The sequence below is a fragment of the Carcharhinus amblyrhynchos genome, chromosome 16 (genome assembly GCF_965287045.1).
Source record: "Carcharhinus amblyrhynchos chromosome 16, sCarAmb.v2.hapA, whole genome shotgun sequence".
In the NCBI taxonomy this organism is placed as follows: domain Eukaryota; kingdom Metazoa; phylum Chordata; class Chondrichthyes; order Carcharhiniformes; family Carcharhinidae; genus Carcharhinus; species Carcharhinus amblyrhynchos.
The window spans coordinates 29,596,628-29,668,716 of record NC_137339.1 but is presented as its reverse complement, the minus strand read 5'-3'; the positions used below and the strand labels follow the sequence as shown (position 1 = coordinate 29,668,716).

At 42.1% G+C, this 72,089-nt stretch overlaps 1 protein-coding gene across 1 annotated transcript; it reads right to left on the bottom strand.

The window, feature by feature from the left end:
- Window positions 1–32,559: 32,559 nt before the first annotated feature.
- On the bottom strand, window positions 32,560–48,284 carry LOC145353657 (thyrotropin-releasing hormone receptor-like). Its single transcript, XM_080204423.1, has 3 exons — window positions 48,219–48,284; window positions 46,675–47,529; window positions 32,560–34,169 (listed from the first exon to the last, which is right to left on the bottom strand). The coding sequence occupies exons 2-3, from the start codon at window positions 47,470–47,472 to the stop codon at window positions 33,756–33,758; spliced, it is 1,212 nt and encodes a 403-aa protein (XP_080060549.1). The 5' UTR covers window positions 47,473–47,529; window positions 48,219–48,284; the 3' UTR covers window positions 32,560–33,755.
- Between the last annotated feature and the right edge of the window lie 23,805 nt (window positions 48,285–72,089).

Sequence of the window (72,089 nt, the reverse complement as noted above, 5' to 3'; positions counted from 1 at the left end):
CACACTCTGAGGGAATAGCCCAGGTCACTAATCTCACCCTACACTTGGCCAGGGGTCTCAAATAGTTGTGGCAGCTAGAAGTTCCTTCAGATATATCTATCGTGAGAGCTCCTTGGGGAATTAATATAATGCTCATTGTTTAATGAGTATAATTACTCAATTATACACCTGTATAATTCTTTTCCAGTGGTAATAGACAACCTAATTGTTAAAGGAGCGAAACCCATTCCACTTTACAAATGCAACTGGCTGTTCCCAGGGGAAACCTAATAGCCATATGTGTGCAGTTGAATATACCTTGTATCTGTGAAAACCAAGTAATGGCCCTGAAGCCAACTGTTCTATTTGTCTGGCTTTCAACTCCTGTGGGGAACCTGATTAATTTTTGGCACTCCTAATAGGAAATTCATAGGAAACCGATCTCTGCAAACAGTTTTTGCTATTTTTATGTACAGGCAGACTGACAGGCTTAATATGTGACTTGCGTAAGTTCAAAGTTTATTTGTTCCAATAAAGGTGGTGTGTTGAATTACATATCTGATGTTTTCATCTGACACTTTGAAATGCATCCTGTTTATTTTGGAAGAGGTGCCATCAGAACACAATAGAAGGATAATGGGATCTAATTCACATTTGCTTCACACACATGGAGTTTTGATTTTTCATTTGTCCATTGTAAAACAGAAAGACAAGTTGGCTGGAATTATATTTTTTTTAATTGATGCTCCATCCTTAAACAAAGAGGTATGTGTATTTCCCAGACAAGTATGAAGTCTGTATTTAATTAGCTATTTGCTTGAGACTCAAGACTATGTGCTTCAGAATGCCAAAGGTCACGTGATTTGAAGTAACCATTTTACAGACTTTGTGTCCAAAATTTTTAAAGAATTGTCTGAAAGTTCATAATATACTGGTGCATGACAACACGTTGACATGCCAATCATCTTCGAAAATGAAGATGGCCTTGTCTGGCTCCATCTGAACTTCTCCCTCGGCTGGTGGTGCCTGATGGCCTTGTGGCTTATGTTGTGCAAGAATGGCTCTCTTTTACAAATCCGAATGTGGGCCTGAGGTTGCAAAAAAGATTGGGTGCATGAAACCCAACCCAAATCCACAAAGTGAACTGTGTGAAGAAGGAATGTTGATGTGCTTTTCATTCCTCGAATAGCTACAGTTGATCATTGGGAATGCATGAACCTCCCATGGGCCAGGCCCAGAATTCCTCCTATCTCACGATGGCCTCTGCCTACAACGGTCTGATCCTCCGAGAAGTAAAAGTTTCCCCACAGAACTTGATCTTCAGCAAGGTAGCAATTTCTTCACAGCCATATTGATGGGCACTAATACTTTGGCCCAGCAGCTCGAGCTCATCCACAACCACTCTCCCTCTGTTACCCTCCCTTGATGCTTCCAACATTATTCTGCTCTTTTCACTGAAACCATCAGCCATAACCCTTGACCCAGAGTCACTCACACTCTACTCTCCCTCCCTTTGTCATGATGTGGCAGGTGGTACATGCCATGCCAACTAAATCCCAAAAGGAAATTTGGCAAGCTATTACAAAGAATTCCAATTTGTATTTTATTATGAGAAAATGCATATTCTGAAGCCAAGAGTCAATAATTCTAGCAGCATATTTGGAGATTCGAAATAGTAAATTAAAACATTTATTAACAAAAGAAAAAAGAAAACTTAAGCCCACAAGATTACATTTATACAGTTAAAATTAGTCTTATAAATATTTCCCAAAATACTTATTACTTGGTAAGACTCACAAGCAAACATCACTTTTAGGCACCAAACCCTATAGATTTTTATACTATTAGTTCCAGGGCTATGGGCCAAGCTCTGACAAATGGGATTTAATGTGGTCAGATCTTTGTTGACAAGCATTGACCCAATGGGCCAAGTGGCATCCTTCGGTGTTGTAAATGTCCACAAATCCATGAATAAAAATCCCAGTAAATTTATCATGTGGCATCTACTGTTACTATTGGGAAGATATGTCAGAGAGCTTCTCCCTCTCCCTCTGATTCCCACTCCACTGAAAAGGATTCCAAGAGCTTTAGAACAAGACTCTTCTCTGAAAACAACAGGCAATATTCTGGGAATGCTGGTGATTGGTCACTTTGCTTCTTTTCTTAGACCTCTCTCAGCAGAGACTTCAGAGTCTTACATGGCCCTACCCCTAACCTTTAGTATATTTATTTTCTTTCATCTTTAAAACCATAGTTCACAACATCTCTCTGAATTTAACTGTCTTCAAAACATAAAGATCTTTCATGATCTCTATTGTCTCCATTCTTGAGTCAAATAAAACTTAATAACATTGCTTAATTCATTTTTGCCAAATGTAAAACTCTTCTTGATTTTTCTTTGAACTCTTAAACACAACAAACCTTCCTTATCTCCTCTGTGCAAAATTCTATCCATTTGTGTTTACTTATAGTACATCTGACTTTGGTCATCTCCACTCAAATGCCAATTTTTCACACCTTTAATGATTTAAACCTTGCAGCCTAACTGATTTCAGTTAAATTAAATTAACCACAAGGACACAGCCTGATACATACACCAATACACGTACCGATGCAGGCACACACATACACACGCACCCATCCCCACGTCATGCTTCTTCACAGAATACCACAAAAATATTAAAATAAATATTTTCTTCTTCATATTTTGACCTTCCTGCCATTCCCCTGAAGCCTCTCTCTATCGTCCTTCACCTACTATCACTTTCCTGCAATCTCCCTTAGAGATCATTAACATGGTTAACATGCGGCTGGACATGCCCTGTTTCAACTCAATGGCCAGAATTCCCTGACTGTATACATCAGTGGGATTTTCCAGTCCTGCCACAGCTCACCCCGCCCATGGGTTTCCCGCCGGCATGGGGTAACATCAATGGGAATTCCCATTGGCAGCGAAGGGACCAGAGGATTCTGCCACTAGCCAACAACACGCCATGTCCCGCTGGCAGGAAACACACAGCTAGGAGGCTGGAGAATCTTGTCCAACATCTTTTCCCTAAATGTTAAAATGATAGGATCATAGAAATCATAGACGCCACTCTGCCTCTTTCTGTACTGTTGATCTGTCATGTGTTGTGCAGCTGCCTCACATAATTTGAGACCACTATAATGACGGACCTAGCCCTCGGGACTGGAGCCTAGTTCCCTTCAAGTGCTTTCGCCGCCTGAGATGAAGTCTGTTGATGCCTTGCTATGATGCCGCATGAAGGCCTGACCATAAGCTCCACCCTCTTTCCAGACCAACTATTGAACAGCCCACTCTCAACCCCTTCCCCATGATCCTTTTAACTACTGGATCTTCTGTTTACATTTGATAATGTTCCCTCATGTGCTGTGTTAGACAAAGACAAAATCTCACCTCAGATCCAAACATTGCACAACCTCTCCTGATTCATACCATTTTCAGCAGGAAACAAGAGGTACAAATTTTCATGAGTCGCTGGCTTAATCTTGAGGGTATGCTTTCCAATGAATAAGTACTGATAGTTTGCCAATGAATGGTAAATAGTTCCCTTCCATCAGGCAAGGTGTTGGTATCTCACAAATTCAACCCAACGTTGGGAGACTGAGATTTTCAACTCCAGTTGCTATGTTTCCCATTCTTCCAGGCCCCATTAAATATAGCACATTAGCTTAGAATTTTAATGATGCTGCATGGATCTTATGAGTGTGAAGCAAATGTCAAAGCATCCAATCTGGCAAGTGAAGTGAACTGAACCTTCTGTGACAGAGCAGCCTATCCCAAAATGTTGGTATAAGCATCAAACGAGACAGCCACAGCTGAAACAGCCATAAGGCAGTTTTCATGAACAAATAGTGACCTATTATCTTTTTGACAAGATTGATTTCCATCAATGCAGCCAGCGCAGGACTGGCTACAGATAAGAAATGAAGTCCACAGGCAGCTGCAACATAAACAGACCGCAGTGAACTACGACTAATAAATTAGTCTTTAAAAATACTTGCCAGTACCTGAATTTGGAAACTAGAGTTACAGGAATACTCCTCTCAGCACAACATTAAAACCACAGAGGGCCATCCCATCCACTTTTTTGAGCTCTGTTCCAATTCCTTCCTGGCTCCACTTCCTGATTATTGTCAATCAAAATTGCCTCCATCTTCCCAATCACTTACCACTGCTGTAAGTCCCAACAAGACACACACCTAGAATTCAAACTGGCTTAGCCAATGTTACCTGGGGGCCCCAACAGGCATCAGCAGCTTAGTCTGGTATGAATCTAATGTAAGGATCTTTCTATGTTCCCAGTTCTAGTTGATCACACCTAGCAATGCTTTCTAACAAAAGTATTTCATTATGATTCTATGAGGTATTTGGACAGATACATGGATAGGAAAGCCACATGGATGGCCACACGGTAGTTAGCACTGCTGACTCGCAGCTCCGGTGTTCAATTCCCCGGTGGAATCACTGTCTGTGTGGGGTTTGTACATTCTCCTTGTGTCTGTGTGGGTTTCCTGTCACAGTCCAAAGTGCGGATTAGTTGATTGGCCATGCTAAGTTGCTCTTAATGTTAGAGGGATTAGCAGGGTAAATGTGTGGGGTCACAGAAATAGGTCCCAGGTAGGTTTGTGGTTGGCACAGACTTGATGGGCTAAATGGCCTCCTTCCGTACTGCAGGGGTTCTATGACTCTAGAGGAAAGGTTTAGAGCGATGCTGATGAGTTGTTAGCTTAGACAGGCATTTTGGTCAGCATGGACTAGTTTGGGCTGAAGGGCCTATCGCCATAGAATCCCTACAGTGCAGAAGGATGCCATTTGGCCCATCGAGTCTGCACTGACCATAATCCCACCCAGGCCCTACCCTCATAAATTTACCTGCTAATCCCTCTAACCAACGCATCTCAGGACACTAAGGGGCAATTTTTAGCATGGCCAATCAACTTAACCCGTACATCTTTGGACTCTGGGAGGAAACTGGAGCACCCGGAAGAAATCCACGCAGACACAAGGAGAATGTGCAAACTCCACACAGTGTCCCAAGCAGGGAATCGAACCCAGGTCTCTGGAGCTGTGAAGCAGTAGTGCTGACTACTGTACTACCGTGCTGCCCATGCCATAGATTCTATGATTTTAATTGTAAAACCACAAACTGAGAGAATAGGAAGGTCATCACAAATCTATATTTGTCTTCTTCACTGTAAAGGTGCTGAGCAAAGTTTTGATGTCTATAAATGCAAAGTTAACTGCAAAAACTAAAGGGTTTTCCATAAAGAGGAGAGCTAAAATGTTTACAGAATTACTTTTAGTATATCTTTCCTTTTGCAGATTTTAATAGAATAATTCACATTGGCGAAAAGCAGATTTATATTGGAATGTGACAAAAAAGACGATTTTGATCTTTTTGGCCCATAATCATATGTTGTCATAAATAGCATTTGCCACCTACCAATCTATAGAACAGATATGGTCATTTACCGTTGTAGGCTTACAATTACAGAGCTGCACGTTTGGAAGAAAGTATTTTTTTGAACAGCGTAGGGAATTACTACTATCTTCACACATTCATGGTTGAACCATGTTATCTTTCATTTGCAAACTCAAGAAAGTTATTGCAACTGTCTCAATGTCCAATACCTCAGTGTATGGTACTTCTGACACAGATGATCAAGCTTGCAGCAATTTTTGGACCTGTGGATGCAGTTTTGAATAGATTTCATATACTAATTCAAATCACATTGCGACTAATGGATCTGACTTGAATTCTTGATCATTACCTGCACTGTGGGATGCCCTAATGCACATAGCAAATATGAGGCTGTCTAGAGCAGTCACGGATACTGATTTATTGCTTCTGTGCAGTGCCAGTGGAAGCAATATGAAATGCAGCTTGGATCAATTTGGTACTGCATGATTTATATTACTCATGTAAAAAGAATACATATCAATTTGTTCATAAAGGATTGAATTTTAATGTTCCAATCCATTCACAGCAATGAAGACTAGAAGCACATGAGGTACCAAAAGTTTTAGCTATGGTTTCTTCAGAGTCTTTTTTTAACTGAGACACAGAATTAAAATCCCACTTCCCAACCGATTAGAGCAGGTAAGTACGATCACAGCCCACATCCGACAGTTGAAGACTTATCAATGTAAAGAGACTCTGCGATGCTCAGAAGGGAACCTGCCTACAAGTGTTCAGTGAGAACCTGAGTGATAAAGTCCTAACAATGGCCAGTTCGCTTAGGTGGTTAGAGTGTGGTACTCATAATGACAAGGTCATGGGTTTGATCCCTGCACTGGCCAGTAATCTTTCATAGCTCTTGGGGCTTAAGGGGTGGTGGGGGGTGGGGGAGAGTAGGGGCAGAATATAGAATTTGATGATCAAAATGAATGGTAGAGCAGGCCTGATTGGCCTTATCCTGCTTTCAGTTTCAATCCTTCTATGTATCAACAAGGGTAAGCTCTGCCATCATTCTCTGATGCATATCTGGATGCTGTGGGCCAACATAATAAGAAGCCAACCGTAGACAATGAGCAGATGTGGCTGGAAGTGGCAGAACAGGTGAATAGCAGCTGTATGGTTTCTCACTCTGGATACAGTTCTGTGTGACATTTGATAAACACATGAGCAGGGGAAAGGTGGGTGGCACAACACGTGCATGAGCTAATCTCTCAGTCAGACCATCCTTATTTTTTATGTTTATTTATTAGTGTAACTAGTAGGTTTACATTCACACTGCAGTGAAGTTACTGTGAAAATCCCCTAGTCACCTCACTCCGGTGCCTGTTCAGATACACAGCGGGAGAATTTGGCATGGCCAACACAAGTCTTTCAGGCTGTGGGAGAAAACTGGAGCACCTAGAGGAAACCCACTCAGACACAGGGAGAACATGCAGACTCCACACAGATAGTGACCCAAGCTGGGAATCCAACCTGGGTTCCTGGCGCTGTGAGGCAGCAGTGCTAACCACTGTGTCAACTAGTGCTAAAAACTGTTTGTCCCCAACTTTCTCTTGCACTGCGCTCCTCAGACTAGCACATCTTGCAGGTTCACCAGTTTCATATTTCTCAAGACATCTCTTTACATTATTACCTGACCAGCCACCACTGGTACCCACCTCATCTTATTGTTATATAAATTTTAAAATTCTTTCATAGCATGTGGGTATCACAGGCAAGGCCAGCATTTATTGCCCATTTCTAAATACGCTTGAACTGTGTAGCTTGCTGGGCCATTTCAGAGGGCAAGTTAAGAGTCAACCACATTGCTGTGGGTCTGGAGTCACTTGAGTCACAGACAGTGTAAAGATGGCAGATTTTCTTTCCCAAAGTTCATTAGTGAACCATACGGTTTTTGACAACAATCAATGATAGTTTCATGGTCACCATTACTAGGGTATGCGTTCAATTCCATATTTTACCAACTGAATTTAAATTCCACCATGTTGGAATTTAAGCCCATGTCCTGAAAACATTACTATTATGCCACTGTCTCCCCATGTATCTCAGGCCTATTTCTCACAATGACCCACTTTCCTTTCATCCTCCATTTCTCACAATCATAACTCTTTGTTCTTTCCTTTTAGGGGAAGAGAGTGCAGAACAATACAAGAGAAAGTGTTTATCACTACGCTGACTGCTGCAGATGAGGATGGATGGCAGAGTTTCAACATACATGGTCGTTGGTGATGGAGAGATGACAACTCCAAGCTTCCTAGTGACAGAATTAGATTTGTCACAGCCACATGATGAAGCACATTCAGCTGTAGTATCTTCATGTCAGCAGACAGTGGAACATGATGATCTACACAAAGAGGACTGAAAATCCCCTCACCTTATCTGCTCATGTTCACATTTTTAATCATCCACACATCTTTCAAGTGCTTCTCAGGTGCTGGTGTTGAAGGAGGATGGAGACTCCCCACATGAGATCACCCACTCTGAAGAAACAGTGCCGCATGATGCATACACACCCTCCACCAGTTCAAATGCATATACCTCACAGGGGCCTCCAAGATTTTGGGCCCTCATGTGGAGAAGTACATAGAAGAGTAAATTTTTGTTTCACTTTGATAGCACTGGGACTCATCCTAGACTTAAGTGGCGGCACAGAAATGCACACTCTGCAAGTACTCACACATTTTCTTTACTGATCCTTATGCAAGATCCACAACTATAAAAGCTGGTTTCATGAATTGCTCCCAAAATAATGTACAAATTCACCACAAGTACCTCAGAGGAGTTCATCCAGTCATGACCTTGGAAGAAGACAGAAGGAATTCTTCATATTCTATATAAATTAGATTCCTTTAATTTGTTGCCAAAGTTACAATGGACTATCAGAAGAATTTTTGGACAGGTTCTCAGCAATTGCTGGTATCTTTATAGAATCCCTACGGTGCAGAAGGAATTAATTTGGCCCATCGAGTCTGCACTGACAATAATCCCACTCAGGCCCTATCCCCAAAGATTTACTCCACTAATCCACCTAGCCTATACATCCTGGGACATTATGGGCAACTTTGCACAGCCAATCAACTTTTAGACTGTGGGACAAAACCAGAGCAAACCCATGCAGACTCCACAGAGACAGTGAGCCAAGCCAGGAATCAAACCCAGGACCCTGGAGCTGCAGGGCAGCTCTGCTAACCACTGTGCCACCATGCCACTTTTATTATAAATGTATCACAAATTTGCTGGTGTACCTCAGCTGAATCTACTAGCCAAGCTTGCAATTTTAACATTACATTTTAAAAAAAACTATTTAAAAAGCAAAGAAGCTCAAGGGAAAGATTTGCAAGCTGTTTTTCCTAACATTTGATAGTCAAAATGCTTACAACTCCTACGTTCAGCTTCATAGGGAGTAAAATCCATTGATGCTTACGACTTTGGATCAGTCAGAAAATAACATTTAGATTCACATTTGACAGAAACTTAGCTTTGATTTACTACTAAAACATCAAGAATGGGTTTGGCCTGAACAATATGCTCTCAGGTCAAGAGCGCTCCCTGTAGTGCCAAGCTTTATATGGGGCATGATGACATTGAGTGGTGATTCCCACATCGTCATGCCTGTTTGTGATAATAAATTATGAGGCAGAAGAAAATGTCAGAGACCTGTCCACCCACGTTATTTAAATGTCAATTGAGAAAGTAGTTAAGGTTGTTAACAGCCTGAGTGACAAAAATAATACACTTGGAAAGCAATAATGCATCTGCAGAGTGAGAATCAGGCCATGTGGGGAATCTGTTTTTTAATGACCAAGTTTGTTTGGGCGGGTTTTAAAAGTGCAGCTGAGACCTGAGTCTCTCAGTTTTGTCATTAACACTTTGGTGACTGCAAACAGCACTCATACGAATGAGCAGAGGAACCATTTGGAATTGGATGAGTGGGAGGACCCTCCTTTGACTGGAAGGTTCTTTTAGAGTGATTTATTCCCTGGCCATTGCCTCTGAGACAAATGGTGGTATTATTTGGAGCCATAACCTCCAGTGAGGAGAAGAGAAGGATTAAAAGGAGGAAAAGGCTGGGAGAAAGAAGATAACACAGAGAGACTCAGGATGCTGTCATATTGAAGGAAGGGGACAGAGCAGCACCAGACTCCAAGGGTCAGGAGGAACTCTGAGACTTTCAGTGGAGCTATGTATAATTTATACTGCCCCTAGAGTGTACAGATAGAGTTTGAACTTCCTGCAATTGACCAAGACTCAATGCAGGAGTTGATTGAGGCTTTTAAGAGTTATGCCAACATCTCCCTGTGAGAGGCCTGCAAGGGAGATGGGGGGGAGGGGGCAGTCACCCAATGCCTATGTCATTGAAAGTCACTGCCATGCTGAACTTCTTCACAACAGGCTCATTCCAGGCAACCGGAAGAGATCTTAGTAGCATCGCACAGGCTGATGCACAACATTGATGCAATGTTCTAAAGGGTTGGGAATTACATCTCCTTCACACAGGATGTCAGAACCAAATGAACAGAACCCAAGAATATGCAGTGATGGCAGATTCCCCCAAGATGCAGGGAACGATTGATTGCATGCAAGTTGGCAATAAAGGCCCCTGCTGGACAGCTATGCAGTGTCATTAACAGAAAGGACTTTGACTTTCTCAATATGCGACTGGTGTATGACCATAACCGTTGGATCATGCAGGTGTGTGCAAGGTATGTGGGCAGCAGTCTTGACTCATACATCCATAAGAGCTCAAAGAATTCCAGGGCTTTTCATGGATCCGATTCCTTGGAGGGATGGCCAATAGGTGAGATGGGCTAGCCATTGAAAAGATGGCTAATGATGCCTGTGAGGGTGCCAAGTTCTTTAGTGGAGTGGAACATCAGAGTCCTAAAGGTGAGATTCTGATGCCTGATCAGATCTGAAGGAGCATTACAGTGCCATCCAAAGAGGAGATGCCCTAGGGGTGATGGCATGCCAGATGGGGGCCAACCTTCTGAGAACAAGTGTGATGAAGAGTTGAGGGACTATGCAATGCTTCTGCTGATTGTCCTGGCCATGGATGACAAAGTTTTCAATAGTGCCTCTTGAAACTGTAAGATGAGGGAAGTCTGGGGAAATCTTGGCCCTCCCTTTCCCTTGAGCTATGACAGAGTCCTGTCACCCTTATATCCACACATTATTCATCATCTCACTCACAAATATGATTCCTTCTGCCTTCCCTCAACCTTTTATTCCTTCCCTCAACCTCCAGACACCAGTCACACAGTCAGAGTAATTAATAACAACATCAGCATAGGGGAATTTGAGATATGTGTTTAGCCACAAGCTTCAAGGATGCAACGGGCTTCATTGAAAGGCGGCACGATGGCACAATGCTTAGCACTGCTGCCTCGCTGCTCCAGGGACCTGAGTTCGATTCCCAGCTTGGGTCACTGTCTGTGTGGAGTTTGCATGTTCTCCCTGTGACTGCATATGTTTCCTTTGGGTGCTCCGGTTTCCTCCCACAGTCCAAAGAAGTGCAGGTTAGGTTGATTGGCCATGCTAAATTGTCCCATAGTGTACTGGGATGTGTAGGCTACAGGGATTAGCTGGGTAAATCTGTGGGGATGGGGTCTGGGTGGGATTATTGTTAGCACAGACTTGATTGGCCGAATGGCCTTCTTCTGCACTGTAGGGATTCTATGAATATCATCAACTCACCTATGTGCCCCTCTTTGTGAGTAATGTGGATATTTACAAACATGTTTATGAGTGCTCCAGCGCAGTGTTCACCCCTAGCATCTAGCTGCACTGGTGAGAGGTAGTTGCTCTGCCACCTCTCTTGCCCGGGTGTATTGGTGCCTGTCCTCTGTGTGACTATGGCCTTGAGCGGCCTCCACTCAGGAGACTGTTGCTGACCTACATGAGTCTTTAGTTTCGGAGGCAATGGTCGAGGTCTGTGTCAATGGCTGATGGATAGAGGGGTACAGCCCCCATAAGAGGAACTTCCACATGAAGGCAGCTGCTGGTCATCTGCCACCACAAGGATTTTCTAGTCCACCCTGCCAACCAATGAGCTTACAACAGCTGGCTCTGCAACCATGTTCCCGGTTCTCTTATCGCCCTGGCTTTGTGCCCCTGAGCTCAGGACCAGAGCATAGATGTGCATATCAGAGTGTGTCCCAATGATTGTGTCTGCAATGCACTCAGTTCCCCTCCAGGTCAGTGGTCAGTCTGTACATGGAGAAAGCTTGACGCTCTAAAGAGTGAGTGATCGTAATGCACTTGGCTTGGATGGATTCTCCAGACATTAGACATTATATAATGCCTGCCCTCAATTAAATCTCCACTAGCCATATCCTCTTTACAATTATGTTGTGCCTAATACCATCTCATCACACATTGGCCTTCCTCCAACTTTGTCTCTGCCTGTACTGGAGGACAGTAAGAAGTCTCAGAACACCAGGTTAAAGTCCAGCAGGTTTATTTGGCAGCACAAGCTTTCAGAGTCTTGCTCCTTCATGGTGAGTGAAGAGTTGTGTTCACAAATAGGGCATATACAGACACAAACTCAATTTACAAGATGGCGAGTCTTTATAGGTAATCAAGTCTTAATGGTACAGACAATGTGAGTGGAGAGAGGGCCAAGCACAGGTTAAAGAGGTGTGTATTGTCTGAAGCCAGGACAGTTAGTGAGATGTTGCAAGTCCAGGCAAGTCATGGAGGTTACAGATAGTGTGACATGAACCCAAGATCCCGGTTGAGGCCCTCCCCATGTGTGCGGAACTGGAGGAGTCAGGCTCCAGCAGGCCAGCTCTTCAAGGGGATTCAGGACTTCAGCATAATATACAACCCTGCCAGAAGTGGCTCTTTCTCCTTTCTCTGACATTATGGGATCACGTCTCTTGAAAAGATTTGACATAAAGCATCCATCAAAAATTGCAAACAATCATCTGGTATGCCACCAACCCATTACCAGTTTAGTGCGTACCAACCTGGAGCCTATGCTGATGCATCTTAAGGTTATCCTGCAAATCACTCAAACTGTAACTAAATGATTGTTTGAAGTGCGCAATGGTATAATCTAGGACAGCTATGTCCTTTGGCAATCATGTAACCTTGAGGGAGCAGCAAACCTCCATTACCTCCTTTATTTACTATCACTAGGCCAAAATTGCATGCTGAGGCCATGCTCATCTGGCCAACCCCATATTGTTATTGAACCTTTTTTGAAACTGGCACCACATGGTGGCACAGTGGTTAGCATTGCTGCCTCACAGCTCTAGGGTCCTGGGTTCAATTCCAGCCTCTGTGTGGAGTTTGCATGTTCTCCCTGTTTTAACAAGGGAAAAAAAGCCAATGTATAACTCTTCAATTCCAAAAGGTGGGGGACTTGCCAAATGAAAAGTTGTAACTCCTATGAAGAGTCATATGGTTGGCAGAAGTTATTAAAAACTTAAATGCACTTCCCTTGCAAGACCTGGAATTACACAAATCTTTTCTCCCCAAAATAGATCAGCATGATTGCTCAACTGATGGGTCCCCTGATGCTGTCCTGTGCCTTTAAACCTTGTTCTGAGTCACAGACTGCAGCTTCTGAGACCAGACATGCTGTCCTCCAGATCTCACTGGGTAGGATGAAAGTCTCTAACGTTCCCTTGCCATCGACTGTTGGCAATTAAGGTGTTGTGAGTGCTGCTGATTTCTGAGCATGGAAGCCACTGTCAATGCATGACGGCATTATACAGCCTTTTATATTTGACCTCTCTACAAAAACACTACAATCAAACTAAATTAAATATAATTGTACTACTGATTTTAACTTTCAGTGACCTCACTAAATAGATGACAGTGGGTCGACGACCCTTTTCACAGCATGTCCATTTTTCCTTTCTATTTACACCTCTGAACATTAAACAAAATTGTAAGACATCAAAATGGAGGGTGACACCTTTTCTTTGTGAAATAGTTATTCTATTTTTAATATGAAATTTTGTTAATGAAACTGGCCAACCATTATGTAAATGTCCCAAAGTTGTGCTGACCATCTATTTAAAATGAGTTTTGAGATGCCTTTGTGCTGTTTAATGCATGGTGGCACAGTGATTAGCACTATTGCCTCACAGCGCCAGAGACCCGGGTTTGATTCCAGCCTTGGATGACTGTGTGGAGTTTGCACGTTCTCCCCGTGTCCACGTGGGCTTCCTCTGTGTGCTCCGATTTCCTCCCATGCTCCAATGATGTGCAGATTACATTGATTGGCTGTGTGAAATTGCCCCCAAGGTGTGTAGGTTGGGGGATCAGCTAGGTAAATACATGGGATTAAAGGTTCTGAGTAAGGTACTCTGTTGGAGATTCAGTGCAGACGCAATGGGCCGAATGACTTCCTTCTGCACTGTAGGGATTGTATGATTCTGTGAATACTGGAATTCTAAGGGTTATACGATTCTATGAACAATAAGACTTTGAACTGGCAGTGCCTGATGTATGCTGGTAGAGATTTTTCTCCTGCTGTCTGGGAATTACTGCAATTAATGTCATGCTTTGTTTTCAACTTAGTTCAAAACGAAAGATGATTTGTGAGATACGAAAGTACTTTTTGTGGCAATTCAATTCAAATCAATTTCCTGTACTCATCTTCAGACTGATTCTCCAGTGTTGCGTTTTAAGAAATGCTTACCTATACTAAATTATACCAAGCATTAATTATTGTTCTATTCATTTGTGAGATGCAGCATTGTGGTACAAGTCAGCATTTGGCAGAAAGTTCAAGGATTTTCATCAAAAGAGAATTAAGGACTGGAGCTAATGGAGGTGTTTCGCTCCAGATATGATTTGATTGATCCACGAAGAACCTTTAATGGAACAAATTTTGATTAAGAACACCATCAGAATATAACAAAAAGAATTAGCATATCTTTTTCTGATTTATTATTTACTAGAGACTGTTTCTTGGAATGATATGTTGTGGAACCAACCAGGGAGCAGGCTACTCTGGATTTGTGTAATGAGGAGGGATTAATTGATGACCTCCTAGTTAAGGATCCTCTAGGGAGTAGTGACCATGGTATGATAGAATTCAAAATTCAGTTTGGGAGTGAAAAAGTGGAGCCCCACATTAGCATTCTGGAATTAAACAATGGAAATTACATAGGTGTGAGGGCAGATTTGGCCCGAGTAGAGTAGACAGGAAGGCTAAAATATAGAACAGCAGATGAGCAGTGACAGTTGTTTAAGGAGATACTCAATTCCTCATAAATAATATAAATCCCAGTGAGGAAGAAAGACGGCAAGGGAGGTAAAATCATCCATGGCTAAACAAGGACAATATAAAGACAAAGCTAAGGTACATCATATTGCAAAGACCAGTGGTAAACTGGCAAATTGGGAAACTTTCAAACTTAAACAAAGGGATACTAAAAAAGTAATGAAAAGAGCTAAGGTAAATTACAAAAGCAAACTAGCGCAATATATCAAAAAGGGTAACAAAAGCTTCTCTAAGTATATAAAAGGGAAGACTGTCACTAAGGTGAATGTTAGTCCCTTGGCAGATGAAACAAGAGAGTTAATAATTGGGAACTCTAAATTGGTAGAGATGTTAAATCAATACTTTGCCTCAGTTTTCATGGTGGAGGACACTAGTACTAACCCTATAGGAATGGGCAAGCCAGAGGCAAAAGAAAGGGTAGAACTTAGAACAATCAATAGGGAAAAGGTACTCTGCAAACTATTGGGATTGAGGATAGATAAGTCTCCCAGCCCTGATGGCCTAGATCCTAGGGTATTAAAGGAAATGGTGGTGGAGATAGTGGATCCATTAGTTATAATATTCCAAAATTCTCTGGACGTGGGAAAGATGGAGTGGACTGGAAAAGTGCTAATGTAGTGCTCTTATTCAAAAAGGGACGATGACTTGGATACAGGGATTGAAGGCTCTATAAGCAAATTTGCAGATGACACAAAAATAGGTGGGAAAGTAAGATGCAATGAGGAAATAAGAACCCTATAAGTGGATATAAATAGGTTAGGCGAGTGGGCCAAAATGTGGCAGATGGATCTTAACATAGATGAGTGTGAGATGGTGCATTTTGGTTGGAAAAATGAGAAGGCAACTTATTATTTAAATGGGGACAGACTTCGGGGTGCTCCCTTGCAGAGGGATCTGGGTGTCCTCATTCATGAGTCACAGAAAACTAGCTTGCATGTATTGCAGATAATAAAGAAAGCAAGTGGAATGTTGGCATTCATAGCTAAAGGAATAGAATATAAAGATAAGGAAGTATTTTTGCAACTAATCCAGACATTGGAGAGACCGCACCTGAAGTACTGTGCACAGTTTTGAGCCCTTTACTTGAGGAAAGATATGGTGACATTGGAGGCAGTTCAAATAAGGTTCACTAGATTGATTCCAGAGATGATGGGTTTGTCGTATGAAGCGAGATTGAACAGTTTAGGTGTATATTCTCTGGAAATTAGAAGAATGAGAGGAGATCAAATTGAGGTATTCCAGATGATAAAAGGTATTGATAAAGTAGACATGGGGTGGAGGCTTCCTCTTGTGGGGCATTTCAGGATGAGAAGTTAGTCTGAGGAGAGGGGCACCAAATTTAAAACAGAGTTGAGGAGAAACTATTTCTTCCAAAGGGTTGTGAATCTAGAATTCATTTTCCCAAGGTGCGGTAGATGCTGGATCAGTGAGTAAATTTAAGGAGGAGCTTGACAGATTTACATTGGTGATAGGTTGAAGGTTTATGGGGAGAAGGCAGCAAAATGGGGATGAGGAGCATATCAGCCATGATCAAACAGACTTGATGGGCTGAATGGTGTATTTCTGCTCCTATATTTTATGAACTTATAAACTTTTACCAATTAAAATACTTAAATATGACATAGTATAAATTTGATGAGGAGATATCGGCGTTGGGGTAAGCACAGTAAGAAGCCTCACAACACCAGGTTAAAGTCCAACACCTGATCTCCCATCTAATCCCATTTACCAGCACTTGGCCCATAGCCTTGAAAGTTCTGACGTGCAAAATGTTCATTCAGGTACTTTTTAAAGGATGTGAAGCAACTCGCCCATTACCACCCTCCAGGTAAAAAAAAATTCGTCACAACCACCCCCCCACCCCCCACCCTCACCCCACCCCCCTTCCAAACCTCCTGCCTCTCAGCTTGAACTTGTGTCACCTTCTGACTGACACTTCAACCAAGGGGATCAGCTGTTCCCTATTCATGCCCCTCATAATCTTGTATACTCTGATCAGGTCACCCCTCAGTCTTCTCTGCTCCAACAAAACCAATCAAGTCTATCGAATCTCTCTTCGTAACTTAAATACTCCATCCCAGGCAGTATCCTGGTGAATCTCCTTTACCTCCTTCAGTGCAATCCAGTCCTATAAATAGAAACAAGATTGATCATACCATCTCTCTTTTTCCCAGAACCTATCAAATGTTACAATTTATTGCTGACACCAAGACTTTGGTCCTTTAATAAACTTTTATATGTTTTAGAATTTATAGCATCCCACATAGCCTTCTATATTACTAACTCAAGAACCCAACTTATATATTGAGTTCAGTGGGAAAGTGCATTACTGAGGAGTTTTTACTCAAAACCTAATATTATTTAGGAAATTATAATCTGGCTTCAATTTATCAAAAAGGTTGTCCGAAGGAAGATAATAATCTCAGGAGGCTCTTTTTCCATTCAGGGGAGATAAAACAATTCTTTAGAATCATAGAATATCTACAGTGCAGCAGACCATTGACCCCTCAAATCTAAAAAAGCATCTTACCCAGGCGCACGAATCCACCCCCATCTGAAGTTAGTGATTTCCAGCCCAGGACAATTTTCTGGCAGAGGTTAGTCCTTGTGGACAGTTGCCAGGTAAACCCTTACCTGGCAACTTCCCAGAGGATACCCCCAAATACACCGCTGGAGAGGTTGTGCCTCACTCTTTAGAAATCTTGTTCTTTCTTCCATTTCTCACTGTTTTCTTCTCCCTCATTTTAACCAGTTTGGAATTTAGCTCTAGCTTTTTATCTGTGATTTTGTTGGATTTCCACTGTCCATTGCAATTCCTCCAGATTCTCAATGTAAGTGTTTGGCCATCAGTTCAAACAATTGAAGTGTTTGAATTGTTGTTCAACTGCTTAGCTACATTTTTTTTTAACTCCTCAAGAGATAGAACCTTTAAATCATCAAAAGTAATTGTGATCTGGTCTACAAAGGAACAGGAATTGTATGTGGACATTGTTATTAGCACTGTAGCATTGTACACAAGAAAGCCTGGACTGATGTTTATAAATTTCTGTTGAGGGATTAATTTAGTTCCCACTTCCATTTGTTTGCATTATCTGTGTGTTCCATCTCAGACCTGAGCCCTCCAGATTTCTGTTACGACCAATGAGGACACCTGTTGGACCTTGTCCTTTCTTTCCGCTCCTCAATTGATTGTAAAAGCGTTGTTTTGTAACTTATAAGGACAAAGGTGTCCATTCGATGCCTGTGCTTAACCATTTACAGAGATACAGTGTCATAAATATATACAGCATGAGAACAGGCCCATCGGCCCAACTCATCCATAACGACCAGGTTTCCTAAACTGAACTAGAGCCATTTACCTGCATTTGGCCCATATCCCTCTAAACCTTTCCTATGCATGTATCTTCCTGAATGTCTCTGAAATATAGAAATAATCAACTATCTCGCCAGCCACTTCTTTTAAGAGTCATAGGATCCCTACAGTGTAGAAGGAAGTTATCCAGCCCATCGAGCCCACACCAACAACAATCCCCACTCAGTCTGCAACCCCACGCATTTACTCTGCTACTCTCTCTTGTGGCATTAAAATGTACCTGAGTTACTGCATTGGAGTGAAACATAGCTTAAGGCATGATCTTCCAACCTGAGCCAAGAGTGCCATGGACAGAGCCGTGTTATCACTTTCCTGATCCCTGAACCTCAAGCAACATCCACGGCTGAAGGTGGCAAGGCAAAATAAGTTCTTGCCAAAGTTGGCCCCAAGGAAATTATTAAGAAAAGCATCCTTATTTTTAACAACAATAAGAAATCTCACAACACCAAGTTAAAGTCCAACAATTTATTTGGCAACATAAGCTTTCGGAGCACAGCCCCTTCATCAAGTGAGTGGGAGTTGTGTTCACAAACAGGGCATATACTGACACAAACTCAATTTACAAGGTAATGGTTGGAACGTGAGTCTTTGCAGGTAATCAAGTCTCAAAGGTACAGACAATGTGAATAGGGAGGGGGCTAAGCACAAGCTAAAAGGTGTGTATTGTCTCCAGCCAGGACAGTTAGTGAATTTTGCAAGCTCAGGCAAGTCATAGGGGTTACAGATAGTGTGACATGAACCCAAAATCCCGGTTGAGGCTGTACTCATGTGTGCAGAACTTTGCTATCGATCTCTGCTCAGCAATTCTGCATTGTCATGTGTCATGAAGGCCCCCTTGGAGAACGCTTACCCAAAGATCAGAGGCTGAATGCCCATGGCCGCTGAAGTGTTTCTCGACTGGAAGGGAACACTCCTGTCTGGTGTTCACTAACAGTGTCTCACTAACTGTCCTGGCTGGAGACAATACACACCTCTTTAACTTGTGCTTGGCACTCTGTCTACTCACATTGTCTGTACCTTTAAGACTTGATTACCTGTAAAGACTCTCATTCCAACCATTATTTTGTAAATTGAGTTTGTGTCTATGTATGCCCTGTTTGTGAACACAAAACCCACTCACCTGATGAAGAGGCAGTATTCCAAAAGGTTGTGCTACCAAATAAACCTGTTTGACTTTAACTTGGTGTTGTGAGACTTCTTACTGTGCTTACCCCAGTCCAACGCTGGCATGTCCACATCATATTTTTAACAAACCAGTCTGGCAACCTTTCTTGAATTTAAAATTCAAAAGGCGTTTGTTTTATCAAGCTAAGAATAGACCCAGGAAAAGATATAAAGATATTTAAAAAGGTGAACTCATATCCTGACCTTCAATGATAAAAGGCAAAAATGGAGAGTTCACTGCTTATGAGCCCTTCACTGGTATCCATGGCTAAGGCAGAGATAGTTCATAATTGAGATTCCAGTGGAGCTGAAGCCAATGTAAAGTGCAAAAATACTTGTGGAGACAAACTCTTTTTTTAAATATAATCTCTTTTCTCAAAGTCGATGATTTTTGCACCTGATGCTCCTTTCATTTGAAAATTCTCAACTTCTATAACAGAGATGGCAATTTGAGAGAGAGGGGAGAGAGAGCTGGTATCACTATTCTCTTAGATGATATCTCCCAGACTCCTCATTTTATCTGTTTGGGTATTGCACTAAAGGACACTACAAAATTGTTAAGTTGGTCACATGACCTCTCTTCCCATAATAATTTCAGAAAATAATTGATTAGCTCATGTTTGAAAAGTTCTTAGCTATTGTTTTATGGCCTGGGTGATTAAATTCTGTAATGTCCCAGCCATTAACTCCTGAGTGATCCATCCTCCTCCATCTTAATGACTTTGGAAGAACGCCTACATAGTCATTGTCCTGGCAGACTTTCTGTTTCCACTTGAAAGGTAATTTTATAAAAATGCAAATGGTAAGGGCCAGTACAGTTTCAGCATATCATTCAGATAATTCTTGATGTCACCATGTGTAAAATTCCATAGGTGGTTGGCTTATTAGTCCTTATTGCATTCACATTGGCAGCTTCTAGAAACCGGGCAACTTCTTATACCAGGTTATCTGTGGCAGCCATCTTAAGCAGGCCATGCTTGCTTTTTAAAAGTCTTTCTAAAGTAGTTCAATATATATTTGATCAGCGAATGAAATTAAAGGTTATTATGCATATGTCAGACTCATCATCCTGGCAGTGGTTAGACTCTCCTTTGGTGACAATAGTCATGCTTGGCATTTGAGGGATGCCAATGTTATTTGCCACATATTCAGGTCTTTCTGCACAGCAGGCATAGTTGGCTTCATTATCTGAGGAGTTGCGAACAGTGCTGAACACACTGTGAAATCATCAGTGAACATCCTCATTTCTGACCTTAAAATGCAGGGAAGGTCATTGATGAAGTAGCTGAAAAAAGTTGTACATAAGACACTGGTCTGAGGAACTCATGCATCAATGTCCAGGGGCCGAAATATTTAATATATACAAATCACAATCATCTCCCTTTGTGCTAAATTTAACCCAAACCATGAGAGGGCCTTTCACCTGATTTCTATTGACTTCAATTTTACAGATGTTCCTTGATGTCACTGTCAGTCAAATGCTGTCTTGACATCAGTGGCAGTCACTCTCACCTCAGCTTGTACATTTATGTTTGAACCAAGGCTGTGCAGAGATTGGGGGCCATGATGTCCTGTAGGAACCCCCAACTGAGCATCAGTAAGCAGTTTATTGATGAATAAATGCTGCTTGGTTGCACTGTCAACAACACCTTCCATCACTTTGCTGATGATTGAGAGTAGACTGATGGGGTAATAATTGGCTGGATTGAAATTATCCTGCCTTCTATGGACACGATATGCCCGGGCAGATTTTGTCCACTGTTATTCAAATGCCAATGTCGCATCTTGGTCAACATCTTGACCAAAGAGGTAACGGGTCCTGGAGTACAAGTGTCCAGTAGTACAGGGTATCAAGGGCCACAGCCTTTTCTGTATCCTTTACATTCAGCTAGCTCTTGATATCACAGGGAATGAATTAAATTTGATGAAGACTGACTTCTGTGATGGTGAAGTCCTCAGGAGGAGGCTGAGATGAATCATCCACTTGACACTGCTGATTGATGATGGTTGAAAACATTTCAGCCTTGTCTTTTATACTGATGTGCTAGGCTGCATCATAAATGAGAATGGGGATATTGATGGTGCATCATCCTCTCGTTGGTCATTTAATTGTCTACCACTATTCGTGATGGCATCTGAACATAAAACATATGAAATAGGAACAGAAGTCGGCCTCAATTATGCTGTAACAAGGTATTGCCTTGTGGGCTCATTGCAATCCTTCCACTTTGCAGTTGGAGAAGCCACTGCGAGTCCCTCACATTTCCAAACAGAGATCTCACATGCTGTCTGGAAGAGTTGGGAGTGTTTGGTGGGGGTGGGGACACTTAGGCATTGGGGCACCACCAAGCACCAGTAATGACAGGCCTCTCATTATATCCTCATGGGCTCATCGTTCTGGAAGGTGTTGGCCCAGAACCCTTCTGGCTCAGATTAACCAAGCAGGCAGCCCAGCTGGCAGGGATAGAGTGGGACAGATCCATTGGCAATGGAGAGATTGTTTGAACCTCCAGTCGCTAAGGATCCATACATGTCATAGAAACCTCAGTATCATGGCTGTTTCCATGTTAGAGTCTGTTCATGCAGTCACTCACAATCCGCTTTCTTACTGACAAGTCCCACCAGAAAGGGGGCAAGATGCAGAAGTACAGAAGCCCTGCCCGGTTCAAACACAATCCCAGAAAGGTGCAATGCCATCATCTGTGTGCTCCATAATCCTAGACACATATATCTCAGTGAGAATGAGCTCTAGTTTAGGAAGGGTCTTACATTCTGATAGTCACTGCACAGTCACATGTCCACAGGAGGAAGCAGGGTCAGTTAATCTCATTGGCACTTGGAGGGCCACTGGTGAAAAAGCCTTTTAAAACTGCTCAATCCCCCCATATTTTCTTCACACTGCACAGCCTCCTCATGACCCTTTCCACCCTCTCATCCTGCATCAGATAACCCATTGCATGACCCTTCCAGAATCTCTCAATCCCCTATCACTCCTAACCTCCCCCATGCCCCTCTAGATCTCCACACCTACCCAGGTGCAGCAGGTGGTCAGGAAGGCGAATGGGATGCTGGCCTTCATAGCGAGGGGGATTGAATATAAAAGTAGGGAGGTCTTGCTGCAGCTGTATAGGGCATTGGTGAGGCCGCAGCTGGAGTACTGTGTGCAGTTTTGGGCGCCGCACCTGCGCAAGGATATTTTGGCCCTGGAGGGAGTGCAGAGGAGGTTTACTAGGCTGATACCGGAGTTGAGGGGATTGAGCTATGAGGAGAGGCTGAATAAACTAGGCTTGTACTCGTTAGAGTTTAGAAGAATGAGGGGAGATCTCATTGAGACGTATAAGATGATGAATGGGATGGATAGGATAGAGGTGGAGAGACTCTTCCCGCTCAGAAAGGACAGTAGGACTAGAGGGCACAGCCTCAAGATAAAAGGGGGGCAGTTTAGAACGGAGTTGAGGAGGAACTTCTTCACTCAAAGGGTGGTGAATCTCTGGAATTCTCTGCCCGTTGAAGTGGTGGAGGCTGCCTCGCTAAATATTTTTAAGACGCGGGTTGATGGGTTTTTGATAAGAGAGGGGATTAAGGGTTATGGGGAGAGGGCGGGAAAGTGGAACTGAGCCACGACAGATCAGCCATGATCTTATTGAATGGCGGGGCAGGCTCGAAGGGCTAGATGGCCTACTCCTGCTCCTATTTCTTATGTTCTTATGTTCTTATGTTCAACCTTTTCAGTCTTCTCCCCAACTATTTCCCCGCCCCAGCACAAAATTGACTCTCACTGCCAACCAGTATCTCCCACAGCCTTCTTTAGGTTTAAGTTTATTTATTAATGTCACAACTCAACTTACATTAATAATGCAATGACGTTATTGTGAAAATCCTGTAGTCGCCACACTCTGGCACCTGTTCGGGTACACTGAGGGAAAAGTTAGCATGGCAATGCACCTCTTTCGGACTGTGAGAGGAAACCGGAGCTTCGAGAGGAAATCCATGCAGGCACGGGGAGAACATGCAGACTCCACGCAGACAGTACCCAAGGCCAGGAATTGAACCCAGGCCCCTGGCGCTGTGAGGTAGGAGTGCTAACCACTGTGCCGCTGTGTCAGTGAAATTCCAGTCACTAGGAGAAGTTGCCGCACCGAAAACAACCACCTCCTAGATGCCCTTGTGCGGGGAAGATCCATATGGTTGATGCTCCCTCCACCCAGTACTGTGCATGCTGTTTCAAGGCTCAGTCACTGGAAGTTTCCATCTTCTCCTCAATGCTGTAAGCTGTCCCAGGTTTTCTTAAGGAAAGTGCCAACATTTATATACCATATTGAATTAGATATAGTCCGGACTGCTATGATTTCCTGTTTGTGACACTGACAATCACGTGGAGGAGGGACAATTCTAGTCAGGCCTTCATTGATACCCCATTAGCGGGATGCAAATTGATTTCACAGTGGCTTATGGAGGAAAATATGAGTCCAGCTCATTTCAAATCGCAACCAGGATCAAGACTCTCACATTCCCCTCAGCGACAACCAAACCCCACCCACCCCTGCTCCACATCAGCATTCACTCTCACTCACCCTGTAGGAGAATCTCTTTGTTGGCCATGCTTGTGGCAATTTGTTCCAGATAAAACCTAGCCATCGAATCAGAGATAAGGGCCAGAATTATCCCATCCTGCCCACCATTTGAATTTTAGCAGGTCAGTTGCGGATAATGTGAAATGCCATTGACGGTCGGGCGGGTATTTCCGGTTTTAGACTAGCGTGGCCAGAGAATTCTGTTCGAGTACGTGCTTCATTTGCCCCATGTGCCACCAGGCACAGGAGAGAAGTGGGGAAGTAATGCTCAGAGCAGTGTTCAGCATGAGTTAAGTGTCCTTTGTTGGCTTATCTTGAAATTCATTCCACATCTCTAGATTTTCCCAGGAACATCCAGCCCATTGTTTGATGTCATTGTTGACAATGGTGTAGCAACAAAACATGTAATTACAACAAACATCTAATGAACAGAATGAGCATCACACTCATTCACATAGTCTGGTCTTTTCTATTAGAGATTTAAAAGGAAACAGAATTAATAAAATAAACTATGAGGACTGGGTAGCTAGACAGAAATATGAGTGCTGTGAACACATCAGAGTATTCTACTTACACATATACTTGCATCTGTAACATCTGTTAAATATTTATTTTTGCTACTGTTTATATTCTGTTTTCTTTTGTTATTATTCCAATTCAATCAAATCGAGCCCAATTCAGGGTCTCAACAAGTTGGGAGATTCCCGATCCAAGCTGATAAGACAGGGCTCTCACCTCCTGTCTTGAGCTTGGTCTACATGATCCAAGCTGATTGGAGTAGGTGTAGCTCCTCCTCCAAGACTTGATCTCATTTGCATCTTAGCCAAAAGACCGAGATGCTGCTTTTAAAAATTGCTTCAAATGAAGCTGAAATGCAACCTAATGACTTCAACCACGCGCAGCATGTCGATACTACACTTAGAAACAATGTGCAAGGATACGGAGAAAAGGTAGAAGAATAGCCCAATTAGGGCGATCTTGAGCCCACACTCAGCATCCACAGGATTGGCAGCGGGAGTGCAAGATCTGGTGACACCTGGAAATTGTGAATCTGACCGGCGAGAGAACAATTTCCACTTTTCGCTGCTCCTCACCAGTGACATAATCAGTGAGCCTGATTTTAATAGGTCTTAATAAATTTGAACATGATTAACCACACCCATCACATGATCTCCCCTTGCCATATTTTCACACCTCACCAACGTGACATTACATCAGAGGTTTACAATCATACAGTCATGATCCTCTCCTGGGGATTCCCCCCAAGGGTGCAAAGGTGACCGTTGATCCCATGGGAGAGGGACATGGCCAGGTAGTCACCTGGCAATGCCCCCAACACTGCCCCCACTTGGCAGTGACAACCTGGCAGTGTCAACCTGTGCCAAGGGTGGTGTCAGGGCTGGACCCAATCTTGAGCCTTGTGGGGGCATGGGAGCATGTAAGTGTAGTGGGAAGGAGAGAGCATTCAAAGGAGCAGAGGAGAAATACTGGCGATTACTGTTGCAGGCAGTGAGAGGGAGGTGCCAGCAATTACTGTTGGGGGCAAGAGGTGCCAGTGTTGATGTGGGATGGTGTGGTGTGGGCATTAAATGGGGGGGTGGGGAGAGATGTGGGCATTGATTATGGGGGGGAGAAATGTGGGCATTGATGGAGGCAGGGGAAGAGATATCTGTGTTGGTTGATGGGGGGAGAGAGAGAAATGCTGGCTTTGATGAGGGTGTACAGATGCCAGCATTGATGGGTGGCATGGGGAAGGAGATGTGGCATTAGAGAGGGGGAGGGAGGAGGAAAGAACCTGCATTGATGGGGGGATGGGTCAAGATGACAGGTGTGATGGGTGGGGTGGGGTGGGAGAGAGATATCATCATTGATGGGGCGAGGTAGTGATGGCAGTGTTGATGGGGGGTGCAGGTAGAGATGCCCGTGTTGATTGGAGTGGGGGAGAGATGCTGACATTGATGTGAGAAGGTAGAGATGCCGGCATTGGTGGGTGGGTCCCTGAGACAGTGGTGAGGGGATGGGGGGTGGCGATGTTATTCCTTAGTCTGATTGGGTGACTTTTAAACATGGCGCCCCAATTTCAGTGCAACCAGGCTTTTCTGATGTGTTTAGATCCTGCCCCTCAACTATGATGGCGCGAAATACGCCAACCTGTTTATTTTTCACAAAGTGGCATGAGACCTGGAGAGAAAGCCTGCCTGTTTCTCTGGACAGAAACACATCAGTTTTCAGTCAGGCCCTGACACTTTCGCACTCATCAGAGAGAATGCAAAGGTCCATTGACCTCAGGCTGGATTTCCTGGTCTTGGGGCAAGCGTGGCTGGAAAATCCCACATTTTTTGGTAAGATCTTAATAATCTTACTAAGATTAATAATCTTATTATTATACACCTCTTATGGCCTTATGGCGGCACAGTAGCACAGTGATTAGCACTGCTTCTTCACAGCTCCAGGGTCCTGGGTTCGATTCCCAGCTCGGTCTGTGTGGAGTTTGGACATTCTCCTTGTGTCTGCATGGGTTTCTTCCGGGTGCTCCGGTTTCCTCCCACAGTCCAACGATGTGTGGGTTAGGTTGATTGGAGATGCTAAGAAATTACCCCTTAGTGTCCCGGGATGCGTAGGTTAAAGGAATTAGTGGATATAATAGGTAGGGATATGGGGGTAGGGCCTGGTGTTGTGGGTGGGATTGTGGTCGGCACAGACTCGATGGGCCAAAGGGCCTCTTTCTGCACTGTAGGGTTCTATGATTCTCGTCATTTGGAGAGCCAGTGCAGATACAATGGTCCCCTTCTGTGTTGTAACACTTCTGTGAAGCTGAGGTACTTGTTCATACATTTTAAACAAATTTTCACCTGGAAACAGTTTTCATTACTTCTTGTTTCTCCATCATTTGAAACGATTTTGCTTGGTCTTCAGTGGAAACAACTGAACACTTCCCAGTTCTGATTTAAGAAGTACAATAAGGAGAACAGTGAGCAATAGTAATCTCTCCAAATTATTTATATCAGTTTTTATTCTACTAATTCTCTGGTTAGTAAAGACTGACTCTTTTAAATTCCTCTGCTGCTCCACCAAGATCCAATTATCTTATGATACTCTCACATTGGATCAGCTTCGCAATGAAATATCCAGCTTGTCACGGCTGTAACAAAATCTGCTTTAAAGCTTCAGGGATCAAAGTGTATGGTCTCCGCACATCTGTAACAAAAACCACTGACATGAAACTGAAATGTTCATTATTCTTTCAAATGTGACCTAACATCAGGCCTTCTATTAATTCTTTCTCTGGCCGTGGGCGTCATTAGCTAAGCTAATATTTATTGCTCATCGCAAACACCCTTGAGAAGGTGGCAGTGAGCCAGCTCCTTTAACTGCTGCAGTCCATGTGGTGAGCTACACCCATGATTCTCATAGGGAGGGCATTCCAAGATTTTGACCCAGTGACAGTGAGGGAATGATGATATAGTTCCAAATCAAGCTGCTGTGTGACTTGGAGGGGAACGTTCACATGGGAGGCTGATACCATGCTGGAAGGTTCTGTCTGAGGAGCCTTGGTGAGTTGTGGTAGAGCATCTTATAGATAGAACAAAGAACAATACAGCACAGGAAACAGGCCCTTCAGCCCTCCAAACCTGCGCTGCTCATTGGTCCAACTAGACCATTCGTTTATATCCCTCCATTCCCAGTCTGTTCATGTGGCTATCCAGATAAGTCTTAAACAATCCTAGCATGTCCGCCTCCACCAGCCTGCTTGGCAGTGCATTCCAGGCCCCCACCACCCTCTGTGTAAAAAACGTCCCTCTGATATCTGCAATCTTTGTGTTGTCCGCAAACTTGCTGATCACACCAGTTACACCTTGTTCCAAATCATTTATATATATCACAAATAGCAGAGGTCCCAGTACAGAGCCCTGCGGAACACCACTGGTCACAGACTTCCAGCCGGAAAAAGACCCTTCAACTGCCACCCTCTGTCTTCTGTGGCCAAGCCAGTTCTCCACCCATCTAACCACCTCACCTTTTATCCCATGAGATTTAACCTTTTGCACCATCCTGCCATGAGGGACTTTGTCAAACGCCTTACTGAAATCCATATAGACGACATCCACGGCCCTTCCCTTGTCAACCGTCTTTGTCACCTCCTCAAAAATCTCCACCAAATTTGTGAGGCATGACCTCCCTCTTACAAAACCATGTTGTCTATCACTAATGAGATTATTCTGTTCTAAATGTGCATACATCCTATCTCTAAGAATTCTCTCCAACAACTTCCCCACCACGGACATCAAGCTCACCTGCCTATAATTACCTGCGTTATCCTTGCTACCCTTCTTAAACAACGGGACCACATTCGCTATCCTCCAGTCCTCTGGGACCTCACCTGTGTCCAAGATGTTAAACACTGTTGTCACTGTGCCTCAGTGGTGGACGGAGCGAATGTTGAACATGGTGGATGAGGTGTCAATCAAAAAAGCACCTTGTCTTGAATGATGTCGATGCTCTTGAGTGTTGTTGGAGCTGAACACATTCGTTCATGCAAGTGGAGGGTATTCCATCACGTTCCTGACCTGTGCCTTATAGATAATGGACAGGCTTTGGAGAGTCTGGAGGTGCCTATAGCGGTATTTTTCTGAGGTGGGAATCTCCCCCGACCACCCTGCCCCCCGCCACCACCCCGCACCCCCCACCCCACCCAACCCCGCCACCCCTGTGGTATGCTTTGCAGTGGAAGAGGCAGCCCACCATTGGCTGGCACGCTGTCAATAAGGTTTCCATTGTTCATACCCTCTGTCGCCAGGGGACCTGTGGCAGGGGATTGCTGTTAATGGCGCTGATAGGAACAGTCAGAAAATCCTGGCCCTGGTGTCTTAACATTTTGCAAAAGTTTAAAAATTAATTAAATCCTGCTAGATGGTTAACACACTAATGCCAACCATTAATCATTCAGGATAGATTCTTAATAAAGGGGAAATGATAGAAAAGATATAACATCAGTTTTGCAGTGAATATTTTATTGAAGAATACAAACTAAAGAATTTGATTTTTTTCCTTGTAGCTAATCCACATGGGACTGATGGACAATGTCCTGAGTTGATGCATACTTAGGGAGTAGAAGGATGGTGAGAGACAGTGGGGAGTGGGTGGTGGGGGAGAGGGTAGGATGATGAAGGTGGGTGGGTGTTTGGGAGGTGACTCGCTATGTTCCTAAACTCCTAACATTATCTCTGCTGCTGCTTGATATAGACTGCTGACCTACAAAACAAAAGAACATTGGTATTCAGCCTGGACATCACCAGTAAGACCCACCATTCTTATGAACGTCAGTGAATCTCCAAGTGCTCAGTGTTAGTATTTGGATGCCATTGCAATCGAAGGAGAGATCATCCTTAATCTGGAGTTACCCTCCCACTAGCTATCATTTGACTTGGAAGGGATCATATTGCAAGTAAACTCCCAAAGAGTTTCATTGCCATTTTATTAGGATTGTAATTGTTCTGGAGAGAAGCACAAAATATCCTCAGAAGTCCATGAGAGAAAATCAGGCACAGGGTTAAATGGCCATCAATTAATGATAATTTCATTTACTCACCATTGTCAGGCCAATTTCACCTCTTCTGAGTTAGGTTGCACCAGCCCTCTAAGGACTGGCTGGGGGGTCCTGTGTTATCATCCCTCTGCCTTTTCAGCATTTCATCAGCTGTGGGGAAGGTAAACAATAGGCTAATTCATTAAATGACAATTCAAGGGCCTTTCCTGTCACTGCTGGCATTTTACCAGCGTATGCTACATGGAGAGACTGCCCGTAAACCCTGGCAGCCTTCCAGTGGGCTTTTGAAGGTGGGGGGTCCTCCTATTCGGACATTCACTGACCTATGGAGGAGCTTCATGGTGGCAATGGCCAGCCCCACAGTAACCCATTCCCTGCCCTCACCAACAGCACCACCCTTTAACAGGCCCATGCAGGTTGACCTCGGGTCCTCCAGCCCCACTTATCTCCTGCTCCCATGATATCCTCATTCCAGTGGTACTGCGGAGCTGCTGGTTCTCTGATTGGCCAGCATTGCTTGAAGGTGTCACCCATCCTTTAAAGGGTTAGAAAGCAGACAGCCAATAACTGAGCTGAAATTCTGAGGTAGGGTTTCTCCCAAATTTTAGACTCGTTGTTGGGAGGCCCTGTCATACTGACAAAATTCCAGTTGTTTATCTAATCCTGTCAATAGATCTGCAAACATCTTCTAACTTCACAAACTAAAAGTCTTATCTTGCTTTGTTAATTTTCCTGAAAAGTACCAAGTTTGTATTATAATTTAAATTAGGAAGGCAAATGACATGTTAGTCTTTATTACAAGGGGATTTGAGTGCAGGAGTAATTGTATAGAGCCTTGGTGAGATTATATCTGAAGTATTGTGCACAGTTTTGGTCTCCTTACCTAAGGAAGAATATACTGACATTAAAGAGTGTGCAACAGAAGTTCACCAGACTAATGCTTGAGAGGGCAGGAATTTCCTATGAGGGAAGATTGAGGAGACTGGGCCTATATTGTCCAACTTGCAAACAAGCATCAACACCCAGCTTGGCTGTTTGAGAAGGGCAATCCCCGCCAGATCCTGCAAACACATTCAAAGACACTGCACCATTGCACACTGTCTTCAAAGCATCCGTGGGAAGGAGGAGATAGTCGTACACCTCCTTGTGGAATGTGGCTTTGCAAAGCTTGGGGAAGCTGCCCTCAACACTGCAATGGGGAAAGGATGCAGTCTAAGGCCTTTCAGCCTAAGCACACTGAGGGGCTGGAAATCTGATAAAACCCCTCATACTGTGTGCTTAATCCTAATCGTGTGTTAGGGGAGCTGGTTTAGCTAAATTGGTTGGATGCCTGGCTTGTGATTCATGAGTGATACCAAGAGCATAGGTTCAATTCCCATCCCGGCTGAGATTATTCATGAAGGTTTGCCTTCTCAACCTTGTTCCTCACCTGAGGTGTGATGATCCTCAAGTTAAATCACCACCAGTCAGCTATTCCCCTCAAAGAAAGGCAAATGGCACCTTTGGTCATCTGGGATTAAGACAACTACTTATGTACTTATATTGAACCACAACAGAGTGCAACATAACTGATGTATATAGTTTGAAAAGAATTATACTCTCTGTAACGAAAGTATTGAAAAATTACTGAACCGAAGCACCTCAGAAGCATCTTGACTTCTAGAAAAAAATGTGAATTGCATTGCACTTTACTGTTATAACAATTTGAATTTTTTTGTAATGTGTCTTTCAGATTATATATGAATATAGTGCATTCTTGCGAAATATGCTCCAGAGTTTACAAGAGTTAGCTGATTTTATTACAGATCGACAGGGATGTAGGAAGGATATTTCCTTTGTGGGCTGTTGGGTGGGCGGTGGTGGCCTATAACCAGGAGGCACAATCTCGGAATAAGAATCATTGAATCCTGGAATCCCTACAGTGCAGAAGGAGGCCAATTCAACCCATCGAGTTTCACCAACCACAATCCCACCCCAGTCCTATTCCCATAACCCCACATATTTATCCTGATAATCCCCTGACACTAAGGTCAATTTAGCATGGACAATCAACCTAACCTGCACATCTTTGGACTGTGGGAGGAAACCGGAACAGCTGGAGGAAACCCATGCAGACACAGGGAGAATGTGCAAACTCCACACAGACAGTGACCCAAAGCCAGAATTGAACCTTGGTCAGTGGCACTGTGAGGCAGCAGTGCTAACCACTGTGTCACCGCGCCACCCCTGACAAATGGCAAAGTAGACAATTTTGGACTGAGATGCGGAGGAATTTCTTCAGTCAAAGGATGGTGAATCTTTGGAAGTCTCTACCCCAGAGGGCTATGAAGACTGAGTCATTGGGAACACGTTTTGTGGCAGCGGAGAGGGCCCACCATTGGCCAAAAGTGGGATCTTCTGGTGCTGCCACTTCAACAGGTGTTCTTTTGCATACAATCCCCCCAACAAATCCCCCCACCCCCTCCCCCTACCCCTCCCCCAACCACACCCCCAACAACCCCTCCCCACCCCTCTCCCCACCACCGCCAGGGTTTGCCACCAGTAGGAACAGAAGATCCTGTCGGCAGAAATGGCCGGAACATTCGGTACATTCAAAGCAAAGATCGATAGATTTCTAGATACCAATGACATCAGGGGATAGAGTATAGTGTGGGAAGATCGCATTGAGGATCAGCCATGTCTATTTAAATGGCAGAGCAAACTAAAATGATAATAACAATTAAAAAGGATTCTCAATTGAAAGTTAATAGGTGAGAAAATGAGGAGTGTGGTGACATTGGATCTTAAGAAATGACAACATTCTATAATGCCAGATTTTTTGATCTCCATCAAAGATAGGGACATTGTATTTATCACTTTAATAGACAAATATTTAAGTACAAGAACATTCATTGAACATTACATACAGCCTTATAACTTTACAATTCAATACATATACAACAACTTATGGAATAATTTGATTTGTACCATATATAAATAAAGGATCACAAACCTGTTCCAGTGGAAATATTTTCTATTGAAATATGCTTTAAATCAGTATACTTTACAAAGAAACATATCTAATACTCCCAAAATACACTTAATTTCTGGCTTACATTGAGAGCTTAAATAATTGCAGACATGACTAAGAAGCTTGTTAACTGGCATTTTAGCCTCAACCAAATTCACAAAACTACTTAAAAGCTGTAGGGCTATTTTGCTGTATGCCATGTGATTCACTTGCATCTTAAACGCGGCTGCATACTATGCACAGTGCTGACAAAGGAATGACAATAATGTATGACGAGTTCAATAAATTAACCTATAGTATGTTTACTTAATATTAACATCCACAGAAAGTGCATTGTGATGTTCTCTCAAAGTCCTATTTCTAATAAATACACAGAGCTGCAACACTGGCTTGAGGACGTTTCTATATAAACGTTAGCAAATCACACACATCAGCATAACTCTTTTTAAAAACCCACAACGGAAAGTCATTTTGTGAATTACCAGGATTGGATTTAGAAGTCAGGGGTACCATAGAAAACGACAAATGTTAAACCAACTTTTGCACTGCTGCGTACACTTTCATTTTTAACTTAAATAATGTAACTTTCTTGCCTTGTGTTCAGCAAAAAAAGGTAACTATTGAAAAATACTATCATCATTTCGAAACACAAAGGAATGGCACTTTATTTTCTCCATGATTGTCGTAAAGCTACCATAAATAAGGATCTGAAAAACATAGTAAATGTTCCAGGTGGCCTACCCTGAAATTACCCAATTCGAACATTTCTGTTACCACTCAGGGAAGATATAGAGCTATTGTGGCGTTATATTTGTCCCGGTTAGAGCAGCTGATGCTCTCCTTAACAAGTTTTTCAAATGGCAGAGTTTTCAGGGAGATTTCTGGACATTTTCTTGTTCCGAATCCAATGATGTGGTAAATCAACATACTCGGTTAATAGCAGAATGGCTGAGATAAAATACATGTAGATTTGACGACTAACAAAATGTGTTGGGGGGGTGCTGGAGTAAAAAGTGTTGGAAATGTCCTGTTACTGGAGTGTGAACTCAAGTATTAAATCAGTTTACAATTTTGCCACAAATTATCTTTTGTACTCATCCAGTTAATTGCTTTCAAGATGACAGCTTTAATTTCTTGACATAAAATCAAAGTTTTTATTTATTATAACTTAAAACGTAAGCGATGCCTGAAATTGAAAAACATAAATGTCCCTGTAAAGCCCTCAAATATTTTATTTTTGAACTGTCAAGGAATTAATATTTTTTTGAGAGTGTTTCATAGGGCATAAGCAATGAGGGAATAATGGACCATTTTTAAACTAAATGCTTGACAGATAGGTATTTAACTTCCTCTTACAAGTTTTATAAGATGATCATTACTGCTTCAGGCAACGCTAAATGTGTTAGTATCACAACAGGTATTATCAAAATTTAACTTCTTGTTAGAAACCGGGTAGCCATTGATATCTTCTTGCTCTGTTACATCATGGTCAGGACTTTCATGTGACATATCTTTCATTACGCTGTAGTAAACGGGCACATTATATGTAGAAGGCTTCTCTGCCCGTGCCTGCTTGCATTTGCAAAGTTTTTTGAAGGCAGCACGAAATTTCTGAGACATTAGGTTGTAAATGACCGGGTTGATGGCGCTGTTCAGGTAAATGCTCATCCTGCAGAACAATAGGAACCAGGTGTTCAAATAGGGTGTGTTCATGAAAGAGTTGACGACTACCAAGGTTCTGTAGGGCATCCAGAGCAGGGCGAAAAGGATGACCACTACTGCCAACATCTTAGTGACCTGAAGAGCAATGCATAGCAAATGGAAAAGATTATCAAATGGATTTGTATTCATTCTTAAATGGGAAAACCGACGTCTTTGAGGATTATCTGGTAAATCATCAGCCGGAAAGATACAGCTTTCTGTAGAAAATAAACTTTTTCTTAATGGATAGCACTTTTTCTCCCTGCCACAAAAAAAAGAAAGCATAGTTGGGCCTTACATAATGTGATAACCCCCATGATCTACATGGGGAATCACTAATTAACCTCCCAGTTGGGCTCATTGAATATGAGCTCCCTGGAGATCGATAGTTAACCAACCAGGTAGAGCTTGTACACCAAGTCCTATATAAAGCAAGACCCTGAGTGGGCTCGTTATCCTTATAGTCCCAGTTGGGACCTATTGTGTTCACCACAGGCTTGTGGTTATTGTTTATTTTCATTTTGTGCAATAAAGCACAGATCCTTCACAGTTGACTCCTGAAGTTATTATACATACACCCTAGACAATGCTTGTTCCTTCTAATCGTTTGCATTCTTAATGTGCATGCAAAACAAGAGAAAAAAATGAAAGAATTTTAATTTGTTTAGCAACTTTCTAATTTTCAGGGAGCTTCAAAGTGTTTCACTCACTCTTATTTTGTAGGCAAACGCGACAATCAATTTGTGCACAGATGACTCCACAGGTGGTAATGAGATGAGTGACCAGTTACTGTTTCTGTTGCAACATAAACAGAAAATGATAGAAAAATCTCAGCAGGTCTGACGGCATCTGTGGAGAGAGAAGGGAGATAATGTTTCAAGTCTGGATGAAGAGTCAGAATCTTCATGCAGACTTTAAACATTAACACTGCTCTCTCTCCACAGATGCTGTCAGACCTGCTGAGATTTTCCAGCATTTCCTGCTTTTGTTTCAGATTCCAGCATCCGCAATAATTCACTTACATCATACTGTTTTTGTTGTGTTAGCTGTTGGAAGAATTTTGGTGAATACACTGGAGGGAACTCCCTGTTCTACAAAAATTGCATTATGATAATGTCTATGCCCAACTGAACAGACAAAAGGAGCTTTGGTTTAATGTTTAATATGAAAGATAGTACCTCCAATAATGCAATGCTTCTACAGTGTACACTTGCTAATGTGCAGTGTGGGTATTCAATCCATAATCTTTTGACTCAGGCAATAACAGTTATAGTCAGCAAATCTGGCACTGAGGGTGACAGGCAAAACCATACCCTAAATATCTATAAGTCATTTGGGAATATGTGTGTAGCATACCAGGGAAAAGGATAACTAGGAATTACCAGGGATCATGTACAAGTCAGAAACATTTGTCGTCTATACTGGCACAAAGAAAATATGTTTCCTAGCTGTAAAATCCTATAGGGAAAAAGAGGAAACATTAATGGCTGGAAATAAAAGAGAAAAGCATCAATGTTCAACATTGAATCAGTTATATTTGCTGTAAGTTAAATGAAGCAGAAAATTGGTTAGAAAGAGAAAACCAAATGTTTCCAAATCCCAAAACTATAAAATTAATGACTGGATAAAAACAGATAGGCATATCTGAAACATCAATACCAGGAATGACAATATTGGACCATAAATAGCAAGATAGAAAGCTAACAACTGTGCCACTGTTGATAGCACGGTGGCACAGCAGTGAGCATTGCTGCCTCACAGTGCCAAGGACCTGAGTTCAGGACCCAGGTTTGATTCTCGGCTTAGGTCACTGTCTGTATGGAGTTTGCACATTCCTCCCATGTCTGCATGGGCTTCCTCCGGGTACTCTGGTTTCATTCCACAGTCTAAAGATGTGCGGGTTAGGTTGATTGGCCATGCTAAATTGACCCTGTTTCAGGGGGGATTAGGAGGGTAAATGTGTGGGATTTCAAGGATAGGGTGGGATTGTTGTCGGTGTAGGCTTGATGGACCGAATGGTATCCTTCTGTACTGTAGGGATTCTATGAATTTCCTTTTGTACAGATGGAGAAAGTAGCCAAGAAGGCATATGCACGCTTGCATTCATCGGCCGGGGCATTGAGTTTAAAAATTGGCAAGTCATATTGTAGCTTCGTAGAACCTTAGTTAGGCCACACTTGGAATATAGGGTTCATTTCTGGTCACCACACTACCAGAAGGATGTGGAGGCTTTGTAGAGGGTACAAAAAAGATTTACCAGGATGTTGCCTGCTATGGAGGGCATTAGCCATGAGGAGAAACTTAGCTTGTTCTCACTGGAACGATGAAGGTTGACGGGCGACCTGATAGAAGTCTACAAGATAATGAGAGGCATAGACAGAGTCAATAGAAGCTTTTTCCCAGGGTAGAAAAGTCAATTACTAGAGGGCACAAGTTTAAGGTGTGAGGGGCAAGGTTTAAAGGAAATGTACGAGGCAGATTTTTTACATAGAAGATGATGGGTGCCTGGAACTCATTACCAGGGGAGATAGTGGAAGCAGATATGGTAATGACTTTCAAGGGGTGTCCTGACAAATACACAAATAAGATGGGAATAGAGGAATATGGTCCCCGGGAGAGTAGGGGGTTTTATTTGGGGAAATAGGTTCCTCTGTTTAACATTTCATCTAAAAGTTAGCAGGACCATCAGCGCGACACTGCCTGTGTATTGCACTGTGTATGTCAGTCTAGAATTTTGGCTCATAACTCTGGAGTGGACAAACGTATAAGCCTGAATTTTTTGGATGGTGGGAGTTCGAATGAGCATTGATTGGCAGCAGACTTGCGCCCAACTTGGAAGTAAGTCTTATCTTGGAGAGCTATCGGTTAGTACGATTACTGACAGTTCTCCAGCCCATCAAAGTGCTGATCCTAATTTCATTGGAATATTTCCTCTTTGCCAAAATTAAACACAAGCACTAAATTGAAATAAACTATATTATCAATATTGTTGTCAGTAATTTGTGCTGAGGTGACCAGAAGAGACAATGTGGTACTCTACCTGGGACTAAGTGCAGGGAGCTGATATGAGGTAAATGACAGAGGTCTGGGGAGGGGATACCCTAAGGGGTAGTGGGGAGGATGAGTGGGTAATTGGGGGATAGGCTATAGGGAGTGGGAGGGAAGGAAGCCCACAGTGAGGAGGCTGTCGAAGTCAGAAGGCAGCTTCCATTGAAGGTGCACCCCACTTGTGTCTTGTCACTGCAAACTATTGCCTTACTAATGATTTAAATGATCTGCAAGAATTATCTAACTGAGATATTTAGATTGGTGTGAACTTTGTAATTTAATTCAGCCCTAAAGGAAAGAAAATCTATTAATGTACAATTTTCATATTACATCTGATTTATAAATGATACATCTGGATATCGAGTGCTTACAAAGCAAAATTTTGTAAAGGCTGTTTCAAGCACATAATCATTATCAAACACTTAACAATATCTCTGGCATTATCATATCAAATTGACCTTACATTAATATTTATCAAGTTGTATAAAAGCTTGTTTTGTGATTACATTTTTACTGTATAATTGACTTGAGCATCTGTTCGGAACAATCTGAAAAAAATTTCATTGGAATATTTCCTCTTTGCCAAAATTAAACACAAGCACTAAATTGAATTAAATCATACTATCGATATTATTGTATAATATTACAGTGCATTACATAAAAGGCTTAATTAAATAGCTAATATTATTCTCCTTTGGTGTATTTATAACAAACCATGGCAAATCACTGATAGAGGTATCTTCACTATTCCATCCTTTAAAGTATTGAGATTGTTGAGATTATTATTTTTTACTTATGATAAAGTTGGACTCCACAGATTTTAAGGAATGATTATTTCCCACAGATGCTGATGAATATAAAAATGAAATGAACAATCCCCTCTGTTCGAAGAAAAAGAAACCTATTCTTAAAGACATTTTTTTGTATTTGCTCATATCATGCTTCTTCTTTGTGACCCTAGGCACCGCATTGCCTCAACATCTTTCCTACAGTTTGGAGCCTAGAATTGCCTAAAGAATCCAATTGTGCTCTAAGGTTTTACATAGACCCACTGTGACATTTTTACTTCTATGTTCTATACTCATTGCCATAAAAACCCAATTTTCAATCACTTTTTTTCATCTGCTGCTCATGAGTCGCTGCTTTCAAGGTCTTGTGAGCCTGAACCATTTCCTCTGCTGTTCCACTCCATCCAATTTTCTACTTCTCAAAGCATAATTCATTTTTTAAACATAAGAGGACCACCTGACATTTATTGGCATTCCATCAACAATAGTTTTTTTTGCCAATTCTACCAACTTAACAATATCCCATTGCAGCTCCCTTTGGTCTTCGACTTAATTTACCAAGCTTTTTATTTTTCTTTCTTCTGTTCATCCAACAATCCCTCTAGCCCTTCTAAAAAATGATTTGAAGTGGTAAACTATCAGGGAGGCTTAGCCCAAGGAAATTATATCCGTGGTGTAATTTCACTGGATAGATTTTTTTAATGTAATGTAATTTAGATGCAGTTTAGTGAGGGCAGGGATAAAAAATATTATGCTATATCATGTGTGGAAAGTAGGACACAACTAATTAGGAAGCAAATTGGGGGGAAAAATAACAAATATTGCACTACAAAATACTACATTCACAATATGTTTAATGGATACTATTAGAGGCAAGCAATTTAATTAGATACACATATGTTTGCATCTTAGCACATTCATTTTCTAAATACAGTAGCAGGCAATATAAGGTTATACTTCATTTGACATTTCCTTAAGATTCTTAATTGTGTATGGAGTTTTATGTGACATTTCCTTAAGCTTTAACATTAGTCAGGATAAGTTTATAAGTATATTTATCAGATATGTATTTTCATTTCTATATTTATTAGAGTGGAACCTTGGTTTCTAGAGAATAACCCTCCGAAATGACAATGCAAATTACAAACAATGGAGCGATCCCAAATTTTGGTCTTATCTCTGGAAACTGCACCATTATCAATACAGGAATAAACATATGCAATATTTCAAACATAATGATTTTAATCTTTCTGTGAGATTGTCATGTTGTAGCTGTTACGGCATTGACAAAAGATTTCAAACTTTGCTCGGCACAAAAAATATTATTGAATAATGAAACTTAGGTTCAAGAGGTTTGCAGCTCTGGACTGCTCTGGAGCACTCCAGTCCTTGCTACATGGCTTCTTGATAATTCTGCTTGAGACTCTCACTTTCCATTGGTCTCCCAAATCAGGTGGCTCCTTCTACCATACTGTCTTAAAGAGGCAGACACTACATACACAACAGGTTAACAATTGATGCCACACAGGAGACCACCTCAACCAGAGGTGGTTAGCATATAGAAGGCACATTTGATCAAGTGATAGGCTGCAGGCTGAGGGTCCCATCACTTTCTCACTTCCATCTGATTGAGTCTGAGGCTGGGAAGGCTCATGGATAGCTCGTTGAGACCTTCAAGTGACTAATTAATGCCCATTTAAAGGCCTCACCCACCTTTACATAAGAACATAAGAACATAAGAAATAGGAGCAGGAGTAGGCCATCTAGCCCTTCGAGCCTGCCCCGCCATTCAATAAGATCATGACTGATCTGTCGTGGCTCAGTTCCACATTCCCGCCCTCTCCCCATAACCCTTAATCCCCTCTCTTATCAAAAACCTATCAACCCGCGTCTTAAAAATATTTAGCGAGGTAGCCTCCACCACCTCAACGGGCAGAGAATTCCAGAGATTCACCACCCTTTGAGTGAAGAAGTTCCTCCTCAACTCCGTTCTAAATCGACCCCCCCTTTATCTTGAGGCTGTTCCCCCTAGTCCTACTGTCCTTTCTGAGCGGGAAGAGTCTCTCCACCTCTATCCTATCCACCCCATTCATCATCTTATACGTCTCAATGAGATCTCCCCTCATTCTTCTAAACTCTAACGAGTACAAGCCTAGTTTATTCAGCCTCTCCTCATAGCTCAACCCCCTCAACTCCGGTATCAGCCTAGTAAACCTTCTCTGCACTCCCTCCAAGGCCAAAATATCCTTGCGTAAGTGCGGCGACCAAAACTGCACACAGTACTCCAGCTGCGGCCTCACCAATGCCCTATACAGCTGCAGGAAGACCTCCCTACTTTTATATTCAATTCCCCTCGCTATGAAGGCCAGCATCCCATTCGCCTTCCTGACCACCTGCTGCACCTGCAGGCTGGGTTTTTGCAACTCATGCACAAGGACCCCGAGGTCCCTCTGCACCATCGCCTGCTGCAGTTTTTCGCCACGTAAGTAATAGTCCTTCCTACCATTATTCCTATCAAAGTGGACCACCTCGCACTTGCCAACATTAAATTCCATTTGCCAGTTCCTGGCCCATTTGCCCAGCCTATCTAGATCCTTCTGCAGACTCTCCACACCCTCCGCGCAATTTGCCATTCCACCAATCTTGGTGTCATCAGCAAATTTCGACACCCTACACTCAGTTCCCTCCTCCAGATCATCTATATAAATGGTAAATAGCTGAGGCCCCAGCACCGACCCCTGGGGCACTCCACTAGTCACCAACCGTCAATCCGAATAGCACCCATTAACCCCCACTCTCTGCCTCCAATTTGACAACCAATCCTCTATCCACGCTAACACACTACCCCCAACTCCATGTCCCCTGACCTTCTGCAATACCTCTTGTGAGGTATCTTGTCAAACACCTTCTGAAAATCAAGAAAGACCACAACCACCGGCTCTCCTCTATCCACCGCCCTAGACACATCCTCATAGAACTCCAATAAATTTGTCAGACACGACTTCCCCTTAACGAAACCGTGCTGCGTCTGCTCTATCAAGCAATTCCCCTCAAGATGCCTCGCTATTTCCTCCTTGATGACAGATTCTAACATTTTGCTGACAATTTTCTCATTGCCTGATCAAGATACCTAGCACCAGCAAGGTAGGAGCCCACTTAAAACTAGTCCTAGCCTTTCTCTCTAAACTTCTTCTCATGGTCTCGGCCCCAGGAACACCAGCCCATCCTCATGATCTTTGGCCTCAGGCCCCTCACTAATCCTGAGCCTCTGAAAGGTGCATTACTGGTAGCAGCCACTGTTTCCAGTGTCCCAGGGTGCATAATTCTGGTGAAGGCCTAAAACTGGCCACATAATGCTGCTGGGTATTCCACAATGAGGAACACATGGTGCCCCTGTTGGTTCTCCAGCCAGCAGGCAAGACCCCATCACAAACATTAAATTCCTCCCTGTGACACTGATTCAAATCATACAAGATGCTGGTAGAAATTATATAATGAAGTAAGATCTCATACAAATCTTACCTCCACATAAATGATGATAGGTAATTGGAAAGGTAGTTACTGAAGTGCAGATTTTGTTGGTTTCACAAGTCTTGCCATTACTACCTCTTGTTATTGTTATGGATTTGATGTTGTTAGGTGATGAATAGTCTGTTGTACATAGCTTCTTTAGAACACACTGTCATTCACTGGAATCCATCTCACTTCCTTACCATTGTTTGAGGCAGAGCCAGACTGTTCATAACCTTGGTGTTATATTCAACCACAAGATGATTTTCTGACCTCCTACCCAATCCATCACATTTGATCACTTATTCTCACCCCCGTAACATGGCCTGGCATTGTCCATTTCAGCTCATCTGTTTCTGAAACTTTTTATCTATAATCTTGGTACCCTGAGACTTGACTATCCATTACAGTCCTGGCTGGCGTCTCACACCCCATCCTTCATAAACATGAGGTCATTCAAAGCTCTGGCAGCCACGACCTTAATCGCATCACATCCCACTCACCCAGCACTCCTGTGCTCGCTGATCTGCCTTGGCTCTCAGCCAAAGGATGCCCAAATCTTGAAATTCTTGTCCATTTTTATATCCCTCCATGGCCTTGCCACTCAGTACTTCAGTAATGTCTTCATCTCAACAACCCTCCCTCCAAATTATCTAAGCTCCTTAAATAGCCCCAATTTTAATTGCCCCATACTTAGTCACCATGACTTCAGTTATTAACGTTCTAAGCCATGGACCAGCAATACTTTTTTAACCTGAAGATCCTATCTAAAACATTTGCCTGAAATAAAAATTATTGGGAGCCACAAATTGAGGATTTGGCATATTTAAAGCAAATGACTGGTGGATTTGCCTATATCATAAATAAAACTCATATAGTGAATGTTGTATCATCAGAAAAAAATCAAAACTAAAATAGATCTAATTAAGAATTATGACTTCTTTTTGACATTGTGTGCATCTTTTTTTAAAAATTGTATTTTCGATCCATGCAGGTTCAGCTTTTATCCATCAATTTGCATATTAATTAATGAAAAAACAGCATTTTTTTTCATTTTGAATATAAAAATTCGGAAGGTTCAACTGGAAAAAGCTGTACAGATCTTGTCGTAACTGATGTTTGAAATCATAATTTTGTCAGTAAATTCATCTTCAAAACAAAGTCAAACTTAAAATTCTTTCGGCAATTGATTCTCCTAATAATAAAAGAGATTCTAATGTCACATGCAGAATAGGTGATCATTCCAGCTACATCAGAAACAGTAATGGGCACAACCATAAAACCTGTTCCTCAAATGAGAGGCATTATCTATAATTATGTTGCGGCCACGCCACATGAACTAAGCCCATTGAAGTCTGTTGTCAACATAATTATTTGAAATCATAAAGTGTAGCAGAAGAATTAGCCTGTTATACCCACGTTAAAAGTGTGGCTCTTACTTTATGTTATACCTTTTTTAGGCTTTTCGCATGATAATTCAAGTCAACTGGAAAAATTTGGGACCCCATGTGCGATGATAAAGAGCCTTAGATTGCTTCAGGGGGCCCCTGTCCTAAACTCTGGAGTAACCTCTCTTAACCTCTGCATGGATTTGTGGAGGGCAGATTGCGTTGAATTGTTTGAGGAAACCATGAACTTGGTGAATGGGTGTCTGCGTATATATTATTACATTGAATGATATTATTACAGCCCAGCCCATTGCACAAACCAGCCTCCCATCTATTGACCCCATCTACACTTGCTGCTGCCTCAGGAAATTAGCCAGCATAATCAAAGACCCCACACAACCCTGACATACTCTCTTCCACCTCCTTCCATTGGGAAAAAGATACAGAAGTCTGAAAACATGTACCAACTGACTCAAGAACAGCTTCTTCCTTGCTGCCATCAGACTTTTGAATCGTCCTATCACACATTAAGCTGATCTTTCTCCTCAGCCTATCAGTAACTGTAACACTCTCTTTCTTCCCTGTGTACTCTATGAGCATTATGTTTTGTTTGTAACAGCTAGCAAGAAACAGTACTTTTTACTGTATCTCAATATATGGCAATAATAATACATCAATTCAAATGAATATTGTATATATTAACTTCCATTTGCCAAGATAAAATTTGGTAATTGATTATAAGGTAGGAGACAAAACTGGAAAGAAAGGCAACTTTATTTGATTGTTGAGATGTGACAAAGTAGTGTTCCTCATGGATTTGTACTGGGCTCTCAGTTTTTTACCAAATATTTCAATGCCTCGGATGGAGAGAGTTGTATATCTAAGTTTGTGTTTGACATTAAAGTAAGAAAACAATAAGTTATGAAAATGAGAGAAGTTTGGAAAATGATATGGACAGACTTGAGTGACTGAGCAAATTTGTCGTCAATGAAATTCAGTGCAATAATCCATTTTGGATCTTTGGAAGAAATATTGGAATATATTCTTAATGCCAAGAAGCTAAGAGTTGTGGAGGAGCAAAGGGATTTCAATGTTCAAATGCACAAATCTCTAAAAGCTAGTGCATACTTAGAAAACCAAATCTCCAAAAGCTAGTGCAGTCTTACAAAACCAAATCTCTAAACGCTTGTGCATACTTACAAAACTAATGGATTAAAAAAGTGGAAGTTTTGTTTTCATTTCAGGGAGGGTGGCATGGTGGCACAGTGGTTAGCACTGCTGCCTCACAGTGCTAGGGTCCCAGGTTCAATTCTGGCCTCTGTGTTTCATTGTCTGTGTGGAGTTTGCACATTCTCCTCATGTCTGTGTGGGTTTCCTCCAGGTGCTCCAGTTTTCTCCCACAGTCCAAAGATGTGTGGGGTAGGTGGATTGGCCATGCCAAATTGCCCCTTAGTGTCTGGGGATTGGCAGGGTAAATATGTGGAGTTGCAGGAATAGGTCTTGGGTGAGACTGAGGTCAGTGCAGCCTCGTTGGGACAAATGGCCTCTTTCTGCACTGTTCTATGATTTTAGGTGTGTGGCGGGAGATATACAAAAACCAATGCGGCTTACACATAAGAAAATAGACCTCACCATTCAAAGGATGTGACAGATTTAAATGCAAGTTTCAAATCAAAATCCAGTTAATCATGGGTGAGGAAAACTTGAAATACTGAAACAAAAATAATGGAAAAATCTTTTCCTGTTCCTTGCTCTTCTTTCTGGGCCACCATTCCATAGGCAGTGACTGACATTTAATATCTTGACCAAATAATCATTGTTCACGTTGATAAGGAATGGCTGTGAGCCACTTGCTTGCAGAAGACATCACACTCTTATCTGATGCTTATATGTGACTTCCAACAATGATCACTGAACTGAGCAGGAGCAGGGACAGAACAAATTCTATGCTCACTCACCAGTGGGTGCTAAGGCCGAATGTAAGCTTGTCTTACTGCCTGAAAAAGAATAACTTAGCACAGATCTCAGGTCAAATGTGAAATCTTCCTGATCTCCCTGAGCTACCTACAAATGCTATTGGCAATCAAGGGTACTTGGCATTTCTTAGGGTACATTTGATTTTCAAATGGCACTAAATACATAAATAAAACAAAGCCCAAATGAATTACTGTAGGTGAAACTGCATTGACAAATGTCTGGCTTTTATAGCAATGAAACCAAATTGGGTGCATAGTAAATATGCCAAGTAATGTTGAAGTAATCTGTGTACAGTATAAATCTTTCAATATGACCCTAAATGTGTCTCATCTGCTGATTTTCTCTTGACAACTTTCTGCTTTCTATTATTTGATTCAGAAATACTGTTACTTGATACAGCAACATAATATATGCTTTTTGTTACTACAAAATGCTTTGTTTCATAGAAATGGGAAATTGGTAGTGAGTAAGGTCGTATGGAGTGGCAAGGAGAGCACATTACTTCAATCCAATATTTCCACAAGCTTCATATCACCACCTACTGTAACCTTCAGGAATTCTGTTTCCCAGCATTTTAAATGGCAAAACATAAACTTGCATTGTGTAGAAATAAAAGCTATTTGTTTACTTCAAGAGTTCCGAAGATGAGTGTGTCTTTGTGATCTTTGTATTGGGAAGTATGCAACAATATTGCAAAAATGAATGGTTGGTCGAAAAAGAATTGTATAAGAGTGGGCCAAAAAAATCAAATGATGGTGATAAGGTTGAGCTTTCAATTTTAGCAGTAATGTATTTTATTGCAAGAAACAATCCTGTCTTGTTGCATGAAATAATAACAGAAAATGCTGGAAATACTCAGGAGGTCTGTGCAGAGAGGAGCAGTGTTAAGTCGAGGACTAGAACTGTATTTCCAGCATTTTCTGTTATTATTTCATGCAACAAGATTGTTTCCTGCAAGAAAATACATTTCTGCAAAATGGGAGATGCTGGAAATACTCAGTAAGTCTGTGCAGAGAGGAGCAGAGTTAAGTCGAGGACTAGAACTGGAAATACTCAGCAGATCTGTGCAGAGAGGAGCAGAGTTAAGTCTACGATTAGAACTGGAAATACGCAGTAAGTCTGTGCAGAGAGGAGCAGAGTTAAGTCGAGCATTAGACCTGGAAATACTCAGTAGGTCTGTGCAGAGAGGAGCAGAGTTAAGTCTAGGATTAGAACCGGAAATACTCAGTAGGTCTGTGTAGAGAGGAGCACAGTTAAGTCTAGGATTAGAACTGGAAATACTCAGTAGGTCTGTGTAGAGAGGAGCAGAGTTAAGTCGAAGATTAGAACTGGAAATGTCCAGTAGGTTTATGCAGAGAGGAACAGAGTTAAGTCGAGGACTAGAACTGGAAACACTCAGTAGGTCTGTGCAGAGAGGAACAGAGTTAAGTCGAAGACTAGAACTGGAAACACTCAGTGGGTCTGTGCAGAGAGGAACAGAGTTAAGTCGAGGACTAGAACTGGAAACATTCAGTAGGTCTGTGCAGAGAGGAGCAGAGTTAAATCGAGGATTAGAACTGGAAACATTCAGTAGGTCTATGCAGAGAGGAGCAGAGTTAAGTCGAGGACTAGAACGGTATTTGAAGCATTTTCAATTTTTATTTCAGATTTCCAGCATCCGCAGTATTTTGCTTCTGCCTTGATCTCCAGAACTTGTTTACCGATGCTGGAAAAGTTTATTAAGTGTCCAGCTACCGGCAACCTCCCTGTTTGATTAGCTACACCTTTCTAAGATCCCTGGGCATTAATATGCCTACAAATACATGGAGTAGGATGCATGGCATCCATCAATGAAAGAGTGAGTCCACTGACCGGCGATGGCAATTCACGTGTATGTTTTTGGCCGGTTACCTGCTTCCTTGAGGATTGCGCTCCCTTGTTGCGGCGACAGGACATCTTGGAGACGCTGGCGCGTCCCTTGTGGATGGAGTTATTGGCTGTATCCTGGGGTGTGCTGGGGATCGGGTTCAGGAAGAGTATCCGAGCAATGAGTCCATAAAGGACCGTGGCCACGAATAAGGGGATCACATAGAATATAGTGAAGTCCAGAAAATAAATGGGCAAGTAATGGTTCCTGGACACTCTATAGTCACACACCACCTGGATGCCATTGGCGTGTTGGATCTGCTTGATGTCCAGTAAGAAGAACCACATCACGCAGTACACCGAGGTGAAAGCCCAGACAAAGGCGATGATCTTCTTGGCTCTGGACACCGTGCAGATGAACTGGGCTTTGATGGGGTGGCAGATGGCGATATATCGCTCTATGGTGAAGGCGGTGATGGAGCAGGAGGACGCGTTGATGCCCAGGTACTGCAGGTAGGTGATGAAAAGGCAGCCCACGTACCCATAGACCCAGGAGGCCACCACGCTCTCTGTGATGTTGGGCAGACCCGCCGCCAACAGGACAATCAGGTCGGCGATGGCCAGGCTCACCAGGTAGCAGTTGGTGGGAGTCCTCATGTGCTTGGTCTTCAGCACCACCAGAACCACCATGACATTCCCGGCTATGCCCACCCCACAGATCAACAGGACCAAGAGGATGGTGACTACCTGATATTCGAGAGGGTTCTGAGGCATTATTTTCATAGCTTCCGTTTGGTTCACGGAGTTGTTCAATAACTCGATCACACTGGTGATGTTCTCCATTTCACCACCTTGCACTGAGGTCCCTCTAGCTCTGAGAATTCATTGTGCTACTCGACCCTGTATCAAAAAAAACAGCAACAGCCTAATGAAGAATTCTAAACAATTTAAATCAACTTTTCAACAAAATCAACTGAAGCCTGAGCTTTAATTTTAAGTCTGTTCTTCCTAATAGATGTTGCTATTTGTTACTTGAAGCTTCCCTTTGCGCTGTCAATTCTCTGCGGACTGTTCCCAAACAAGTGATTCTTAACACAACCTGGAAGGGGATTAAACGGCTGGGTTCCAATGTTGGCCCCCTGAACGAATTCCCTACCTGAGGAATTACTTGGTGCAGAAATGCCCTTTACCCACTAACCATTCCCAACTAGTTCCACTGAAGAAGAAGACACTGCCGTTTAAAGTTACTTCGTTACAAACCCCCATTCATTTCCTCAGACCTCCTATTTTCAAAAGCTGGAGCACTAATTTCTACACACCTTCCAGCTTTTAATCTAGATTCCTCCGTCCCTCGCAAAGATAAAATAAGTGGACAATTATTATTCATTTATGATTACTTCTCCAGTTTGTAATGTGTGTGAAGATCAGAATTGATGCCCGGCTGCAACATTCCTTTTTTTTGCACGTTACTACCGACATATCAAAGGATTTATTTACAAAGTTGCATCTTAAAACTATTTTAAATGTGTCATTGTTAACGGCAACAAATAATAGGCAGAATAGTCATTTCCACTGAAAGTGTCACTTACTTCCTGAGGAGCCAATATTCATCTGCTGTCTGACTCAGTTTCGCCGCTGGCCAGGAGTGGTTTGCGGTGGCCGGGTTGAACTAAAGTGACAGGAGACTGTCATCTCTCCTTAGCTCCCGTCTGAATGCCGGCTGGAGAGTGACGAGCTGTCCAAAGAGCAGCTGCAGCGACTGAGCAGCGGAGGCGCCTGCGAGCTCCAGGTCCTAAAGCCCTCCCGACTCCTCCAACCCACACAACACCACCAACTGCACAGCAGCTAATGCCTTCTTTGCCACGGCAGTTGGGCGTTGCTCACTGGATACCGTTGAGGATTTTATACATTTTGAGTTTGTTAGAGCTCAGTTGGAAACTGCTGATCATTTGATTTTTTTTAAAAAAGGAATACAGTAAAAGATTTAGCTAAAAGATATAACAAACAGCTAAAAGAAAAGTTGAGTACTTCAAGTGCTGAGGAAGTTTTTTGGGTCCAGGCCTTTTGGATTGCCATGGAACAGACATACCCACCCACTGCAAAAAAAAATTGCAATTCAGCACCCCTCAAAAGTTCTGACACATTTGCCAGAATTTTATCACCTTGCCCGCCCCAGAATCAGAGTGGGCGAGGCTCGCAGAACAGCATCCTCCATTCAGGCGGGCAAGGCAGTAAAATTCCAGCCACTGACTTTGTCAGAATTGCTTCGGATGTTAGACCTTCCTATTCTCCAGGACCCTCGGAATCATAGAATCCCTACAGTGCAGAAGGAGGCCATTTGGCCCATCAAGCCTGCACCAACAACAATCCCACCCAAGCCCTATTCCTGAAAAAGTCTTCAACTCTGAGTTAGATTCAGTGACTATAGACAGTTCCAATTTACTTACCTGGGTAGTTACCCAGAAAATGATGCACAGAAAACCTCTAACCTGACTCTTGTTAGCTCCTGATAACTGCTTGAGCCCCCCAATCCACCCCCTCACCACCACTCTGAAGCTCCCCCAACTCTCCCCATTATCAGACCTGACCAGCTGCCACTATCCAACTAGCAATACTACCTCCCCCTACCCTCCCAAACCCAACTTCCCTTCGACCGTCTTTTTAAATCTTTCATGGAACATGGGTATCATTGGGAAGGCCAGAAATGTTATTGCCCATGAGAAGGTGGTGGACAGCTGCCTTCTTGAGCCACTGCGGTCCAAGTTGTAGAGGTACACCCTGGAGACTGTTCCAGGATTTCGACCCAGTAGCAGAGAGGATATAGGGATATATTTCCAAGTCAGGATGGTTGCTGTTGGTGCTGTTCCCATGCACCCTTCTCCTTCTAGTCTAATCCCTGGCCCTCTCAATAATCCTGCAAGCCCACAATTCCCCAGATTAGCTGTTGCTAGTGTGAGCATGGCAATTTCCCCACCAAAGTTGCATAACGTTATTGGTCTATAAAGATGTGTATTTCCAAGTATTGTGTTGCAGTAGAAAGAGTGGAAAGGACGTTCAAAAAAATAAAGTTTACATGGAAATGGAGACCATGAAATACAAGATACGTAAAATAGCGAGATAGAAGAGATTAAAGGATTTAGCAGAAATTCCAGGATTGAAGATATTGTGGCAGAAGGTTACAAGACCCACGTTAAATCAGAGATATTGGAGCAACAGTTTTGATTTTTCAGATGGTGAACCATGACTAAACCAATGAGTTCTTCAACCATCCTGCAAAAAGTTACATGACCAGGAGGAACTGAATTAAAGATCCTAGAAGAACTAACAACTACATCAAAGCACAGACATAAAGTAATTACTGGAATACTGTACATAATTCAAGATGTGAATTATTTCCTTCAAGTAGAAAGGTGTGTACTGAATCTAATTCATAGATCAAACAAAGAATAATGATAGTCAATCAGAAGAATTCAACTCAGAATTCCTGAATTTGTTTAGAGGATTGAGAAAGCTGAAAACAGCCTATCAGAATGCTAAGCCCAGAAGTGAAATCAGTATACCTATAAACATCCAGAAAGGTCCAAACCTTTTACTTTCAAAGGTAAAGAAAGAGACCAACTCAATGGTTGCATGTTCACGCAATGAGTATATCAGTTATAAAGGTGAAGATCTGAGCCATTAAAGAATTTTCAGTTCTAAGAAACATTACAAAGTTACAAAGATTGATGGGAAAGATGAACCAAGTAGCAACATTTCTAAAGAATCTAACAGAGCTCAAAGAGCCACTACACCACTTTACAACAGGATAAAAATGGTGATGGGAAGAGGCACATTAGGTATCATTCAAAAAAATCAAGGCGAGGCTGATGAAATCAGAGATAATAACAGATTATCTACAGTTATTGTGGTGGATGCATCCACTACCGGGTTAGGGCAGTACATTTTCAGATACAACGAGCTGGAAAACGCAGACTAATCTGATATGCATCACGACCATTAGCGGATGCAGAGCAGAAATACACAGTAATTGATATTGTCATTTGTTGGCTTACGTCTTAGGCCTTCACATTATGATAGAAAGAGAGCACAAACCTGTCACCACACTACTGAGTTCGAAAGAGCTTGCAACAATGCCATCAAGGGTTCAAACATTGAAATTAAGATTGATGAGCATTTGATACTCATATGGTATTTGATCAAGGGAAACAGCAGATGCATAATCATGTATTGAATCAGAGAATCCAGAAAGATAATGGTGAATTTGTGGAAGAAGTCAAGGAGTTTACTAAAATGACAATCAATTGATTACTGACAAATACATAAAAATTGAATAAAATCAGAGACACTCAGAGACATGGGACATGGATTGTAAGCAGAGCAGTGAATTTTGTATTAGAGGATGACCAACATATATACCACATAGTCCTAGTTTGAGACTCATGTTGCCAACTGTGATTAACCATGGTCCTGCAGGTTTCATCACATGACTTGCCCCCACACTCCAGCCATTGGTCAGCCATCGCATCCATCCCTGTGATGTAAAGACTTCTTACACCAATTAAAAAGGAAAAGACTTTTAACCAATTGGATGATGGAAAAACAGCATTTTTTCCCACTTTCGATATATTTGTATCTGCTAAAAGAATAAATGTTCAAAGAAAATAACAAAAAAAAGTTTTTTTTCATGGCCCAATTAATTTTCTCCAGGGCTGCACACTGCAGTGTCCTAGAGATTGATCTTCAATTTCTGGAGACACCAGGCCAATCAGGGAGAATTGGCAAACCTACTTGAGACCATCTTTAAAGCAGCAAGCACGTCTGACAGTGATGGATGATTTGCTGGTATATGATGATAGAATAGTAATCCCAAAGTTATCGAGACTTGAGATCATGCAACCCCGACATCAAGGTTATTTAGGTATTACCAACTGCAATGCCAGAGCACGGTTTTCAGTTTGAATTTATTGGAAGAAACGTTATTCCAATGTGTCACATGTTCAATTCACAGATAGGAATCAAAAGAACCGTTAATGCCATCATCTTTTCCTACAAGGCCATGGAAATGCCAAGGAATGGGATTAACTGAACACATTTATTCCTTAGTCAAAAGATTGTAAGCAGATTAGAGATTTCTGAAACAGATTAGGACCATAGGACGACAGAAACCCAACAGTGGAGAAGGAGGTCATTCAGCCCATTGAATCTGCATCGACTCTCCGAAAGAACATCTTACCCAGGTCCACCTATCCCTGTAATCCCACATATTCCCCATTGTTAATTGCCCTAACTTACCTACCTTTGGGCACTATAGAGCAGTTTAGCATGGCCAATTCACCTAACATGCACAGCTTTGGAGACTAAGGGACAATCTCCCATAGCTAATCTGCCTAACCTACATACCTTTGGGCACTAAAGGGCAATTTAGCATGGCCAATCCACCTAACCTGCGCATCTTTGGACACTAAAGGACAATTTAGCATGGCCAATCCACCAAATCTGCACATCTTGGGGCACAAAAAAAACAATTTAGCATGGCCAATCATCTAATCTGCACATCTTTGGAATGTAGGTGCAAACTCAAGCATGCGAAGGAACCCCACGCAGACATGGAGAGAACGTGCAAACTTCACAGAGACAGTCACCTACCATGCCACTGTGCCACCCGTATAAAGAGAAAATGTTCATATTAGTAATAGATTACCATTTGAGGTGAATTGGAGTGAAATAGTTACATGGTCAGATGTTATTTAAAGCATTTTTTTGCAGTCCGTGGAATTCCTGATATCGTGATATTAGACACTGGTCCCACAATTCCCAGATACAGAAACTCAAAAATTTACAGAATCATTGGGATTTGTCCATATAGGTTCATCATGGTTTCCACATGCTAATGGAGTTGCAGAGACAGATGTGTCCAAAGGCATTACTGAAAAAAGGAAGAGGATTTTCAACTCATGGTGTTGAGTTATGGATCCTCCCTCCCCCTTGCAGAATGGATTTGCTCCATGTAAGTTGCTCATGGGAAGGGTTTCTACCCTTACACATACACTGGTGCCACAGGTCAAAGTCACAGTGGCCGGAATTATCTCATCCGCTTGCCAAAGGAATTACAGCGGATGGGGGTGCGGGGGTTGGGGGCTGGGGGGAGATGGGTGGGGGGGGGGGGGGGGGGGCACCATGAGAAGGTCCATTGGCCTCAGGCGGGATCCTTTGGTTTTGAGGCAAGCGTGGCTGGAGAATCCCACCAACTGACTTAGAGAAAGTACAAAAAGGAGAAGCAAGTTACTGAAGAAAACGGTTGAAATATTGTGATAGCCATTGCAGAACAAGAACATTATCAGATTTTTAACTGAGAGAACAGATTTGGATCAGAGATCAATCCAGATATGGAGAAATCACCACAAATCTTACATTGACTACATAGAACTGAGCACAGTAAGAAAAACAGAAGAGCTTTGATTTCAGTTGAGCAACAGGGTGTAAGACAGAAACCAGAAAGGTTATAGTCATTGCAAATGAAAGAAGACATTAAAGCATGTGATCCCGAGATATCTATTAGTTTGAATGCTGCTTAACGGCATCCAGAAGACCATGGGAAACTGCCTTATTCCTACAAACGAGAGGAGAACTAGGAATTTAGACTGATGAAGGGACCACAATGTTTAACAGTGAAAGAGAGCATGGAAAAGAGAGAAGAGAGAACAGGAAGAGAATTAAAGCTAAAGATTATTTATTAGTCACAAGTAGGCTTACATTAACACTACAATGAAGTTATTGTGAAAATCCCCAAGTCACCACACTCCAGGAATGTGGAGAGAGGGAAAGAAATGACCTTCACTGAAGAGACCAAAAGGAAATAGACTGTAATTTCCAGTGTGAAATAATTCCACCGAGGCCAGTGTCCCTTCACCAAATTGTGATTTATTTACAATAGTTAGTAATACTCAAACAAGTACTTCCCAGTACAGAGTATACACGTTGAATGCAGGTAACGTGGATACTCAGCATTATATACCCCTGCAGGTTTCCCCGATTGGTATTAATTGCCTCAATAAGGGAGTTCATATTCTAACAGGTCCATCTTGGAATCCACAGTGAAGTGCCAGTTGAGCTAGATTTCCACTCTGTTCCCTGTTTCTTACATTAAAATGAAACTGCTCCTATCTCACCACACTTTCCAACTCAGGCTGAGCAAGGTCACCCGATGCACAAGTTCCTGAGGCCTACAGCCAAGGACAGTTCAGTCAATAGTAAGTAAGCCAGGCCCTCTTTTTTATGTCATTGACTGCCATAATCCAGGTTAGTTAAAAGGCTCATCCACTTTGACAAGCTAAGGAGATGGTAATTGTATAAGATAAATGGGTAGGATGTGGCCTAGTGGAGGGGGTGTTTGGGTAGTGCCTTGATTATGGACAGGGGTGGTCAGGTTGCATCAATCTAGGAGGGATGGGGGAAGAATGTTCAAATCGGGTCAGTCCTGGCTGGAGAGTTGGGTTAGGTTTAGGAATGATCAGTGGGAGTCGGGGAAGATGGGCCAGGTTGGGCTTTGGAGTGGTGTCTATTGGGAACAGTTTCAGGTAGGGCTTGTTGGAGGGAGTCGGGCCCAGGCCTGTGGTGGCAGGAGAGCAAGGTTGGATCAGGCCAGGCTTAAGTTGGTGGGAGAAATTGGATCAGGCCAGATGAGGGGCAGGGGTGGCATGGGGTGCAGTGTTGGTAGATATAAAGTAGCCTCGGGGGAATCTATGAGGTTGGGCCGGGAGATGTCAGGTTGGACTAGCCAGGTTGGGATGGGAGTGTGGTCATTCAGTGGGGAGGTTTGCTCGGGTCGAAGGAAGGAGTTTCAAGTAGTGGGGAGGTGGGGTCTGTTCTTTTGGGGTCAATGGATGGGCGGAGCCTTGTGGGAGTTGGGGATGGGGAGTCTCATGGCCATTTGTGATGGTAGTTGGCAAGAGATACTGGAGGAGTGGGGATAGTCTGTACGGATTGAGGGAGGTATTGGGAGTTCCAAGGAGTATCAGGCACTCAGAAGCAAAAGTGGTTTTTAACCTTTCTAACTTTTTTGGGTAGCCATTGATGTACAACTGTCAGAACTGACTGAAGTTTGCGATTTAAAACACATTGTTGGATGGTTCTCTGCAAGGGGCAATTGCCCAGCAGTTTGGACCTGGAAACGTCTGGGGTACATATGGAAGTGGGTTGGGGAGGTTCTCCAACACAAATTTGGGATACTCCCAGCAGTGCTCTGGAGCTCTGTAGTTATCAGCCAAAATGTTCTGAATGACTAGAAGACTGAAGCATTGGGTTTCTAGGAACGTCAGAGAATGTTGAAGTCAGAACAGAGGCTTAGGGAAGATAGAATATAATGGAGTTGTCAGGAATCCCAGGTTGAATAAGAAGGAATTTTCTTATCCTGCCCGCCTCGGGAATAATACCAGGTAGGACAGGACCATGCAATGGTCCGTAGACCTTGGGCGGAGTTTTCTGATCTAGGGCGAGCGTGGCTGGGAAATTCTACCCTAATAGTTTTAGCTCAGTTATGGACAAACCTCAAAGAATCAAAGCGTACATTCAATTAACTCAATGTGTCATTATGATATATCTCTCCCCCTCTCTCTCTTTAGTTTCATTCCTACTTGACAAATTATATGTGCCATATCGCCTTAGGATAAAGTAAGGTTTACGTGTTATGGCTTAACCACAGGACAAATGTTGAAGAGAATCACTGAGACATTTTATGACTTGAGTAGAGGATACATGTGAAGTCTCTTGTCATTTAATTGTGAAAACAAATGCTGCGGAAATACTGTAGAGACTAGACTCTGTTGTGTGAAGTAAAACAACTTTAGATCTCAATCTACAGTTCAATGTCTTAAACTGTATTAGTTTTTTTACCGTAAAGTGTCTTAAAGAGAAATAGTTGTTTTTCTTTAAAGTATACAACAGATTTTGTGCGTTAGTGTGATTTTCATTAGTTTCTATAATAGTCTGTAATAGCGTTGTAGTTATGTAGCTTTTGTGGCTTGTATTATTTATGTGTATGTAATGCAATGTATTAATTGAACGTAATACTTTGTAATATCCCACAACTTTAGCACACCAAGGGCCTGACTTTGCCATTTTCATTCTAAGTGCTGAATCTGGGCGCAATTCAGATCCGACTTGGGAATCTGCTTTCAGGCACCCCCATATGCGCTCAGCCTAAAAATATCATCGTGGGTCCCATTCACGCTGTGGGCAATCGGAGCTCTGAACTGTGCATGTGCAGTTAGAAAACAACTTTAAAGAGCGCGCCCGTGTCAGATCGCTCCCACGCCGCAGAAAGTGGAGAAAGCGGCCCAAGAGTGAAAAGCGGGAGCAATGGCCCCCACGGACATCACTGTCCGGCTTATTAATTCCACCACCCCCCCCCAACACCCCGCACCCAGGCTGATCACAACTCCCTGCCCCCTTTCTCCCCCACCAATTGCCCACAGAGTGGCAGCAGATCCCCCCCCCACCACTGCCCCCCTCTCCCCACCAGAAATCCATCTGCCCCCTGTCCCCACCAGTGAGCGATCAGGCGTGCCACCCCCACCAGTGATACATCTTACCTACCTCCCTTCTCCTGTCCCCCAGAGATTGATCTGGCCTCACTCCCACTGCCCCCCCAGCATCCCACAGAGAACAATCTAGCCTCACTCATCCCCCCGAGGAAATGGTCTGGCGTCTCTCACCACCCCCCCCCCCCAACCAAGAAAGATCTGGCCTCCCTCCCCCCTCCCCACCAGAGGAGCATCTGATCTGCCTCCTCCTCCCTCCCCGCTACACACCGTTCAGTCCCTCCCCCACACACCAGACAATGATCAGCCCTCCCCCCTTCCCCCCACAACAGATAATGATCTGGCCTTACTCCCCTCCCCCCCAACCCCAACCAGAGAATGGTCTGATCCACCTCCCCCCTCTCCCCCACCACTGATCTGAGTCAGAGAGCCGCTGGAAGCTCTGAACTCGCCTCTTCAGCAGCTGGAGCGCCCGATTCAGACTTTTATTCAGCAGGTTCATTTCGGCACGATTCCGGATCGGAGAACGCAGCAGCAAAGGGGGAGTTGCTGATAAAGTTGGGTGGGCTGTTCATTAATTCAATTGAAATACATGCAAATGCATTTAAATCACCATTGTACCTGTTTCGGGTGTGAAGTGGATCGCGGCCATTCCTGGGTTTTGGTAAAGTGGCTATCTGCACGGATGCAGATCGCGTTAGTGCCCTCACACCGACTTTACCATGTTTCCGTGCCCGAAAACAGGTACAATGCAATGGTAAAATCGAGCCCTAAGTGTCTTTATGTATTGATTTTACACATACTTTAGTAACTTAGTAATTACTAGGTTTAGGTTTGTGTATTTCGTATACTTTTAGATGTTTGTTTTAAGTAACATGCTTCAGGCATCAGCAGTTATTAGCAAATTACATGTAGGCGTTTGCACTTTCCAGAAGTTAGGGCCTTTGGGACATGAGCCTTAAAGAAAATCAATCATTTGGAAGTGACAACACACATCCTTTCACCAAGAATAAATAGATACCCAATTTACCTTGTGTTGCCTTGTTAGCTTCGTGGAAAAGCTATAAACCTAATAGAATAATGGGGAGAGCTATTAAGAGAAAGATATTCCCACAAGTAATTTGATTTGATTTGACTGGAACACCTCATTCTGTACTCTCTCCTTTCATAGAATCCTTACAGTGCAAAAGGAGGCCATGCGGCCCATTGAGCATGTACTGACAACAATTCCATCCAGGCCCTATCCCTGCAAACCCATATATTGACCCTGCTAATCCTCCTGACACTAATGGACAATTTAGCATGGCCAATCCACCTAACTCACACATCTTGGGAGTGTGGGAGGAAACCGGAGCACCTGGAGGAAACCCACGCAGACACGTGCGTGAGAGTGTGCAAACTCCACACAGAGAATGACCCAAACCGGGAATCGAGCCCAGGTCCCTGGCGCAATGAGGCAGCAGTGCTAAGCATTGTGCCACCACGCTGCTCTCATTTTTTTCTCTATGTGAGGAATGCTTTGCCTGTATAAGGTGCGAGAAACAATACTTTTCACTGCATACTAATACATGTGACAATAATAAATCAAATCAAATCAAAATATTGACAATGCATTAAGGTAGTTGCTAGTAAGGGTTAATTCGCCACAATTACAGTAGTTTGATGTTCAATACAACAGAAAGTAAGCAGAAAGAAGATAGACTTTGGTTAACCAAACAAAAGACTGCGCGACAATTTACCGGAAGCCGAGAGCCGGTGTTCCAAAATGAACAAACTGATCCATTGGTTTGTTAAAAATAGTAACTTCATACTTATTACAATTAACTTCATAAGTTCTGTATAACTTGTGGCAACATACTTGTACTCAGAGTGGTCAGTGGCCATTCAGAAATTGCAGGTTCTTTAAAGTTAACTTTCGCAACTCTGACAATTGAAATTGAAGTGAGTGTTACAATTGTAATTAAAGTGAAGCCCAGGTCTTACAGAGTATGTTAGACTAAGATCCATTGGGGACTAACTGTAACAGTCTGCAATGACATGAAATGAAGTAATTTACACTCCTGTGATCTGGACCTTGAGGAAAAGAAGCCTGGAGTAGAGTTTTCTTACAACTGTAAATATGTTACAATAAGGTTAGAGTTTTCAGGCAGACTGCAACCTTTGAGAATTTAATGAAACTGCCCTAACCCAGCAGCACAATAACAGTATTTGCAGATGATATTAAATTAGGAGCAGCAATAAATCATCCAGATGGGCACAGAAAGTTATAAATGGGCAGAAATAGTGTAAGAAAGCAGGCAAAAATGTAGCAAATGAGTTCAATTTAGGAAAGTGTGAGGTAATCCACTTTGCGTCCACGAAAGATAAATTGGAATACTTTCATTATGGCAAAAGACTGAAAACTGTGAAGGAGTAAAGAGATTTGTGTGTCCAAGTTCATAAATCACTAAAAACAAGTTCATAGATGAAAAGTGGCTCATGGAATGTTGCCGCATATCTCAAGAAGGTTGGAAACAAAGGGAAGTAGAATCAGCAATGAGAACAGATAATCAGGAAAATTCTAAAAAATAAAGATCAAAAATTATCATTTTATTTTCCTTCAGAATTCCCTGTTCCTTCCTTCTCGGCACACCAAAGCACAATGTTGAAGGTACTGGACTCAAATGTATGACAACATTCCAGCAATAATACTGAATACTTGTGTTCCAGAATTGCTCACTCCTAGCCACATTACTCCAGTACAATTACAACACTGGTATCTACACAGCAATGTGGAAAATTGTTCAGTTATGTCCTGTCCACAAAAAGCAGGACAAATCCAACCCACCCATTAGTGCACCATAAGTGTACTCTCAATCATCAACAGAGTAAGAGAATGGGTTGTCAACAGTGCTACCAAGCGTCACTTACTCAGCAATAACATGCTCACTGAAGCTCAGTTGGGTCCTGCTAGCATCACTCAGCTTCTGACCTTGTAACAGCCTTGGTCCAAACATGGTAAAAAGAGCTGAACTCCAGACGTGAGCTGAGAGTGACTGCCCCTGACATCAAAGTCACATTAACCAAATGTAGCATCAAGGAATCCTAGGAAAACTGAAGTCAATAGGAAACATGGGGGAAATATATATCTGCTGCAGTCATATCGAGTATAAGGGAAGAAGGTTGTGGTTGTTGGAGATCAATCATCTCAGTCCCAGTTCTCCAGGGTAGTGTCCTAGACTCAACCATCTTCAACTGCTTTATCAATGAAATTCTTTCCATCATAAAGTCAGAGGTGGGGATACCCATAGATGAATGCATTATATTGAGCACCATTCGTAATTCCTCAGATTGTGAAGCAATCCATGTCCATATGCAGCAAGACCTGGACAATATTCAGTGTTAGACTGATAACTAGTAAGTAACATCTATGTCATACAAGTGCCAGGAGTGATCATCTCTAACAAGAGAGAATCCAAATACCTCCTCTTTACATTCAATGATATTATCCTCACAGAATCCCCCTCTATCAACATCCTGCATGTTACATTGACCAGAAGCTGAACTGAACTAGCCAATTAAATAATGTAGCTACAAGAATAGGTCAAATGTGGGGAATCTATAAGGAACAGGTGAGGAATATAATGGGATGCTCTCCACCTGGCTGGATGAATGCAACTCCAAAAACACTCAAAAATCTTAGCATCATTCATGAAAAAGCAGCTTACTTGATGATTCATTCAACATCTTAAACATTTGTTCCTTCCACTACCGACACACAGTTGTCACAGTGTGTAACATCTCCAAGATGCACTGCAGCAAGGCTCCTTTGACAGTACCTCTAAACTTGTGGCCTAAAACCACAAGGGCAAGAAGACTAGGACAGCCAATGCTTGGGAACACCATCGCCTGCATCCTGACTTGGAACTATTGTTCATTCACTGTCACTGGTTCAAAATTCTGGAACTTCCTCCCTAACACCAGATGGACTGTGGCGGTTCAAGAAGGTGGCTCACAGTCAACCTCTCAAGGGCAAATAGAAATGGGACATAAATGCTAACCAATGATGCTCAGATTCCATGAACAAATAAATTCTAAAAAGCATAAAACATCACCCCAAAATGTATCTTTTATTTAGATTGTACTTTGTCTTTGGGTCCATTGTCCACTTTACTTGTTGGTTTATAGGAACTGACATAGTGATAGCCCCATTCCTATGATAAAAATCACTGACACAATCAATATTCTGAATTTATTATTCTTAGGTTTTACTTAAGTGAAGACGTATGATCAGTGATTGAATTAATTCTATGACCTGCAGTTTTCCTGCTCTAGAAAACTAATTTATCCTCTCCCAGGAACAAGCCTTTGTTATGTGTGTGGCCCAGGAACTTGGAGCTATAAATCTGTAACTGGAGATTGGGATGCTTCCCAATTTGTTCTTCACTACCCTGGATCCCAAAACTTTACTGTGTAGAGCCTGGTGCACTGGGAAAAGCAGGAAAACTGCCATGGTTAACAGATACAATCTGCTAAACACCTACCTAAAAAAAACACTTTTATTATGATTTCTAGATTCAATATTATTTGTAATATGTATTGCAAAATAGAAAGTAGAAACAAATGTTCTAGGGTCAGATGATTTCTACAGGAAAAGTGTTGTGCTTTGATCTCAGGTGGCGTTACTACTGAATGGGAAGGTCCCAGAATGGAACCCTGGCTCAGAAGGCTATAACATTTCACTTATTTTTAGAAAACATGGAGAAACAGAGTCATAGGATTACCTATTAGCTTTGAGCAAGAAAAGATACCTATTAGACAGGAAAAGTTTGATTGCAATAGAACACTCCTTCACCCCCCGCTTATCTTCACAAATATTTGCAGTTATAAAGGATAACGCCCCACTCTGAAGCCAAGTGGCAGATGCCCCTTGATGAATCTACCCTAGATTTCTCCTCAGATTCCCCCTAGATGATTGACACGAGTGTTTCTAAAATCCTCTTTCAGAAAGACATGCTTTAAGATCTTCTTTCACACGAAGATTTCCCTCAACTGGTTCCATCAAAGATCCACTTCCAGATTTTCCAACTACCCTTTCCAACAAGGCTTTCTTTCCACTATCTTAACAAGGACCCATTTCCAGATTTTCTAACTCTCTTTTTAGGATTCTTTTATCTTCAATGCTTTCACATAAGATCCAGCCACTAATTGCTCCACAATTATTTCACCTATCACTGCACTATCTGTGGCAAATTATTGCAAATTGTAGGAACACGTCAGATATTTTCTTGTTTTTCATTAGCCAACTCCTTCTCAGCTCTGTCTGTGCCTTCAATGAATAGTATCCTGTTCCAGTTCCGGTATATCTGTTCCTTTAACCTCAGACTTCCTGGAAACCTCTCTTCATTTCTCTAGTCCCCATTGCTAGTTGTGTTTTATTAATTTATGGTACTTGTTTTCTTTGCTCCTCACTCCATTTTTTCACTTTTCTTTTGGCAGAATTGAGGGTGATATTCCCACTCCAGCTGCAAAATTCCTTCTCCTTTGTTTTTTAGTTAAAAACTAAACTCAAAAAGGTATTCTCCCTAAAAGTGCGCCAGTTGCTAAACAACAGCTCAATCATCCTCTAAGCTTTTGTTTACTTGCCCTGTCATAAACACGCTCAGCACAACAGAAACACAGTTTGAACCAAAACCAAAACCCCATACATGTAAATACCTTTGTTTAGCATGAATTTAACTGGAGTTGTACCATCTCCTACACAAAATACCAAACTAAACCAAATTAAATCTACACCTTATTTCTACACCTATTTCTAACAATACAAATATAGATCATTTCAAACCACATCTGTTGTTGGGTTGACATTGATGAAAAGAGTAATACAATTACAATAAAAAATTAGACCATTTTCCTCAGTTATGGAATTAGAAAATTAGGATTAAGTGTAGTTAAATAGGATTAGTGGATAGAGCAAAATTCAACAAGAAAATTAAAATAAAATTTAGCTTTCATTTGTCAAACAATTGATGCATATTTGTAATTAAAACTTTCAATTTGCATTATATAGAGTTCAACGGTGTCACAAATCTGCAGGTATGATATTATCAAAGTTTAAGTGCTTTTAATTGTTTGAAAAGCACATAATTGCTGGAAAAACCTATTTAAAAACCTTTGTTAAGAAAAGGGATAGGTGGGCAGACAATTTGCCACCTTTCTGTGTGGGTTTAAAACTTTATCAGAATGCTTATCTCAAGAACAAATCCAAAAGTCATTTTGAAATTCAATGAGTGTTCCCACAAATGTAAATGAGATCCTTATGTCTTCTTTCAGAACAAAGACAATTAACTGATGCGGATCTTAATGAAAAGCTAAACAAAGAACCAGGGGGTCCCTGTGCTGTAATTTTCTTTGTTCTTTAGAGGGATATGGTCTCTTAAAGAGTAGGGGGTTTTAGTTCAGTCGGGTAGCATGGTTGATGCAGTCTTAGAGGGCCAAACAGCCTGTTCCTTTGCTGTAGTTTTCTTTGTTCTTTAGAGGTATCTGGTCCCCAGAAGAGTAGGGGATTTCAGTTCAACAGGCAATATGGTCGGTGCAGGCTTAGAGGGCTGAAGGGCCTGTTCCTGTACTGTAATTTATTTTGTTCTTTGTTTTTTGGGACAGGCTGTTCGTCTGGCTAATACCTAATATGGAAGCATAATTCATCATTTTAGGATATACTATCTTTGTGCTTTGTCCTATAAGAGAAAGAGGCTGCTGAAAGAGATAACCCCCTTGGACATCATGAAAAAAGCTTCTTGAAGCAGAAACCGCTTCTCAACAGTGAGAGACAGAGGAAAATTTCTAAAAACAGCTATTGGACTGTTATGGACCAGCTTCCAAGAGCCAACACTTGCAACACCTTAAAAAAATTAATATAGAAACCTTCATTCATTTGCAAGGCCTGTTCTGCTTGAAGAATCCATGTACAAATGCAAGCTCTCATTTTTCCACACAGAAACCATTGCAGCTGCTAAACTGAACCCCTTTCACTTTGGAGAGAAGGAATTCAAGCTATGGACCCACAATGTTACTCACAGGCACTGATTTGAAGCCTCATTTTTAGGTAACTTTTTTCCTTTGTCTGCATTTTAATCTTTGTATCTGTAGTTAATAACATGATCACTTTTACTTGAGTAACTTTCAGCAGTAGTTTTGTAATAAATTAACCTTTATCTTGTTTAAAATTAAGAAACTACTGGAATATTTTTAAATTGAATCACTCATAAATTAAAAGAGGGGTATGTATACATGTACAAATTCTTGGCTCACGAGAACACTTTGAGGAAATGTCTTTTAGATGGTTGTGACAATAGCAAAATAAATGGCATGTGGAGCGCCAAACTGTAGCAAATGTCAGCATTAGCGTTTGTGTACATTATAGAGTGCTTTTGCATAAAGGACAAAGTGAGTGGGCATTTAGAGATGTTTTAGTGTTGTTCATTTGAAGTGAATGTAATTTTTTTAACATATAAAAAACATCTGGAGTATCTCTTGCTTTAGAATTGCTATCATTATTGGCAATGCAGTAACCTTGTTATCAATTATTCCTGAAGTTGATGTAAATAAAATCCCTTTTTCAGTCAGGCCTCATCCATACTTTCTTACATTCTTTATAAAATTGATAGCTTTGCTAACAGTTGGATTGTTTATTTACATACCAGTTCAATCCTTAACAAGAGACAAAATTTTGGAATGCAACAAAAATCAAATTCTTTTTTATGGTGCCTTGGAAATTGACGCAAAATTTCCAAAAGACAAGATCCAAGATTCTTGGACAACCAATTAATTCTAACAAGTTTCTTCTTAGTTTAGGCCTTTAGGCTATTAAGGCAAAAGAAATCAGTGTTATATCAAGCTATGCAAGTTTCCATTGTTGTTTGCTTCCTTGATTCTTTTCCTACTTCATAATTTATATTCCCAAACCTCTCTGGCCGCATAATCTGTAGCCCAAAATAAAAGACTGTAAAATTTAATAATCCTTGAAAATTGGTGCAGGGTTCATAATGTGTGATTAACTCAGACCTGTTACTTGCAATGCAGGCAGCAAATAAATATCATACTGTCTCCTACAAGTGATTGTAGTGTGCAGCCAATGCTGTGTGTACTCCTAAACCCCTGAATGCCTAAACAGGAACACAATCATGAAAGGCTAGGACCTCCTGAGCACTATTTAAAGTCCACCTGTATCTCTTAAAGGGGAAGTGAAATTCTGGTTTGAGCAGGACATAATTCTACAATTGATTCTAATCTGAGAAAGACACAAGAAGAGCAGAAACTGGGCTCCCAAGAATTTCCAGTGTTGCCCCGGAGATCAATTGCAAGAAATGGGATGGAAGAGAGAATCATCTACGGAGCCAAGAAACCTTCCAGAAAAATTCTCAAAAGCTAGTGGGACCACATAGCCATTGTAGTCAACGCATGCATATCAGTCCTGAGGATGCAAATGCAGTGCAGCAAAATGTTTAACGATCTTACACGAGTAGGAAGGTCAGTGATTACATTTTCGTATACCATGGCTGGAATACCCCGACCTCACCCGCAGCTGGGATTCTCCAGCCCCGCTGCAGTGAATGAAGTTTTAGCTGAGCGTCAATTTCTCCATTCTCGATGGCAATGGTGGCAGGGTGTATGAGATTGGAAAGTGCCGACCCATACCTACCAACTGCACAACAAGCCTCATACAATATATAGTGCAGGGCACAGCATAAAAACCTTGTCAATAATCTCAAATCAATCTTCTCCCATATCTATTATCAAGGCAGCATTTTACCAAATGTGGATTCAAGGAGCCTCAGGCAGAAGTAAGCAACATTAGAGTAAATTACATATTTTATGTTAACTATAACCTCACTGGATTGATAACATGGTATTTACTATGCCATAAAAGATGAACATTAGACTTTTATATGTTTTGATTTCCAATTGAGCACGTTAAGTTTGCATTGTCCTTAATTTTGCTTTATTACATAACTAAATATCAGTGGTAGAAAATCAGAAGCTAATAAGCTCCTCGGTGTAAACCAATCACTGAACTGTTGAGTTAAAATATGATTGTTATCTACTTTATGATAAATTAATGATGTGAATTAGAGGGGATTTGTTTCTTTCCTTTTTGTTATTCCTCATCAGTGGCAAATTTGTAAGAACCCCCAGCAGTCTGTCGAAGTGTGAGAAACTCTGGCCCACCATGGGAATCAGAGTGGACAAGGGGCGGACAATGGGAAGATCCCTTGACCTGGAGCAGGATTTTACAGTTTGGACGTGTACTGTGTATAGAAAGCCTTGTTTACAGTTGGAAAGCTGCAGAGCTGACCGTGCAGAGAATAACAGAAAGTGATACTATGATTTCTGATTTGCTTGATGTGTGAGTTTAAACACATATCAAAAAAGGAAATAATTATTTCAAAATTAAATGTCATTGATAGTAAAAGTTACTGCATGTATTGTATTTTTTTTAACAGGTTCCTACCAGGCTGCAATAGGCGACATCAGTGACATCTCACAAGTTGAAGTTCAAAACTGTATCAGATCCTCATGGCTTCACTATGCTAAGATTAACTGATCTATCACTTCCATGACAGACAGAATGAACCAAGATGGGAGAGTATTAAGCTGCATTCCAGGCTTTCCAATCATCCAAGGTGCCATTGATTGTACTCAAATTGGCTTGTGTCCTCTGCATCACCATGTCAATTGAAGAGGTTTCCACTCCCAGTTATATAACAGACAACACGACATGCATATTGCCCATTTTTCTGGCAGCAGCCAGGCGCATGCATCCTTTGCCGGTCCTCTGTATTGCCTTTGTTTTAACCAAACTATCAGCTTACAGGCTGGCTATTAGACTTTGTTCATTACACCTGAAAGGAACTCGGATTCAGTTACAGCGCTGGCTTACAACAAAGAGTCACACTGCAGCCAGAATTATTATGGGACAGGCAATTGGCAATACTCGAGTAACACTTCCACTACCTGGACGATTTGGCAAAAACTTTGCAGTGCAGTCTTGAGCAGGTATCCAGATTTGCAATCATCTGCTGAAAGCTCCATAAGTTTTCTATTTTTAGAAGTCAGGCTTTACCACTGTTTGTGCAGCAAGAAATGCTGAAGGAGCTGTAGCGGCAATGGAGGAGGAATATGAAGAGGAGGAAGGGCGAGAGTGGTATCGATCACCAGTGAACCTGAATCTTAGAATTCTCAGAGGCTGGTTCACCAAAGAACACAGCACCAGAGTCATCTCTCCCACCGCCAGTAAACCAGCAGTTTCTACAATTCCTTTCAGTACCCCACTTATTCCCACAGGCTGATTGTATTCCTTCAATCCAGCCATTGAAACACCAATTCCAAATCAACATCAGAACAAAAGGGATGAAACTGTGGAGTAAAGGGACAGCACGGTGGCACAGTGGTTAGCACTGCTGCCTCACAGCGCCAAGGATCCAGGCTCAATTCTCTACTTGGGTCGCTCTCTGGGTGGAGTTGGCACATTCTCCCCATGTCTGCGTGGGTTTCCTCCAGGTGCTCCAGTTTCCTCCCACAGTCCAAACATATGCAGGTTAGGTTGATTGGCCAAGCTAAATTGCCACTTAGTGTCAGGGGGCTAGTAGAGTAAATATGTGGGGTTATGTGGACAGAGCCTGAGTGGGATTGTAATCGATGCAGACTCGATGGGCTGAATGGCCTCCCTCTGCACTGTAGGGATTCTGTGAACATCAGGAACACTGGCATAACAATAATGTGGTGTCACATAACTGCAATACTGAGATTTTATAAGTTTATTATAAAAGTTTATTTATGTATTAGTCACAAGCAGGCTTACATCAACTTCAATGAAGTTATGTGTGGGAAGAAGAGGTTCAACCTTGTGTAGAGAACTGAGATATGGGTAGGTCTGCAAATAAATATATTTTTTAACAAATAACAGTCTATAGTAGCATTTTTAGGTCACAGGTAAACCTAAGAGAAACCCCATCGAACTCAAGAAACCAATCAATTCCACATGTATCTAACAGTTAGCAGAAATAATGATGGATCGCCTTTGTGCAAGTACCTGTCTTTTCTGTGCTTTGTTATTTATCCTATTGTTCCACAAAGTGTTTCCTCAGTGACTACAGCCTGGAAAATGAAGGTCAATTTTTTGTCAGATAGCCATGGTGAGGAGCCTTAAGCAGATTTCAGCCTTGAGAACCCAACTCCAAATTGCAGCATCTCAACATGGACCAAAGCAGTCTGGCCTGCCTGGTGATGTGGCACTAATTATAATACTGGCAGAGTGAGCAGCAGTGCTTCAGACATGCTGTGGTTTTAAGGGTGGATATCAGGTGCTTCTCTAATGAAGCCAGGGAGTCTGACCCTATGCATTCCTAAAGCTGAGTGAAAATAGAGTTAAGGAGTGATGCAAAGCCATAGAAACTTCAGCTAGCAATAACCCCAAAATCCAAGATGGCAGCCGTATTGTCTTCCATGGTCGCTGTTAGCAGAGGCAGCATCACAATAGGTACTACTGTTGTGACCATGGATCAATCTATGTCGGACATAATGGTTTCAGTGCCTTGTACAAAGTTTTGACACAAGTTGGAGCTGGACTCTTCTGTGCTCTGAGCCATTGTGCACAGGTTCACTGGCAGGCTGCTCACTGCAGCTGGCATTTCCCAGTGCGTGCTCATCAACCTTCTTTGGTTGCCTGGGCCCTCGAAGTCAGCATCTCAGCTTTCTAGAGTAGAACTAGTATATGATCTCACTCTCCAGTGAACTGACATACATGGCATTCTATAGCCCCAACCACCATCTATCCCTCCCACTTCACCTGCCCCCACACCCCCCTCCCCACCCTGCACCAACTCCTTCACATTTGGCAGTGGTGATTCCTACATTAAGATCCATCCTACAGCTCAACCTCTAAAATGTGTGTGTGATGCAAGTTTTTCAGCTGATGTTTCCCAAGGTGAAATCAAGTGAAGTAACTTCAAAGTCTGACCTCTGCTTGCTGAAGTGGCAGAAGTTACCTCCACAGTTTCAGCACTTGAAATGAAAGAGAGACAGATTCCAAGGGTTAGCTTTTATCATGAAGAGATAGCAAAGAAAGAAAGACAGCTGGTGACAGCATTGGCAGTTTTTCATTCAGATTGTGTTGAGTGGGAAAGAAGTATGAAGTGATAAATAATTTTGAGGAAACCATGCATGATTGCCAGCTACTATGGTCAGTTATGTCCATGGTAGCTGAGACAGCTCCCCACTCATTGAATATCAGCACATCTAGTTAATGGAGTGACAATGTGCAGATGAGTAAAGCATCTCTTTAAAGAAAAGCAATAATTTTAGCAATGGATATTAATACAAAGTATTAGTGGTGATCATTTGTGGATGGGACGCAAGCAATGAGGGTTTAATATAAGGCATCAGAAGTAATCCAAGTATGTAAATCAGATGTCAAAGTCAAAAATAACCACTCAGCAAATGAAAATTTCTAAATTAAGCTACAGGATCGTGAAAGATAATGAATTGTTTTGCTTCAATAAAATGGTTCAATGTTTCACTGCTGTTATTATAGCCTGGTGTGATTGATTGTAAAAATCAGCTGCTTCTTTGTCACTTGAGTAAGTCACACATTGCACCAAGTAAATCAAGGTGCAATGAATCTGAACTGAAGCCAACATCAAGGTGAACTCTTGTGTGTATCATTAAAATGAACTGAATGGGAGTGTGCTGCTCAAATTAAACCTGATACAATGTCAAAGTAATACTGCAAAAATATAAAAAATGTCACTGTATTCATTTTGACTAAATATGATTCAACATTAGATGTACAGACGCAAAAACAGGCATTTCAAATGTTGTTAATGGAAAAATATATGAACATCTTCAGAGAAATCCAATTTAATAATGGACCACATCCATTTGGCAATGTATGGAAAGAGTTGAAGGGTCAGTCACGAGGGGACATAGGTTCAAGGTGAGGGGTAGGAGGTTTAGGAGGGGGTGTGAGGAAAAACCTTTTTACCCAGACAGTGGTGATGGTCTGGAATGCGCTGCCTGGGAGGATGGTCGAGGCAGATTGCCTCATATTTGGAGAACAATATTTTCAAAATCAGCAACTTTTTTTTATTCATTTGTGGGACATGTGCATCACTGGCTGACCAGCATTAATTGCCCATCACTAATCTCCCTTCAACGGAATGGTTTGCTAGGCCATTTCAGAGGGTAGTTGAGAGTTAATGATATTGCTGTGGGTGTGAAGTCACATTGCTGTGTGTCTGGAGTCAGATCTGGTAAGGGCAGCAGATTTCCTTCCCTGAGGGACATCAGTGAACAAGGTGGATTTTTCCAACAATCGACAGTGGTTTCATGGTCGTCAGTAGATTTTAAATTCCAGGTTTTTTTTATTGAATTCAAATGCTACCACCTGCTGTGGCGGGATTCGAACCCGAATCCCCAGAACATTGGCTGAGTTTCTAGATAACTTGTGACTAATAAATAAACTTAAAAGAAGATGACACGATTGCCTCCCCTGCTTCTCACCACCCAGACACGTCTATAAATGGCAGAACCTAATTCGCTGATGGGTTATTGATCCTGACCTGAAGGGAGCAGAAATTTCTCCCTCTCTCTCTGATAAGGATCACATTATGAAAGGTTCACTGTAGTTCAGATATTGCAGTCAGAAGCAAATAAACAGCGCGCGTGCCAGTGACCTTGAAGAATGCTGTTCAAAAGATCTAACGACTTCTGATTTGCAAGATTCTCCTTTCTTGACAGCAGTTTAACTCTGGAGCTAAGTCAAAGGGATCTCCAGATATCCATCAGTGGTGATGTCAGCCAGCATTCGATCACATGGAAGTTCTAATACTTCCAATCAAAAATTTCAGAATGCAAAATAAATTGCCTGTGATTGCTTTGAGATAGGAACTAAATAAAACAAGAAACTTTATATCAAATATTTTAAAATAAGTGAATTTCTAATCATTATGTGGAAATTTGGTACAAATGTAAAGTTTCTCAGGGTCATAAAGGATGGTTAACAGTAATTACATATATCTTTTGGAGGAGATAGTGGTTACGAAGGTAAATCATTGCATTAGTGACCAGAGACCAAGCTAATCACCTAGAGACACGGATTCACAATAACACTAGGACAAATGGTTGAATTTATATTCAATAGTAAATCTGAAGTTGTAAACAAGTCCATGGTGACCATGACATTATCATTGAGTGTTGTTTTAAAAAAACCCATCTGATTCATAATGCCTGTTAGCGAAGGAATATCTGCCACCCTTACTCAGCCTGGCCTACACATGACCACAGACCCACAGCAATATTGTTAACTGTTAACTGCCCTCAGAAATGGCCCAGCAAGCCACGCAGTTCAAGGGCAAGTAGAGATGGGCAATAAATGTTGATCTTGTCAGCAATGCACATGTCTCATGAGTTTTTTTTTAAAACTCAGTTACACATCATTCAACAAAGTGCAACTTTTCCAAGAAATTTTACAGCAAGACGTGCCCCCAGCAGGATTGTTTTCTTTGCGGGGGGGGGGGCAAATAAAATGGAATAATTGCCCATTCACCTTCATGCCCATCCTGATCCTGCTCCCATAATATGAAGGGTTTGCGGGTGTCAAAATCAGCAGTCTGCCTGCCATATTTAAATAAACAGTTCAGAGTCAATTAGGCTTGTTATCAAGCCAACTGGTCCTAATAATATCCTGCCCAAGCCATAGAACATTTTGCATAATCAGTCAGGCGGGAGCAGGAAGACCAATTTTTAAACTTAAATGTTTAAAGAGTGAAAAGGAAGTGGGTGTGTCACTCTTCAGGAGCTGTCCTTTTACCATTCATGTAGCAGCACCCCTTATGTGGAACATCCCCCTTTCTTTCCTTTCTTTCTTTTCCCAGTTCTCTTATACCCAGCAATGCCACCCTCTCCCGCAGCAATCCCTGCCTCTCCACCTAACCAACTCAAATGCTCCGAGCCCAAAAACTCACAACTATTTTCTCTGCGGATCCATGGGCCTTGATCTTTTCTTCCAACACTATAAAAAGTGGGCACTGATGTCTTCTTGGCAACCAATCAGCCAACAGCTCCAGAGGAAGTCCCACTTAGACCTCATTAATCTACCTCATAGTGCTTTATGGGTGGAGTGGAGTAGGTCAGCAAGGAGCATGTTGACTCCATGGTGGCATGGTTTACTGTGGGGGAGATCCATCCTCCCTCTGGTATTGTTATAATTCAGGTCAGAAACTCCAAAGTGTTTTATGAAGCCCGCCTGGATCATAAATTTTGTACCTTGAATTTGGCTAGGATAAGTATGACATCCTTATCCTGACAGCATTGCTATCTCACAGCGCCAGGGTCCTGGGTTCATTTCCGGCCTCAGGTCACAGTCTGTGTGGATTTTGCACATTCTCCCCGTGTCTGCGTGAGTTTCCTCCCACAGTCCAAAGATGTGCTGGTTAGGTTGATTGGCCATGCTAAATTGACCCTAGTGTGAATGAATGTGTGGGGTTACGGGAATAGGGCCTGGATGGGATTGTGGTTGGTACAGACTCGATGGGCTGAATGGTCTCTCTCTGCACTGTAGTGTTGTGTCTGTCGTACAGTCTGTTTTAATTCTTATACGGTAGACAAATAACTGCGAGTTAATGTCTTGTTGGTACAACCAATGTTTATTTAAGACACACCATCAATAATCACCCACCCAACCAACAATAAATTATCTTACAGAAAATACTATCAAGTCCAATACAAGACCTTGACTTAACTTTGCGTGGCTGGCATGTACCCAAGCAGGTATTGGCCTTTATCTGTGTGTTGGTCTCGGTCATCCTCTGCGTAGTCTGGTCCATTGGCCTGGTCTGTTATTCTGGCTCTGGTCTTCCTTCCTTCTTGGGTGTGGTGGCTCTC

Excerpts from the sequence above, each read along its gene's own strand:
- LOC145353657 (XM_080204423.1), bottom strand. The coding sequence starts at position 47,472 with ATGGAGAACATCACCAGTGTGATCGAGTTATTGAACAACTCCGTGAAC. Across the intron at positions 34,170-46,674 it reads CGCAATCCTCAAGGAAGCAG|GTCACTAAGATGTTGGCAGT; the intron begins GTAACCGGCCAA and ends ATTGCTCTTCAG.